The sequence below is a fragment of the Lactuca virosa genome, chromosome 8 (assembly GCF_052849685.1).
Source record: "Lactuca virosa cultivar CGN04683 chromosome 8, Lactuca_virosa_CGN04683_v6, whole genome shotgun sequence".
NCBI classification, from domain to species: Eukaryota; Viridiplantae; Streptophyta; class Magnoliopsida; order Asterales; family Asteraceae; genus Lactuca; species Lactuca virosa.
Genome location: NC_136433.1, coordinates 35,565,230 through 35,637,318, shown reverse-complemented (window position 1 = coordinate 35,637,318; position 72,089 = coordinate 35,565,230).

Below are 72,089 nucleotides of genomic sequence, written 5' to 3'. Positions count from 1 at the left end.
TAATCAGGCAAATCATGTGTGTAGTGTGCTAAATACATGTGTTATTTATAGTCTAATGCAAGTAACAAGAAGTACGATAATTTTGGGATCCTCCGAAATCAGTATATGAACGTTGTTTGACTTGGTATTCAGGGTCTTTTGCCTGGTTGAGATGACTCTCTGTTGAGAATGAGTCTCACGTTGAAAATCCTTTCCTACGAGGAAACTTGTTGTAACGTCTCAAAATTAAGACCAAAAATTTTCGTTTTTAAATAATAAAACTATTATCCAAAACATCATCATAAAACCATGGTGGAACAATGTGTATCAAATACATCATAAAACATTAGAGTAATCATAAAATGTGGAATGAGGTGGTGTGTGCACTGCAATCATCCCAGACTCTTCCCCTTCGAACCAGAAGAACCTCAAAACATAAACTAAAAATCGTAAGCACTAAGCTTAGTGAGTTCCCCAAATACCACATACCATACATAACAAACACATAATGGTCCCCGCACGGCATCAAGCCCAGCTCAGTATACAGATTTGTCATACATCAGGCCCCGCCCGGCATCGGGCCCCACCCAGTATACATATAAGCATACAACAAATAAACACATATCACATGCAATAATCGAAAAGATAAATGACATACAGAATGGTCAGTGGGCCCCGCCCGGTAAGCATACAAGCACATAACACATGCAAGAGTCACGCAATCATTTAGCATCCTAACATAACAACCATGGGCCAACATTGGTGCCTTCGAACCGCTAAAAACAATGAGGAAACTCACCTCTAGCTGCTGAAACACTCAAATTTATCTCTGTCTGCTGGTCCGGAAATTCCCCGCGCTATCATCACCAAAATAACATCCAATCATTAATTGGATCTCGATCCATAACTAAGAATCTAAGCTACTTAACCCATAACCAGGGTAAACGACCACTTTACTCTTTTTCTAACTTGGCCCAAAGCCAAGGCCCAACTCAACTACTCAAAAGGCCCAAATCCCAAATGGCAACCCAAAGCCCATTTATGGCCCAACCTTCCAAATTGGGCCCACTACCCACCATGGGCCTAAATCTAAGGAAGCCCAACATACTAGTCCAAAGTCCAAAACAGAAGTCCAATGGCCCAGAAGGCCCAAACTTACAAACCCAAACTATGGCCCAATACCGAGGATTGTCGAGCCCAAATGCCCATCTGTTGAGTATGCGGGGCGTATTCAGCTCGTACGCCCAACGTACTCCCCTGACCACTAGTCTTCTTCATTAAGAACTTAAACAATTAAGACCTTTTGCCAAACTCTCATATTTGGTTCCTAAGTGTGACTTATCACGTAAATTTGGCAACTTTACACTCCTGCATGGCTTAATGGGACTCAAAGCTTAAAAATGAGCTTAATAAAAATCTTAATGCTTGCATGGACCAATATCCTCCATAAATATTGAATTTTTATGAACATGGGGCCTGCGGCCTAAATGGAGCTAAGATCTAGCATCCATTGCTTGTGGAGTAGATCAAAAGCTCAACTTTAACTCAAAAGACTCAAAAATGCACAAATAACCCCATAAAGTAGATCTAACACAAATGACCTTCAAGGTGAGAGCTTTTTACCTCAAAAGTCTTAAAAATGTTGTCACACCCCCGAACTAGACGGCGGAAACGTATGGGGCTTGTGCGTGACTTCATCTTGAAATATCATTACAGTGAATATAAATGAAACATAACATCATCATTACCATGCATAATATAATACAACTGCCATTGTTTACATCAAGTACAATCGTTTAAATAACATGACCAAAACATTCAATGTATGATGTTTAACAGTACACAAAACAAAATCCCCTATTCTTGTTGATTCTTCTGCTTAACGAGTCCCTGAGAATACAAGTTATTTTGAAAACGTCAACATATATAATGTTGGTGAGTTCATAAGTATATTTGAGATAATGATTTGTATAACTTTGTAATCACAAGAAAATCCTATATTTTCTTAAAATAGTTTGGTATGTTTATGTCTGATCTAGTATTAATGCATGTGTGTTATTGTTTAATAGAATGTCAAAAGTGATTGAAGAGAATGTCTATAGAATGTCCTCGGACAACCCGATGTTGCCTGTAAAAGAAGAATAGTTAATGTTGTCGTACCAACAGCGAGGTGGGGTACCAGTGTGATTAAGTTACCGAGTAATCCAATCATAAAAGAAAATAGATAATGTTGTCGTACCAACACCGAGGTGGGGTACCGGTGTGAGTAAGTTTCCTAGTAATCCAACATAAAAGAAAATAGTCTTCCGCAAACTTCATAACGTTAATTCCTCTAAGTGAGTCGTTATAACCATACTAAATAATGACAATTTCACCTGTCTTGGCGTTTGTGAACGCCGACTGAAAAATAGAATAAGGTTATAGTCACCCTAGACTGATGTAGTCTAACTGTAGCGAACAGCTCAGGTGTGGGGTGTCACCCCCGTATAGATCTATACACAAAACCCCGCTCTCCCTCAAAGAGACTTTGATTATAACTACATGCTACGATCGGACACTTAACAGGTGTCAACCGACAAAACTCACTAGATCCTTAATCGAATTTACGCGAAGATAAACGTATAAAACTCATTCCAGTCCCAACGAACCATGTAAGTGAGCCACTAGGGCATCGCTAAACATGTGAGTCATTTCAAAACCTAATATGAATGAGATTATATAACATGGGCCCAAAATATATGTAAAAGGACAACTAAGGACCATTTCACATGTAAGACATTTATAGGCCCAAATAGCACGCAAATAGTATACAAAACCTATCAAACATATAAATGGGCCACTAAGGCCCAATAACCTAGAAATGATCAAAATTAATCTGTTTGTTAGTTTATTGTTGGTTTTGGTTCAAGTATTCACTAAAATAGCATAAAAGGCCCACTTTTTGTAAAAATGACGTTCTTGGCCCAATAAGCCAAAAATTTACAATTAAGGCCCAACTTTTGTAAAAATAACACGTGAGAGTAGCCATTTTAAAGGTATAAACCTGAACTTTGTTCATGTAAAATAGTTTTGAAAAATACTATCATTAAGGTGGTCAAAACAGTTCGAGATTGGACAAAAACTTTTCTATCAAGGGCTGAATTTTGAGTTTAGTTTATAGATCTTTGAACACAACACTCATTTTTGCTATTTTAAATGTATAAATCCCAGATCTACTAGTTTACATGTATTATATGTGATAACACATACTTTTCTCAACGTTTTCATGTAGATCCAAGTGATAAACTTAATATTTTTAACATATTTTTAGATTTATGAAGTATATAGCACATAATCAACAATTAAGTCATGAAAAACACACATATTCATGCATATACACATAGATATACATAAAGCAACTTGTATTCTCCCCCAAAACCAAGTAAAAATCGAAAATAGGGGGTATGAACTCACCTTGGGGTGATGGATCGGTTTTGATGAAGAAGTGGAAGAAGATTTTTGATCCTAGCAAGCTTTCTTGAGTAGATCTTGAACTTAGATGGTTCTTAGAACATGATCCACAAAAGTATGGGTGTAAGAGGAGATTTTTGAAGTAATCAAGAAACTAACCATAGATCCAAGTATGAACTTACCAAAAATGATGATCTTAGTGAAAAACTTCTTGGAAATGCCCACAATCTCAAAATTTTTTAGAGAAAAGGGGAAGAGTTCTTGAATGAGTTTATGAAAGTGTTTGAAAAGATGAAGGATGGTGTGATGAAGCTTGGCCGAGACCATTAAGAAGAGAGGGAGGAAAGGAATTTTTGCATGATGGATAATGAGTTTCTTAATACATGTGTTTATCTAGTTATTTGCTAGATATTAATGTGTTGTCATCCCCTTATTGATGGGTTTTGAGCATTCTAACAATCATATGGTGTACATGCAACCCTAGAAACCTTGGATCTATGTTTGACTAAGATACATGCAAATAATTATTTTTCCAAGGTTATTATCCTAACTAGCATGGCATGGGGTACTTGAATCAAATAAAACTAGTAGAATTACTTACCTTGTAGTAGTAGTTGATTGCTTGGAGTTTGAGAGCCTAGCACCAATAATGTGGATGCCTCAAATGGAAGTCACAAATCACCACAAACTTGGAAACTTGAGAGAATAGTCACAAACTTCTTGAAATCGGCCCTCTTAGTTTACACACATCAACTAGTCTTATTTCAAGAACCAAAGCCTCCTTTATATAGTGTGGTGGATTAGGGTTACATCCATGTAAACCCTAATACCCATGTCTTTTCATTTCCATGAGATCCATGGGTTAAAGCTCAATGGAGTATCCATGGACTTTCCATGCAAGCCTAGCCCATTCCAAATAAGCATTAGCCCACACTATATAAATACAAGAGCCCATATTTAATTAGTCATACTTTTGATCTCTAAATATCAGCCGGACAAATACATGGAACATGGTCTTGCTTATTGTCCAGCATTTGTTTCCCGATTTCCGATTTGTTTGACATAGAACTTAACTGAACACATCAATTTAGTTCTGACCGGGCCCAGTACATAGGTCAAAACAAAATCATCGAGGGGCCCATATATCGCTTCTAATCCTAGAAGGAACAGATAAACTTCGACTCATATGTTTGCTCTACTACTTGTTGAACTACAAACAAAGGCACGGTTTATAACATCGAGTTACCAATGCGTTTTCGTGCAATCAATGCATAACCAACTCATAGGCAACAAATCATATCTCTAGTTTTGAAGACTTATATGATATTACCGTCTCACGATCACTCGAGATAAATTCCATGAAGTGATACAAGTGAACGTGGGTTGAATCCAATACTCAGAACTTATGAGCACTCATGAGTGATGTAGCCCCGCTTTGTCTAACATCTTAGACCTCTACAAGCCAACCCATGACAGTATTGATTCATATCTACTTCCAAGATATGACCGACTGTGGAGAGTTTGAATAATATGATATAAAACATAACATAATTATTCTGGAAGTCAAAACATGCAAAAAGAAATAATAGTAAACGATTGACAAGAGATAGCAACACTTTACTCATAAATAATAGCTTTTATTTATCATCAAATGTCAATTACAATTTACAAATTTCAAGATTATCTAACTACTCAAACTAATATCATCCTTCAGCCCTATGCTCCGAGCATGCTGGAGATGCTTAGCCCGAGTCAGTCCCTTTGTGAGGGGATCTGCTGGGTTCTCATCCGATGATATCCTCTTTGCCACGAGGATTCCTTCTTCTATTCGATGTCTGATGAAGTGATATTTTCTGTCAATGTGTCTGGATCTCCCATGATCTCTTGGTTCCTTGGCTAAGGCAACCGCACTATTGCTGTCACAGAAAATCTCCATTGGCTCCTTTATAGCTGGTACAACTCCAAGGTCTCCGATGAAGTTCTTTAGCCATATAGCCTCCTTTGCTGCCTCGCTTGCTGCTATATACTCTGATTCACAAGTGGAATCAGCCACTGTCTCCTGCTTGGAACTTTTCCAAGTAATTGCCCCTCCATTTAGAGTAAAGACCCAGCCCGACTGAGAGCGGAAATTATCCCTGTCAGTCTAAAAGCTAGCATCATTGTACCCTACAACTCTCAAGTCCTCACTGCCACCGAGGATAAGGACCCAGTCCTTAGTCCTCCGTAGGTACTTGAGGATATTCTTTACCGCAGTCCAGTGTGCCTTGCCAGGGTTCCCCTGATACCAGCTAACCATGCTCAAAGCAAAGGCTACATCACGTCGAGTACACGTCATAGCATACATGATCGATCCTAGAGCTGAAGCATAAGGTATTCGACTCATTTCTGCTATCTCAGCCTCGGTACTAGGGCTTTGTGTCTTACTCAATCTGGCGTTACTCTGGATGGGTAACTCTCCTTTATTGGAGTTATGCATGTTGAACCTTTTAAACACTTTGTCCACATAGGTGCTTTGACTAAGTCCAATTAGTCTTTTACTCCTGTTTCTCAAAATCCTTATCCCTAGGATATAGGCAGCTTCTCCAAGGTCCTTCATAGCGAAACACATCCCAAGCCAGGACTTTACTTCCTGCAGGGTTGGGATGTCATTTCCTATGAGTAGTATGTCATCCACATACAGTACCAAAAAGCTGACTATACTCCCACTAGCCTTGATATAGACACAAGATTCATCTTCACTCCTTGAAAAGCCAAATTCTTTGACTTTCTCATCAAAGCAAAGATTCCATCTGCGAGGTGCCTGTTTTAATCCATAAGTGGATTTCTCGAGCTTACACACTCTACTGGGGTACTCTGTACTGACAAAACCCTCTGGCTGAACCATGTAAACATCTTCAGCCAACTTTCCATTAAGGAAAGCGGTTTTGACATCCATTTGCCATATTTCATAATCATGAAATGCAGCAATGGCTAACAGAACCCTAATAGACTTAATCTTGGCCACTGGTGGAAAGGTCTCATCATAATCAACTCCCGGAGTTTGAGAATAACCCTTTGCAACCAGTCGTGCCTTATAAGTGTGTACATTACCATCCATGTCGGTCTTCTTCTTGAAGATCCATTTGCACCCAACTATCTTACGATCAGGTACATTGTCAACCAAGTTCCAAACTTGATTGTCATACATGGACTGTATCTCGCTATCCATAGCCTCTTTCCATTTAGCAGCCTCAGGGCCTGCCATGGCTTCCGTGTAGCTGTTAGGCTCATCCAGATTTACCAGTGTGTTATCACTGATAAGTGTCTCACCTTCTGCAGTAATATGAAAACCATAATAATGCTCAGTTGCATTCCTAACTCTGGTGGAACGCCTCAGAGGTATAGATTCTTCAGTCGGCTCAACAGGAGTTTCCTCCTCAGGTTGAGGGCTAGGGTTTGAGGTTCCTTCACCACTTGACTCTTGAATTTCCTCAAGGTCAATTTGCCTCCCACTGTCTCCTTGGCTCATGAATTCTCTCTCTCGAAAGAATCCTCTTCTTGCTACAAAGACCACATTATCACTGGGTCTGTAGAAGATGTAACCAAAGGATTTCTGTGGGTAGCCGATGAAAATACACCTTTCGCTTCGGGGTTCGAGCTTATCGTGAGTCTCGCATCTCACGAAAGCCTCGCAACCCCAAATCTTGATGTGGTCTAGATTGGGAACTTTTCCAGTCCACAACTCGTGAGGTGTTTTGGCAACCTTCTTTGTAGGGACTAGATTAAGGATATGGGCGGCAGTCTCTAAGGCATACCCCCAAAATGAGATTGGTAGCGAAGCTCGACTCATCATGGAACGAACCATGTCCAACAAGGTCCGATTGCGCCTCTCAGCTACACCATTCAACTGTGGTGTCCTAGGAGGTGTCAATTGTGAGACAATCCCACATTCCTTAAGATGGTCAAGGAACTCAGTACTAAGATACTCACCACCACGATCGTATCGAAGCATCTTAATGTTCCTGCCCAACTGATTCTCCACTTCTTGCTTAAACTCTTTGAATTTCTCAAAGCTTTCTGACTTATGCTTGATTAGGTAGACATATCCATATCTACTAAAATCATCAGTAAAAGTCACATAGAACCGATTAGCATCTCTTGTGGCGGTTCTGAAGGGTCCACACATATCCGTGTGTATGAGGTCCAACAAACCTTCACCCCGAGCACAAGTGCCAGTAAAAGGTGACTTTGTCATTTTACCAAGCAAACAAGATTCACAACTATCATCTGACTTTAGGTCAAATGACTCCAAGACTCCATCCTTTTGGAGTTGGCCTATGCGTTTCTTGCTTACATATCCAAGACGACAATGCCATAAGGATGCTTTATCTAAGCTAGTGGAAGAGTTAATACACAATACATTATTTCCTAGATTATCTACAACAGATACAGTTTCATACACGCCATCACAAGGTAATGCTTTAAAATAAAGAACATTATTAAAGAAAGCATCAATACTACCATTATTATTATCAAAATAAAAGGTAAAACCTTGTTTATACAATGCATGAAAGGAAATAACATTTCTTGCCATTTCTGGCGAATAATAACATTTATTCAAATCTAATGTAAACCCACTATTTAGCACTAGAGAATAAACTACTATCTTGGTGACAGGTGAAGCTTTCCTGTTTCCCATGATCAAGCTTATCTTTCCTTGCTCCACATTCTCACTTCTTTTTAGTCCCTGCAAATCACAACATATGTGAATACCACAACCTGTATCAAGGACCCAAGACTTAGAATGAGGTGAGTTATTAGACAATATAGTGTATATACCTACATGGTTGGGTTTTACTTTCCCATCCTTCAAATCTTGCTGGTACTTTGGGCAGTTTCGCTTCCAGTGCGACTTTTCATGGCAATAGAAGCATTCAGCCTCATTAGGGTTAGCAGAAGGAGTGACAAAACCTTTCTTGGTTTTGCTTGAAGAGGAGTACCCTTAGAAGGGTTCTTTCTCTTCTTCCCTTTGCCATGCCCGATTGCCAAGACATTGGCCGCAATTGGAGTAGGAGTAGGAGTAGTAACAACCGACTTACCCTTTAGACCACTTTCGGCGGTCTTCAAGAGTCCTTGAAGTTTGCTGAGGGTGACTTCTTCCTTGTTCATGTGATATGTCATGCGGAATTGATCATAACACGATGGCAAGGAGTGCAAAATGATGTCTATTGCTAACTCCTCAGGGAAGTTCACATTCAGCTTCAGTAAACGGTCCACATACCTTTGCATTTTCTGCATGTGGCCCGTGATGGGTTCACCATCCTTCATTCGGGTTGTTATCATGGAGGAGATTATTTCATATCGCTCTTGACGAGCACTTTGATGGTAGCGGTCCATCAAGTCCTGGTGCATCTCAAAAGGATAATAGTCCTCATAGGACTTTTGGAGCTCGGCTGTCATGGTGGCCATCATGATGCATGCCACTTTTGTAGCATCTCTTTCATGTACCTCATATTCAGCAAGCTCTTCAGGAGTTGCAGTTGGCTCGGGTACCTTCAGCTCCTTGTCGAGAACATATTCTTTGTTCTCATACCGAGTAACCATCCTGATGTTTCTGATCCAATCTGTAAAGTTGGACCCATCAAAGATGACTCTCCCACAAAGATTCATGAGAGAGAAGGAGCTAGTAGGGTTTGAGCCAGAAGCATTGTTATTGGAAGACATCTGAAAAGAAGAGGGAATAGATTAGATTAGATATAGAGATAGTCCTTAACAAAACACCCAAATGTAATATTAAGGCTAGGACTCAACACAATATTTTATAACTTAGAAGAGGGATGCCGTAATCTAAGCTATAAGATATTTGAAGGTAGGTGAATGACGATTCACCAATTTCAACCATGAAAAACGAAATATTTAATTAGGTTTTAATTGGTTTAGAAACTCCTAGATTCTTTGAGATTCATTGAACTTTCTTCAATGGCATGTTTCAATCTCGAGTGTGCCCTTCAAGTTTTGTGACTGGGATGCCGAGGATCACAAAACAAGGTGTGAAGTAACCATGCAAATTACTTGGTACCCTTAATGTATTACCCCTCAATCGATGTGCCGGTTAACCACACACGCTCCATCGATACTATGATAAACATTAAGTCACCCTTTACCTACCTTGTTAAGTTCAAGTTAGTGTGCCTGTTAACCACACACGCTCCACTAACGACTTAAACAAAGTGTAAAGTGTAATTTCATGGATTAGCACCTTATTCACATTTTCCTAAAATAACTAAGATTGGGAATTCAATAAAGTTTAGTTACTTTAGTATTATCATTATACTTTTAATGAGAATTTATAAGTCCTTGTCCTACCCGTTCGGCTAACGACCCTCCACCGATCAAGGAAGCGGTGGGTGAGAGTGGACACCCATTAAGTTGCCATTTTATAGGCAACAACCTTATACCCCCCTTATAGACCGGCTTCGTGAATGAGGCGTACTAGCGGTAAGACGACTTGATCTTATACATATATAAATATTATAAAACTTATAATATTATAAAGTATAAGGGTTGAATTTTAACTTTTAAAATTCTAGGGGTTGGAACTAAAGTTTTTAATATGACTTTACATGTTCCAAAACTTGAGGGCAAGTTTTGTAAACTTTCAAAACTTTTCATTTCTCATAACTTATGAGTTAATGGTTATTAAAAATGAAGACTCTTCATTTTTTGTAACCTATGTGTTCTTTTAATGGTTATTTATAAATGTGACTTTTGGTTATCCATAACTTAAGAACTAGTTATGGACTCCATTAAAACACATAAAGATCAAGAATTAATCTAATCAATTATTAGCACATAATTTCTATGATCTTCTAAACTCATATGTTTATGAATGTTCATATCAAAAATTTCAAGAATCGTAAGTACATATACAAAACTTGAAATTTTGATACGAGCTTTTGAACAAAACTTCGATTTTCAAGTTTTTTTTTTTTTTTTTTTTTGCATCAAGTATCAAATAAACAAACCTGACTCTGATACCACTGATGGGTTTTGAGCATTCTAACAATCCTATGGTGTACATGCAACCCTAGAAACCTTGGATCTATGTTTGACTAAGATACATGCAAATAATTATTTTTCCAAGGTTCTTATCCTAACTAGCATGGCATGGGGTACTTGAATCAAATAAAACTAGTAGAATTACTTACCTTGTAGTAGTAGTTGATTGCTTGGAGTTTGAGAGCCTAGCACCAATAATGTGGATGCCTCAAATGGAAGTCACAAATCACCACAAACTTGGAAACTTGAGAGAATAGTCACAAACTTCTTTAAATCGGCCCTCTTAGTTTACACACATCAACTAGTCTTATTTCAAGAAGCAAAGCCTCCTTTATATAGTGTGGTGGATTAGGGTTACATCCATGTAAACCCTAATACCCATGTCTTTTCATTTCCATGAGATCCATGGGTTAAAGCTCCATGGAGTATCCATGGACTTTCCATGCAAGCCTAGCCCATTCCAAATAAGCATTAGCCCACACTATATAAATACAAGAGCCCATATTTAATTAGTTATACTTTTGATCTCTAAATTAATTCTAAATTAATTATAGATCAACAATAATTAAATAATATGATTTTATATTAATATATTAGAACTTATAATATATTAATAAATCATAACTTATACTATTCTCAAAAGATTATCCGTAAATTGTTCGGGTGAAGTGCAACCCAAATGGACCATGCCGGGTCGGGTCAAGTACATACCAAATATAGTTATGGACTTAGACACTATCTCCAACACTTATTTCATCATCCTTTCCTTGTTTTTATTATATATTTTTTTTACACACACATGGGCCGAAAATGGGCCAAATGAAGTGAAAGAAAATAGCATTGGGCTCAATCTCTTGGCTTGTTTGAAATCATGAGGCCCATAGAGAAAATTTTCGGCCCATTGGGGTTTTAGGGTAGTTCACGGCCCAAATGGCATAAAAAATGGGTTTTATGGTCTATTAAGGTTAATTGGAATTACTTATGGTCTAATAAGGCCCATTAGGGTAAACTAATCCATTTTAGGCTCATTGTGGCCCAAAATGTTAAGTTTTATGAATGTGGGTTCATTTAAAGCCCATATGAGGGTTCTAAGCCCGTTCTAGTCGAATTGAATGCTTATTGGTCTGTTAGGTCCAGTAAGAAAATCCTAGTCCATAAAGAACTTAAGCCGGGATTTCTAGGGTTTCCAACCCTTATTCGAACATATGAGATGTATTTGAACGAGAATAGAGTATAGTATTCACTTAGAGTACAAACTTTTACAATGGATGATGTTTACATGGGAATAGAATTTCCTAGAAAAATGCCAGTTGTGACAAATGTGAAGGTAATTGTGGATCTACAAGATCAAGCTATCCCTTCAAGCAACCACCAAGAGTTCTTCTTCTTCTTATTACACTAAAACACCACCAAAATCACACTTACAAGCTCAAAACTCACAAGAGGCAATTAGGGTTTCGTTTTCAGGGTAAAGGGGGATGAAGGTTGATCAAAAGTGTCCAAGAGGTGTTATAATGAGATTTAAATAGGGTGAAAACCCTAATTTTTAGGGTTTTCCCCTGCACCACGTATGCCCCGCGTACGTGGGTGAAACCTGCGATCAGGAATGGGCTAGTACGCTAAGCGTACTCATAGAGTACGCCCCGAGTACTAGCCAGGGACCAAAATGTTAACAAAATTGCATTAAGGGCTAAAAGGAAACTTACCAAAACTCGAATGTTACACATGTACCTTTGATGACGACGGTATTGAAGCTCTGAATTCGGTTGGAACCTTTCCCGCCGGTACTGTTTTCAAACCTTTTGATGTCAGGATCCAACCTGATTTTATTTCGCCTGTTTGGGTTTGTTTTCCTGAGTATCCTTTCACCTTAGGCCTTACTTATCCCTTTTCCGTAATCGTCTCTAAATTTTTCAAAATTACTAAGATTTCATATATCCAAGCCATGCCAGCGGTCTGGAGGATCCTTTATTAGATTGATAATCTGAACCCCTCCATGGGTCTTAACATCGGTCTAAACGAATTAGCTTATGTTTATGACCTTTCTACCTTTGGTAATTCACGTCTCATGTTGAAAGTCAAAACTGATAGATCATTTCTTGTATTGAAATCCAAGCATAACAATGGTGCTTAGAAAGGAATATGCTTTTTCGTGAAACGTGACTCAATTCCCAGTGGAAATCTTTTACCTCAATCCTGGGTTAAAAAGGGTAGGGTTTCTTATCTTTATATGGAGGATCCCAATATTCACACTTTTTATTTTGTTTGATTTTTTGCGGCTTTCAAGTTCAACGAGTTAATTCCCCCTGCTGAAGACACTAAATGTAGGATTAGAAACCTCCTTGTTCTGCCCAAGATTGATAGGACAGTCAAGCTTGATCCTTCCAATCATCAAGAAAGCTCAACTGCTAGCATCCCTATGATACCTGTAAGGATCCTTGAGTAATTTAATCGCTCGTCTTGGGAAATTTTAAAGATTTATTTGGTATTCCTAGGATCCAAAGCCATACGTTCCAGTGCTCATTTCTCCATTTCTGACCTTGATACGGCCATGTCAAGTGGCCAGTTTCTCGTGAAAAAAGAAAACATTAGCTCCTCCATTGCCTCAAAAAAGGCCCATATCGATCTGAATATGAAGACTCTGGGATCCCGGAAGAGAAAAACTTATGAATCTACGAACTTGCACTTGGAAAATCTTGGAGTCGAGGAAGCACTCCAGAAGCCGGTCTCTTTTTCTAAAGTTGTAAGTGTTAGTGTTACTCTGTTCTTTATTCTTTGCCTTTCATTATTTCTAATTTCATTCTTGTTTCAGGTCTTTGATCATGTTTCCACAGACTTGAGGATCTGGGCTGAAAAGGCTGAACAAACTTTAAGGAAGCAAGAGAAAGTGTGGAAGGCGACCAACGAGGATATCTTGAAACGAGTGGAACTTTTGAGCAAAGAGAAGGCTGAGAAAGAAGAGGAGCATGATGCGGAGATGGAGGAGGTGATCGCAGAAGTGAAGGTCATCGTTGTCATGGCTGCTTGGGAAGCCAAGATAAAATTAGCCGAAGTGAAGGCCATCGTTTTCATGGATCCTGGAATTTGGTTGGGTGACGTGCAACCCTAGCCATTTTAAAGGGTGAAACGGCCAACACCAGTGAGGATCCTAAAGGGCAGCAGCCTAAGGCGAAAGAGGAGGAGAATACCACATGCAATGATGTCCAAGCCATAGTCTAAGCCTGTTAGATAAGAACATTTACATGATTTTGTACAAGACAATGTTTGTTTTTTTATGGAATTGATGTACAACTTCTTATTTTATCTGTGGTTGTTTCATACTTCCCTGTTTGAACAGTTGACTTATGTAGCAATAGGATTTCTGACGATTCTCATATAATTAGGATCTTGACAGGATCACATCTTATAGGAACTTTGAATAACCTGAAAATAGTTAGTCATCAATTTGGGATTTTAAAATAGTTAATATCTTTCAAGATAACAAACCTTCAAACATTAGTAGAAAAAATGATTTTAAAGGATAGATAAAACCTAGTGTTCCTTAGGGTACATAATCTTTTGAGTTAAGAGAAATTTAAAATTGTGATTCCTTCAACATAATCTGGGAGTTTGCTTATGGAAGGATCCTCACTTCATGAGTTCATCATGAAAGACCCTTGTTGAGCTCTTACTTGGCAAACTGGGGGGGTCCCTCTTTGAGAAATAGTTGGGAAGGAATCCGACTTCGAATGCATTTGGGAAGGATCCCTGTTTGTAACATGACAATGCTACAAGCCTTAGACATTTCCTGGGAAAAACCCCATCTCATGAAAATACGACAATGCTTAGCAAATTTTTGGGGAAAATCCCATCTTAAGATAACACGTTAGTGTAATAAAACTTGGGAGATAACTGGGGAAAATTCCAACATAGGATAACACGTCAGTGTTATGAACTTTAACAAGTTACTAGGGGGAAATCCCAACTCAAGATAACACGTTAGTGTTATAAACCTTAGGAAATTATTGGGGAAGATCCTGACTTAAGATAATACGTTAGTGTTATAAAACTTATGTTTAAACGTTAGGATCTTGACATATGTTCAAATATAAGAGGGTTGCCAAGTCACTGAAGCGTGAAATGATCCCCTTATCCACATCCCATAGTAAGATTTTGTGCATCCAAGCGAGGTGTAGAAACCTTAACTCATATGAAAAAGGTAATTAGCTCTTTAAGCATTAGAGGGGATTAAGTACCATTAATTGTAGGATAGATGATCAGTCTATGTTCGTAGTTACTTGGATACTTCCATATTGCAATCGTCAAGATCACATAATTATGTATTTATTGGGATCCCTGAGTTCTACGATCCTCAAACGTTAGGATCCTATTATGTCAGGATCATTGAATATTAGGATCATTGTATTTCAGGATACTTGAGTGTTAGGATCCTTATGTTCTTGCGCATAGAAAACGTTAGCTTGGTGGGCGTTAGCTTGGCGGGTTGCTCCTCTTTTGGATCTCCTTGTCTTCTTCGATCCTTATGAACCTTAGTGCTCTGCTCCTTACTTCATTTATTCTTTTGCATGAAGTCATTTAGGTCTTCATAGAAAGGAGAGTCTTTATTCAAGCCTATTTTAAAGCTTCTATGGCAGTTGCCATGTCGATGGTGGGGATACTCAGAGCTTCCCTACCAAACCTGTTTACGAAATCTCTAAGAGATTCCTTAGGATCCTGAACCACCCGATAGAGATGACTAGTGATCTTCTCGAATGTTCTGCTACAAGAAAATTGGTTGTTAAAAATATTAACTAAGTGTGCAAACGAAGTAATAGAGTAAGGAGGAACATTTAGCAGCCATTTCAAGGCTGATACTGTGAGGGTTAAACCAAAACCCTTGCATAGGCTAGCTTCCGTCAAATGTGTGGGAACGGGGGTGACCTCCATTATTTCCTTTTATTGTGCCACATGTTCTTTAGGATCCGTAGTCCCATCATAAGGCTTCATGATGGGAGTTTGGAAGCGCTTTGGGACCTCGGTGTCAGCAATCGTAGGAGCGAATCGTGAGATCTTGTGGCTTGTTGGGGAGACTTCCGGTATGGACTACTCCGGGTAGGCTTGAGATCATTTGTCGTAGCTGTTGAAGTTATATGGCCATGATCGGGCTCATTTCTACATCAACATCCATAGAGTTAGTAGTAAAAGTGTTATTATTGACGAAGTTACTAGGATCCTTGTTATTGGGAGTAACTAATGTTTCGTCAAGATCCTGGATCGTATGAGCTTGCTCCTTTGGAGTTTCACCCCAATCGGGAGCAGAGGCCAGTTTCGAGGATCCTATCTCACGTCGATTTGCTAAGGATTTCGGTATTGTCAAAGTTCAGGATCTTGGGCTACAAGATCGAGGGTGCTGCTTCTTGGGGCTTGTGGATCTCCGACCTCATTCTCTCCATTTCCTTGAGTACCAGCATGTTGTCCTCCTGTTGTTGAGTGACTTGTCGTTCCAATCTCTTCATCATAGCAAAGAGCTCGTTATTAGAAATCATTACAGGAGGATCCTGAAATCCTTGGGTAGCGACTGGAGAGGTGTTATTCTTCGGTGCCTCAGGAGTTTTCTTGGGAGCTCCACCTGGGGGTGGAAGAAGGGTTTTAGAGGAAATGGGAGGAATGGAGGAAGAGGATAAGGTTGGTTGGGTAGACATGATTCTCGAACGATTATAAACACCACGGCCCCACAGTGGGTGCCAAATTGTTTTGGTCAAAAATCGATCAAGTGCAATTCGACCAAAGTGTATGAGAGGTTGTAGTGTTTGTACAATGTAAGTATAGAATAATGATCAAAGTTATACAAGTGAGTTACAAGGAAAGCCCTTGATCCTTTATAGGATCTCCGGCATAAAACCGTGGGAGGTGAAAACGATCACCTGCCTTGTTGTGTTTTATTGATTTAAATTTGAGGTTACAAAGATGATGAAACTAATATGAGTACAAGTGTAGTAATCAGGGTAATCGTGTGTGTAGTGTGCTAAATACATGTGTTATTTATAGTCTAATGCAAGTAACAAGAAGTCCGATAATTTCGGGATCCTTCGAAATCAGTATATGAACGTTGTTTGACTTGGTATTCCGTGTCTTTTGCCTGGTTAAGATGACTCTCCGTTGAGAATGAGTCTCACGTTGAATAATTCTGCACATGTGAGAAAAAAAGAATATAGTCGTTATAAGTGTTAATAAATGTTAGTGATAATAATTAGGATCCCGTGATATATTTAAGGATCCTGAGATTTCGGTAATATTAAAGATTCTGAATACGATTCTAGGATCCTGCCCCTAACAATACACATCATCCAATCCTGAGCAGATCCTTAGCCCTATTCTAGCATGCAACTCATATAATAGCATACTAAAGCATAACATTCATGTATGGGTATTTTTGGAATTATTTATTTGAGCTCGACTGATTGCATGCATCGCACCCCTTTCCTTTATAAAAACCCTTTTTAGTAAAAAAAATCTTTAAATTTTTTTATTAATTCCTCAGTATGAGTTCAGACACACTATGAAGTGTGCCCGAATCCCTCAAGCCAAGGCTCTGATACCAACTTGTAACGTCCTAAAAATACTAAGTAAAATTTTCATTTTTCATCGACCAAAACAATACAATCATTTGTTCAAAAGCTAATCATAGAATAATGTATTCACAACATCAGAGTCAAAAAGATAAATCAATAATGCGGAAGTAAAACTCTAAGGGATGCAGTGCGATCAAGTCAGGACCTTCCCTTTGGAACCAGAAGTACCTGAAACATTTAAACATAAAACCGTAAGCAAAAATCTTAGTGAGTTCCCCAAAATACCACATACCATACATAACATCGGGCCCCGCTTACACAACTAACGACCATGCCCTCATACGGGCCCCTCCCAACATGCATGCAAGAGTCACAAAGACAATCTAGCATCTTACATAGTATACTGAGAAAACTCACCTCACATGCGTAGTCAGATACACCACAACTCGCAAAGTCAAGAAATCAGTGCTACAACCTACCTAACAAAACACCTAAGGCCAAACCTCAGTGTACACTCTAAAGCTAGCAATTTGACCAAAAGTCAACCATGTCAAAAAGTCAATGGTCAAAGTCAACTCGAGCCGACCTCCACATCGTGGCCAACCAGTGGCCACATTGTAGCCATTCAACTTGATCATGATCAAAATCCGCTACCACGTCATGGCAAGCATGCCACTACGCCTTAGCAGAGTTCAGACAAAACAGTTGCGACATCCTTCTTCGCCACGTCGTGGCACCCATCTTGCCACAACTACTACACTAGGACGACTTAATGGATTGAGTCCTTAATCCATAAAGCTCTTTATTCATACTTTCCAGAAAGCTTCTTGGGAACCTAATGGTCTATAAAAATCCAAAATTTATGGACATGCATGACCCATGCATGCTGTGACAACCCGAAATTTTTTTAAATTTTGCCTTGTAAAGCTCAGCCAGTCAACTCCGCTGAGTGTCAGACTCATTTCTGCTATCATTTAGCCTCGTTCAGAGTCCGTTTAAAGGTTCAAAGCTCAGTACATTCAAGCATTGAGCGTAAGAATGGACCGCGTAAACTTCTAGCACCAAAAATCGAGCCTTACACTCCAACATCGGGAATGTACGGCCGCACACTGGGTGTGCGGCCGCAAACCCCTCTCCTGGCAGCACACTCATGTGCATAAAGGTGGGACTTAGCCTTCATTCATCCCTTTTCACACTCCTAAGCCTAGAACTCGATTTCTCTCTCAACTATCATCCGATTTTCAGCCTAGATCTTCAAGAATATAAGTATTCTTCCTTTGATTTGTTGTTAATCCTATTAATCTAGTAATATCCTTTGATTTCATCCATTGGAAATCATGCTTTGAGTAGATCTTCAAATCTTCATCCATTTCACCAAGAACACCAAGAACACACACTTGTTCTTGGCGATTTTGAGCTTTCTCGAGCCTCCGGATCGTAAGTACTCTTCCCCTATGCTTGAATCTTGTTTAGAGCACTAGTTTAAGTCCTTGAAAATGCCCAGAACTCAATAACATATGGTGTGTGCGGCCGCACACACAGGTGTGGCTGTACACCCCTCAAACACCCTCAAAACACCCCTAAAGGCTTCCATATTGTAAGTACCATCCCCTAAACTTGTTACTTACTAGATATGAGCCTTAGAAAACGTCCAAACCATGTTCATCAAGGAGTGTGTGGCCGCACACACTCCATGTGGCCGTACACCCCTTTGTTTAGTGCTTAAGGGCCTCCAAAGTGCCTTTATAGCTTCAACACTTGATGAACATTAGTCCTACAAGCCTCCCTACCCATTGGAAAACGTTTTGTGCACTCATTACCATGAGTGTGCGGCCGCACACCCATGGCCGCACACTCCTCAAAGTGGCCGTACACTCCCTTTTAGTGAATCACATGTGATTCCAACACTTGGACAAAGTGTTTCCTAGTCCCGTAAGGTGTTTCCTTGCATTTGGTTGCTTCTAAACACTATATTTATGTCAATATATGCCATTATATGTCATTTAGGACTCGTTAAGTCTCAGGACTTCATTCGTGGAACTTCTCATCCTTACGTGCATATTCGTTTGAATCACCCACATAAGGTGAGTTCATACCCCTATAATCAATCTTTTAAACTGTTTTAAATGCTTTTAAGGGGGGGGGGGGGATACAAGTTGAACACAATGATAATTGTGTAATTGTTTGTTATAAACATTTTCAAAAGTCTGCTTATGTCATTTATAAGTGGTCAAAACATTTCAAAAACTCTTTTAAAGTTATGTTACTTTATAGTTTAACAAAACTCCATTTTTAAAGTACCAGCATAACTTAGTAGTAAAATGAGTCTTTTCAACAACAGTTCAAGTAATTTACTAGTAAACTATAAGGGGTATAGTTTAGGGGTTCAGTTCATACTATAACTAGAAGATACTAAGATGCTAAATACTAGAGAATACTAAGATACTATAAGGAGAAGATACTAAGATACTATAACACGAGATGATACTAAGATACTATAACAGAACGAACTTACTAAGATACTATAACTATAATGTGAGATACTACTTCATGGCACGGCATACATTGCTGTTGCATGTTTTGTACCAGAGTCTCCTGGAGGGAGAGCGTGAATTTGTGTATAGATCTATATGGGATTGACCATCCCACACCTTGCTGCTAGCTACAGTGGGACCTGCAGGTCTACGGGTGACGAATGTCATATCATTTCGACGTCTCGAACGTCGTGTCATACTAAGTCAAATCAAGCATGGATACAATAATATCACATTTTACCTTAATTAAACTAATAAGTTAAAGGTAAACAGTACTGCAGGATGTCAGTTCATAAGACAATTGAGTACTTATATTTTCCTATTACTTTAATATTGTGACAGTTCCACTTGAAAGTTAATACAAACTATTTTCGAGTCAAGATAGTTATAAACTAGGGAAAACTTACATTTTACAACCGACACACAGAACAGTCGAGTCTAGTACATTCAGTAGAAGGGGGCCTATAATGCTAACTTTATGATTCCTTAGTGTATGCATTCAAGGATATATATTAATCGGATCCGACAGGTAGTAGGATGTGTGCTTTCCTCTTCATTTCATGTTCCTTGTTTGGTTGTGGGCTTAGAGCAGATACACCCAGCCTACTATCTATCCGATCTTATATATATATATATATATATATATATATATATATATATATATATATATATATATATATATATATATATATATATATATATATATGTTTCCGTATACACTAAGTAATCATAAGGGGTACCAGGTATGGGCCAGATAATAGGACACTAATGCAATGCACCGTTTTCTAGTACACAAACATACTTTTGAAACAAGAACTTTTGGTATACAAAACTAGAAACTTACCAGTAAAGGGTTTAATCCATTTTATTAAACCAATATAACTTAAAAGACCTTAGGTGGTTAAGTCTATAATACCTTAGTTTATACATCAGAGTTATATACAATTAATATCCGATAGGTAGTTAGATGTATGCTTTCCGCCTCATTTCCTGTTCCTTGTTTGGTTGTGGGCTTAGGGCAGATTCACACAATTAACTATTTGTTCGATATTAGATTATATATAGCTAGTATAAACTAATGATTATAGAAGGAACTACTGTGGTTACCATTTTATGTTAAGAAATAAGGGTTTTCTTAAGGAATCTTTTCATCAAACTAAAGGAACTATTATAGTTAACTCCGTGAGTACCAGGTGAATACGCCAGGGTTATATACAACAATGATCTAACAAACAATGGGATGTGTGCTTTCCGCCTCATTTCCTGTTCCTTGTTTGGTTGTGGGCTTAGGGCAGATACACCCAACCGATTGTTTGTTTACTCTGAGTTTTATATAACTTGTATACACTTAATACTCATAGAAAGGACTGTTGAGTCATTTTTACTTATCTTTCATCAAAGCAGGAAATATAGGATTTTCTGGAGGAGCAGGCAAACTTTTCTAAACGGAACTTACTTCAACTTACTACAACTTTCTACAACTTTCTTACTACTTACTACATCACTTAAATCTTATGAACTCACCAGCTTAAATGCTTATCTACGCTTTCAAAATAACTTGTATTCTCAGGAGACCAGTAAACAGGTTTGCGCACTGGGATTCAGAAGATGGAGCAGTATAGCTTCATGTCTTTTTGTTATTTGCTATGTATTCTATATTGTGTGAATCATACTTTGTAAGCACTTTCTTTCTAATGAAATGGTTGTTTATTACTTTGCTTACTATGATGCATGTCTTGTGATACTAAACATGACGTCCTCCACCCCAGAACGTTTCCGCCGTTCCGGTTTTGGGGTGTGACACATACCCTTTACCTAACTAGGTCAAAATGATGAGAAAATGACATAAAACTCATGCATGGCTCTTAAAACTCATTCACTTCTAGATCCAGAAGTTATATTGACTAAGGGACCAAGGAGAGCTATAAAGTTGCAAACTTTATCTCATCTAACCAACCCAAATTAAAAAATGAGCCAAAATATGCTATACAACCTAGACTATGAAGAGAGAACCAAAAAGGTGGAAACTTGCGGATTTACAAAGAGTCTAGAGGGTGCATATAAAGAGTAGAGACAAGTTGCTTGATGATCTATGCACACGAGCTCCTTCTTCTTCCTTCAAAGATCACAAAACTACCAAAAATGAGCCAAGAACTTTAAAATGGAGGTTGGTTTTATCAAAGGTGTTTTGGAGGTGATGGAGGTTGAGGGTGAAAGAAACCCTAGCCATCACTTCCTTTAAATAGGGCTCAATGACCGAAGATTAGGGTTTGACAAAAACGAGTCACCACGTCGTGGCAAATGCATAACCACGACGTGACACTCATCTAATGAAATACGTGATCTTGGCAGAATGTCACGTCGTGGTGATCCTTCCACCATGTCGTGACAATCAGAATTCTCACAATTGGAATATAAAAATCATACCTGAAATCCGGATGTTACAACTATTATAGTTTAAGTATAAGCATTAACTCTTATATTTAGTAGCAGTGTGGTTTGTAATATGTAATTTTTTAAAATTGTATAATGTGGTGTGGTTTACAGTTTGTAGTTATAAAACCAACGATTCAAACGTCATTTCATCGCACTCCTGCGTGCGCGCGCGCATATATATATATATATATATATATATATATATATATATATATATATATATATATATATATATATATATTATATATATATATATATATATATATATTAACTTTATGTGATTGTCCACCCATAACTCATCCAATATACCCATCAACTTCTATTCTTGTCGACGTAATTAATCCATATATATTACTTTTATATGATTGTAGGCCCATAATACATCCTATATACCCATCAACTTCGCTTTTTGTCGACATAATTCGTACAAGAATTGATTACACTTTTAGTTCATGGCACCTTCGTGCACTTTTAGTTTATATTTTAGAAATTTTGATACGAACGTTTAGAATCGTAAAGGAATATGAACAATTGTTATTTTATGTTTGGGCAAATTGTATAAAAAATATTAAGTTTATATAAAATTTTGATTTTGGTATGTGTTTTTATTTTTTCTTAATTAAGTCATTAATTAGATAAAAATGAATGTTTTTGTTTGGCCTCTTCTTTTATTCAAAATTCCTACTAGACATAACCTTTCTTTTAAAGATTTGGAGATTAATTCGATTTTATGCTCCATATGCAACAAGGAAATGGAGAGCATTGGTTATCTTTTTCTTGGGTGTGATTTAACACTTGATTTATTGCATCTTCTTTGTAGATGGTGGAATTTTTTTAACTCCTATTATCCTTTCTTTTCAAAATTGGATTGATTGGTTTACTTCTCTACGTTTGTCTTCGGTTTGTAAGGAGTTTTTGGAGGTCGTTTTCTACACTATGTGGTGGTGTATTTGGTGTCTTAGGATCCTATTATGTTTATTTCCTCATTGTAATTGGTTCCTTTGTCTAGCTTCTTGCTAACTTTCTATGAAATAAATGTCGTTCTAAAAAAAATTAAGTCATTAAGTTTATATTTTTGTTGTAATTTTAACCAATTGATTGGTTTGGTTAAGGTTTTTCATGTTTCGTACTAATAGGTTGGGAAAAAAGCCGATGATGCTTTCACATATGATCTGAATTGGCAAACATTTGGGTTAAGTTGAACCCTTACGTAATTATATACTCACTTTTCCTTATTTTTTTTTCTATGAGGGAATCACAATTTTATGCAATGTCTTTCCAAGGTCACTCAAGTGGTTTATAATCCTATAGTGGTAAAAGCAAGACAATGAATGTTTCCTTTAGGAGATGTTACTTTTGTTAACATTCTTTGTTTTACTTACACCATTTTAGGATAACGTTTGAGCGATTTTGAGAAGGAATTGCACAAAATTATAATTTTCTAAGAGTATAAAAGAACAAAAAAATTATGAAAAATAAGGGTTCACATAACTTTTGTAGATATAACTTTATTAATTAGACAAAACTGTAAGAATGGTCCTTGTGGTTAGGTGGAAATTGTCACTGTGGGCCAAAAAAATGTTTGGACTAGCAATCATGGTCCAAAAGTTTTCATTTTCTTGCCACTTTGGTCCAATTTACTTTAAACTTTTTTTTTGTAATGACGATTTTGCCCTTTGGTTTTTGTTTTTGTCACCACCACCTTTCGACCACCGTCCTCCACCACCACAGTCTGCCACATCCATCTCTACCTAATTCATATCTGATGGACACACACACAATCAGATCAAATGTACACACGCATACACGTACGAAATAAGATGAAAACACACGAAATCGGATGAACACACACGAAATCAGATGAATACACACACACACACACAAAATTAGATGAGCACACACATGAAATCAGATGAACACACACACACATACAAAATCTGATGAACACAGACATACACACGAAATCTGATGAACACACACATACATACGAAATTGATGAGAGGTTTGGTTTTGTCAATGGAAAACCTACAAATTGAATTCAAACACTAAAAAAACTCACAAAAAAACGATCGAGGGTTTTGGTGGATCTGAAGGAGTTAGAAGATTGGAGGCGTCCATCGTCGGAGGTCTGAGCCCTTGATTTTCAGGCAACAAACAGGTTGAGATCTTCATTTTCCGGCAACAAACATGTGGTCTGAGCCCTTCGTCTGAGATGGGGGTTTAAATTTGGTGTAGATCCGAAGGGTTTCGGCGGCGCTGTGACTCGAGGGTCGTAGAAGGTGAGAGAAGGTAGATGTGGCAAGGGTTTTCACGAAGCTAGGGTAAGGGTTTCTAATGGCGGCAGACAACCATAACTCAAGAAACCCACTTCAAACGAATTTGGTAAAGAACACAGTGCTAGATTTGAAGACGAAACGACGGAGGACGAAACAGATCTAAAGACACAACGATGGCTTTGACGACTACCCTCCCTTCTCTGATAGGTTTTCAACCCAAAACAATGAACATATATATTTTCTTCAGTGGCGAAATCGATGAACATGTTCATAGGGCCAACGTCGTTATGAGCAGGTGGAAGAGGTCACCGGAGAGGGCTTCTTCGCCGACCATCACACACACCCCTTCGTCTCCTGAAGAATCAATTTATAGGCATCGATTTTTGCTCATTTTGAGTTTCTACACATACACACACACAGACACACACACACAGAAAGATTTCTTTTTTATTTTTCTTTAATTATAAAGTATTTAAATAAATACATAAAGACAAAAACGAAGTCGTCGTTACAAAAATATTTAAAGTAAATTGGATCAAAGTGTCAAGAAAATGAAAACCTTTGGACCATGAGTGTTAGTCCAAACTTTTTTGGCCAAAAGTGGCAATTTCCATCTAACCACAGGGACCATTTTTACAATTTTGTCTATTAATTACTAGTAAAATTTAATTACATATACGGATGAAATGTTGTTATTTAAACGAATATTATGTTAGATATTATATATTAGGTGTAAAATCCGTATACTATAAGGGTTGATTAAAAAAATCAAATATCAAAATATAACTATAAGTATTTTTTAAATAAAATTTTGAAATCTACTATAACAAATGAAGATCCATTATAGTAGATTTATTATAGGAGATAATAATTTTTAATTGCAAATTGTTATGGTACAAATTTATAAATAGGTATATATCTATTTAGCTCATTCCATTTCTTAAATTCCACATACGACATATTCAAGAAGAAATAGTGCTTTGTCCTCGTCAATTCATCTTTTGTATTATTTAAATATTTGATACGTGGATACGTCCTAGTGAAACTTCTGGAGAAGTAATTAATTGTTATTGTTAATCCATTTTTTTCGCGTCTTTAATTTCTGTTTTGACCTTTTAATCTATTTTTTAATATTTATGATTTCATTTTCGAAAATGTATCTACACACAATAATAGGACACAATAATAGGAATGTCCAATCCGTTTGGGGAACCCACCCGTCCCAATTGATCCTCGAACTATTTGACGCCATATGGTTGTTTGCTTTTAAGGCACTCGATTTTATCTAACATCCGATCAGACATTGTCAGTGGTAATGTTATATGAAGATCAAAATGGTCATCTCATGGATAAAAAGAACGGGCTCTACGATTAACTTTCAATCATTATAAACTCAAGTGGATATCTGTTATTTTGCAATGACTTGACTTATAGAAGAAGTTTGCAACTCTTTTACCTACATCAATCTTATTCACAAACTACCTAACATTGATACCAAAATCCTTGAAATAGATGTGTAATTTTTACATGAACCTAAAACATCTTAAATAGACACATTTTACAGTTTGCGAAATAATGGAATCTCGCTAGTTATTCTTGAAGCCCTGTGTTTCCATTTTCTATACAATTATTAGCCAAATTGTTTTGCTAAATTAATATGAGTTTGTCATGTGTAAAATACATGATCATTGTATAATAAAACTTCAAAAATATATATATATATATATATATATATATATATATATATATATATATATATAATTATTTCATAATATTCTTACTGCTTTCTTGCTTATTTTGTGATTACCCCAATTTTGAAAACACGTAAATGACATTAATTTTGACTTCAAATAGACGTGGGAGGATATATGTTTCCTGTTCGTCGGTGGTAGTTGAGAACGTTGGTCACCTCGTTACAAACATACATGATGTGGATGAATCTAGGAGGTGACAGTTGTGTTTATGGATATCTTTTTGACTCATTTACCTATTTTTCTAATGGAAGAATCCGGATAATATGCCACGTGTCATAAGTAACTGAACCAACTACTTGTTTATAGCAGGTAGTTAGATTTGGGCGGTGCAAGTTATACCGCAAGTTTAGCAATAATCTCCACACTCGCATATCCTGGAGAGTTCCGGGGATTCCTAGCTAATTACCAGATTAACCCTTAAGTAATTATATATTTGCATCTTCATTTGGGATAATGACTTAAAAGGGTAATATATTTTTTGATTTGTACACATTTGGTCACTAACTTTTGTTTTCGTCCATATTTACCTCTTCAACTTGTTAAACTGTACATATTTAGTCTTTATGACCGACTACTCCAGGTTAGCCGGTAAAAATGACTTAATAGGGTAATATATTTATCACTTTATAGACATTTAGTCTTTAATATTTTTGTACACATTTAGTCCTTAATATATTTTTTTGTTGCAAAATAAGTCATTTTTGTTTTTGTACTCATTCAGTACTTATGAATGATTTCTTTAGGTTTTTTATAACATCTTACGTGACATAGCCATATGATGACGGGATAGGTTGAGGTGACCCTGCTATATGTTGTAGGCCAAGCTACGTAGTGTGGGTCGGCTATAAGTTGTAGGCACGGAGGCTCGAGAAGAGCGGTTGGGTTAAGGCGACATGCCGACAAACCTTTGTGCTTACCCAGTTGTTTATGTTTTCTGGTTCTATCGTTGATCGTGAGAAGACAAAGACATGACTATACACACTCATCAACTGTATTGAAGATTCCGCGTTTCTTATATTACTTTGATTTTCGATAAATGTATTTTAGAATAAATGTTTTTTTCTTAATAATGGATTTATAATTAGGGAGTTTTGCCTTATTTAAAAATGAAAATTTTTTGTTGTGAAAATGAGACGTTACACATAAACATCAACAGCCCCACACATTTCATCAATAATTGTCCCACGTAAGATGCCGTGAGAAAAACTTAAAAAAAAATCATTCATAAGTACTAAATGAGTACAAAAACAAAAATGACTTATTTTGAAACAAAACAATATTAAGGACTAAATGTGTACAAAAATATTAAGAACTAAATGTGTACAAAATGAAAAATATATTACCTTATTAAGTCATTTTTCTCGGCTAACATGGAGTAACCGGTCATAATGACTGAACGTGTACAGTTTAACAAGTTGAAAGGGTAAATGTAGACGAAAAAAAAAATCCAGTGACCAAATGTTTACAAATCGAAAAATATATTACATTTTTAAGTCATTATCCCTCTTCATTTATATAATTTAACATGCGTAAAATTCAAACAAATAATGAGTCCAACGAGTTACATGTATTTTAATGTTTATTATAATAAAGTATTCAACCATAATATACTTCTATAAATATTTTTACTTTTAAATCATTTTTACATATTTAGTTGTTTTATAAATTTGTTTTATATCTTCCTTTATAGGTATGTTTTTAGCATGGGATGAATATATAGTATATTCAATACGTTTATTAGGTAATATTCGGTATTGATTCAAATATATTATTGAGATCGTCATATTTTTATCTACATAATAATATAAATTTATTTCATCCCGGTATATATTATATAGATATAACTTATTTTCAATCTATAAATTTATTTTTTATATCATTAAAAAAAAAATCTATATATCATTATAAAGTACTTTTTTCATACTTATACACAAATCTTTCACACCGTCGCATGGATATAACAATATAACATCTAGCTTAAGCTTACAATTGATAACTTTAATATTTTATGGTAGAAGATGAAATGAGGTGTAGTGACACGTGGGAAACTAACTCATCCAATTCTCATTAACTTGTACAACGTATTGCATAGGAGAGGTGGAAGCTCTTTCGTTCCTACAAATGACGCGTGTGTCCCCTTCACCGGCGTCCTATTGGTTCTTCCCATTTTGGCTTTTGCCATGGATGAAATGGAATGGGTTAAATATGAATTGAAATCTATTTTTAATTAAAAGAATAAAACTACGATATCTTCACTAAAAAGGTCATATATGTAGAAACTGTATATATATTTTTTAATACACAGATTCTTTGAATATTAAGAATTACATCGTCACATTTACTCGTTCAATTTAAAGAATAAAACTATGACTCTTTGAATATTAACAATTACATCGTCACATTTACTCGTTCAATTTAAAGAAATATAGAGGGAAATCGGATTCGGGACACGTGTCGAATATAAGTCATCCACTGGTCGCGTTTGTAGAAGGTGATTGAGTTGGCGGTGGACGTTATCTCTATGTGAGAAACATGACGATGCGTTTTCATGGGGTTTCGTCAACTTCTGACTTTTTGCTTTTTAACCAAAAAATAAATAAATAAATAAATAAATATGCTCTTTGGAGGCGGACTTCCGGCCTACGGCCCATTCCATGGGTTCTCAAGAAAATATGGTTTAATCCCGCCCAAATTCGCCCACTACATGAGCTCTCAAGAAAATATGCTTAAATCCGGCCCAAACCACTGTAGACTTGTTTACTTCTTTAAACAAGCCTAACATGTGATATAGCGATTTTGCCATCACCAGAAATGAAAGTATTTTAACTTTTATATAAATTTGTTTTTATCTTTATAAATCATTCAACTGTAAATGGAATGTTACATCAACGTCGTATTTTTAAGTATGTCATTTATCTTTAAGTAAATTACTGAAATAGTTCGTGTGCTCTTTGACTTAGTTGCATTTTTTTTCTCTATTATTTTTTATTTTGTTTCATCACTGGTCCCTTAGGCTAACAACTGTTAATGGACTTCTGTTAACTCATCTCGTGTGCATTGAACATGATGGCAGTATGGTCATGTCCCCTTTTTTTATATTTATAAGAAAATAAAGAAAACAAATAAAACCTGTATTATGTCGGAATAATCCCGAATTTGTAAACGTGGGTTTTTGTTTTTATCTATTTTTTTTAATGTAATAAACTAATGAATTAACGACTAATTAGAAGTCTTTTGGCCACCGTTTCCTATTTGTTAGTAGAAGTCTTTTGGTGGATAGTTAGACCCTCGGTCACCTTCATAATTGCGGTGGTGATGTGTCATCGTTGTGGTGCAATGAACACCACATAGATCAGGTGGTCGGAGTGAGGTAAGCCCACCGCATGAGAAAGCGTTGCCACAACACTTTATTATTATTATTATTATTATTTATTTTTATTTAAAAAAAAGATAAACACTATATATACTACATTCTATATCACATTTTTCAAACAACCAACACTTTGGATTCATAGAAAACCTTTCAAATTTTTGTTTTCCAAAAATGAATCCAAACAATCCTTAATTTACCGCTCGAAACAAATCGCGTGTTTGATATGGTTTTGAGGGCTAGAACGAAAATGATGAAAAAATATTACAATTAGTCTTATACCGTAGTGTTTTAATTTAATTATCATGTAATCGTTTTTAATTAGATTAATTAACTAGTTTTCTTTTATAAATTTTATATAATTACATTTTATTAAATTATATTTTATTTGATTAAAATAATAATAATAATAATAATGTGACATGACACCCACCGGTCTTATAAGGTGATGAGAAAATGATGTAGCAGGCTAAAAATATGGTATGGTATGGTATGATTGTGACATCCTTATTCCCGCTATGTAATTTAATCTGATTTTATTATGCTTTTTCGTTGAAATCTGAAAAACTGAGAATCTGGAATTTATCGTAAAATACGCGGGAGACTTTTAATAGTCGTGGGATGCCCCGACCCATGGGTTGAACGTCTTTTTAGGGTTTGGAGGATATTTAAGCGTCGTTAACCTCTAGGGTTTGATCATTCTTAGCCTCCTTGACCCTTTCAACGATTTCTCAGAAAACCTAACCCTTTCTCTCTCACTTTTGAGCTTGTAGTTGATTTATAAGCTTATTTTTCCCATTCTTGAGTGAAGCTTGAAGATCAAGAAGCTCTCCTAGTATCTTTGAAGGAAGGTTCAAGCTTGGATCCAACAAAGTCACTTCATTTCTGGACCTTTTTTAGTACAAAGTTCCTAACTTTCTCTTTGGATTGCTAGATCTTGTTATTGGTCATATTTGTCGCTTTTTGGTCCATGTTGTTTATGACTTTGGAGTTGAGATGACTCCAACTCCCTTTTAGCACATAGGTATGCTCAATGGACCTTTTGAGCTTAGAAAGTTGATACTTAGTGCATGTCCTTTAAGATATGCAAGTTATTTGGTCCTTTGACTCATTTTAGTGTAATAAAGTTTAGATATTGCTTGATGGGGATGTCTTATTGGGTAAAGTTGGAAACTTTATCCATTAATACATTGTCAAGGACCAAATCTGGAAGTTGGAACTTTGACTTAACGGAATAAGTCGAAAATCTAAGTGGATGAGGGGCATCCTTTATAAGGCATGGGGCGTCTGTTTGGCTAAATGTTGACTTTTTGAGTAAGTTTGACCTTGGGTTAAACTTTTAGGTTTTGGGTCTTAGGCTGAGGCTTGACTTTATAAAATGGCTAGGTGGTTCGTATGACCAACTTTTACTTTATTCGCGTGCAGTGGTGATTATCTGGCTATCTGTAAGGTGAGTTTTCTCACTATACTATATAATGTAGTATGTGTCCTAGTGTGTGCTAGGATGTGGATAGATTGTATTATGTTGTTAGGCAGGTAGACTTGTAGATTGTTACTTGTGGTGTTGAACTGTTTGTCTAAATGTATTATGTATATGTCAACATATGATGTGGTGGGCTGAGGCGTTCCAACTTTGTGCGGAAGGCCAAGATGAGAGCGGACCAACTTTATGCTGAAGACCAAGAGGTGAGTTGATGAAAATATCAACGTTAAGAGTTGTGATTCTAGACACTCACAAGGGGCGAGTTGATGGCAAGATCAACTAAAGTGTTATGAGCCTAGATACTCGATGTTGTTCAGGCGGATCGGTTTTAGTGTCGAGAGCCTTGCTTGCATGCATGTATGTTTAACATTTTTAGGTACTTTCAAGGATTGTGGGAAGACAAAGGTTTGACTGTACACATACATAAATTGTATGGGTATTTTGGGACAACTTACTTAAGCTCGGCCGATTGCAAGCATCACACTCCTTTTCTTTTATAAAAAACCTTATATTTAAATGTTTCTTTTTATGGAAAAACCTATCAAACCCTCGATTTGAGTAAAGGACATTCGAGAGTTTCAAAAGAGTCACATTGTAACATAATATCAGAGTACAAATCCTAAAATCACTAGTGCAGAAAAATCAGGGAGTGATGTGGTGTGATTTTGTCGGGCCCTTCCCCTTCGAACTAGAGGTACCTGAAACAGAAACTAAAAATTGTAAGCACAAAGCTTAGTGAGTTCCCCCAATATACCACATACTAAAGTGTTAAAGTTTTATCTTAAACATGCTTGAGTTTTATCTTAAACATGCTTTAAGTATTAAAGTTTTGGTTTTGATTCTATTACTTTCTTGTGATTGAACTTGAACCTACACGTTTGAATTTGATGATTCAAATGATGTTACTTTTGGCAAGTTTATGGAAAATTTGATTGAGAAGGAAATACATAAATGTTTTCCAAAGCAATAAGCTTTTATCTTGTGACAACCCGTAAATTTCTATCTTGTGAGTCAATCTAATCAATCAAAAGTCAGACTTGTTTTCTGCTATCTTTTAGAGAGTGTTAAGGGTCATATATAGATTTCTAAGCCTTGTATACTTATGGATTGGATGTTGAGAAGTGTTAGCTTGGGATTAGATGAATGCAATCGAACCAGAAAACTCATCAAAGGGTGTTCACGGCCGTGAACCCCTCTCCATATATATACATTTCTTTCATTTATTCCTCATTTCTTCCATCCTTGGCCGAAAACGTCTCAAGTATCATCCAACAAAGGCTCTCATTTCACCCCAAAAACGTAAGTATCTCATCCTTACTTGTTCATGCTTAGAAACCCCTTTATTCTAGCTTTGATTCGTCACTTTTCACCACCGTCTTCAAAATCTTCAAGGGTTCTGGCCGTGAACCCTTCATCAAGGGCCGTGAACCCTTCATAAGATCTTGGGCCGTGAACCACCCTAAGGTCGTGAACTCCCCCTTGTTTGGCCGTGATCACCTTCCAGCCTTCTAGTTTCGATTCCAACACCTTATTGCAAGTGTTCCTACTTCCTAAGGTCGTTTAATATGCAAATTAGTTGTTATAGACACTAATTGTATGATTATATATGTTGTTATATGCTAAGTAGGATCCATTGGTGCTTCGGGACTTCATTTGTGATCTCAAGCATCCTATATCTATCTTTCATAGCAATCACTCACTAACAAGTGAGTTCATACCCCTACAAATATACTTTTAAATTCTTTTTAAATGCTTTGGGGGGGGGGGGGAATACAAGTAGAACACAATGAAATTGTGTTAACCAATTACACGTGAAAACAACATCCAAAGGGATTTCTTATACTCAAAACTTGTTAAAACTCTTTTAAATCTTTTATAAACTTCTTTTATATGAAATCGTATTCGTCTATCTTTTTACGTATAAGTATGCTTTAACGGACTTAGGACTACTGCTAGATACCTTAACTCCTATTCCTTGTTTGGTTGTGGGCTTAGGGTAGGATCACTAGTCCGAATGTCGGCTAAATCATAGTTATACTTATTAAATACATATATGAATATTAAACCCATTTTTAAATTACATACTTAACTTAGTTGCTTATGGTGAGTAATTGAGTCTTTTCTACAATCAGTAGCAGTTCAAACAAACATACTAGTAAAATTATAATAGGTATAGTTTAGAGGATTACTACTTACTATTTCTAGAACAGTGAAACATACATGAGTCAGTTCATACATACATACTATAACTAGAACAAGAAGGAACATACATACTATAACAAGAACAGAAAAGAACATCAGAAAGGAACATATATACTATAACAATAACAAGATAACAATAATGTGAAACTACTACTTCACGACATAGCAATATACTTGTTATGTCGCGTTTTGTAACCAGAGTCTTCTGGAGGGAGAGCGGGCATTGTGTGTATAGATCTATACGGGACTGACAATCCCATATCCCAACTGTTAGCTATAGTCCGGAAGACAAGCCAAGGGGTGACAAATGTCACATTAGTTTCGACGCCAACATGTCGTCGTGTTAAATACTAGTCAATCAGCAAGGTTATAACCACATCACATTTTAACCTTAATTAACAAATTGGTTTTAAGGTAGTTAGTGCTTTAATAGTTATTTTATACAACATTACTGTACACTTTCATTTTTCCATTACATTCATGCTGTGATATTCTCACATTGAGAAATGCAAACTACTTTCTAGTAAAGATAGTCATAAAACTTGGAAAAACATACATTTTACGAGAGAACAAACATACAAAACAGTTGAGTCTTGGTAGAATACTACTTTTAGTAGAAAATATAGGATTTTCTAGGAAGTATACAAACATTTTCATCAAACACTTACAAACATTTTCATGAATCAGATGCAAACTTTTGACACAAAAATACTTATGAACTCACCAGCTTAAATGCTGATCTACTCTTTCAAAATAACTTGTATTCTCAGGAAATCCAGTAGACAGGTACACTCTCGGAGCTTTTGAGGAGACAGCCTAATACCGTGCTGCGTCTTTTGTCTTTTACTATATCTACTTTTGATGTCCGATTATGTAATGTTTAAACACTTATGTAAAACTTATGCATATTAATGCAATGGTTGTTTGTACTTTGATTACTATAATGCATGTGTTGTGATACTTGACATGACGTCCTCCGCCCCCGAACGTTTCCGCCGTTCTCGGTTTGGGGGTGTGACATATCTTGCTTTCACTTGTCAGTTTCTCGTGCTTGCAAAGGTCAAACAATAAGAAAATTCAATTTTTTTAATGGAAATCTCTATAATTTTAATTCAACAATTATTGGAAGATGTGGAAAAATACGAGAAAAGTAAGTTACACAATTATTTATTATTTTATTATATGTCTCTTGTATAATATTTATAATTCTAATTTGACTTTTTATGCTTAATTTCACTACAGAAATCAGTCGCAATACGGAAGATATCTTACAAGGGGATAAGTAATTGTTGTTGTTGCTTTTTTGCTGTTGTTGCTTGTTGTTGTTGTTGTTTGTTGTTGTTGTTGTTTTCCGATGTTGTTGTTTTTGTTGTTATGTGATGTTGTTGTTTTTGTTGTTATGTGATGTTGTTGTTGTTGCTGATTTGTGTTGTTGATTAGTTGTGTTGTTGCTGGTTTTGCTGTTATCATTGCTGTTTTTTTGTTGTTTCTATTGTTGTTTTTGCTGTTTTTATTGTTGTTGTTTTTGCTTTTATGAATTACAATTTCAGTATGCTATTGTTATTTTATAGTTTATAGTTTGTTGTTGGTTCTTGCTATTGTGTTAATTGAAAGTGGGGAATGTTTTTAATAGCTTGTTATTTAAAAGATCAATTTTTTTTAAATGTTTTGGTTTTATATATTGTACTTATATTGTTTGTTATAGGTTAATTTACACCATTTACATGACATGTATAAAATAACAAGTTTTAATACTCAAGAAGTCGGGTACCTAGAACTGGAACCGGTTCCAATTTTCAAGAAACTGGTGTAGGCAGTTCCGGTTCCAATACCAAAAACTTAAGAACCGTCGCATCCGAGAGCAGTTCCGGTTCAAGCTGAAATAGGCGGGTACCAGGATATGCTCATCCCTACTGTTAGCCCATTGGGACTGCTGATAGTCCACATGGTTGCTAATAACCCATAGTTGCTTATTTGTGTTGTGTTGTGTGTGGTATTTTGGGGGAACTCACTAAGATTTGTGCTTACAATTTGTGGTTTAAATGTTTTAGGTTTTCTTATAATAAAGGAAGGGCACAGCTCGATTGCATCGCATCAATGGGGACTTGTGTTCATCACAACTTTTAAATGATACTCTGATAAATGTTTTAAGATATTACAGTTGCGATTTAAATAAATACTTAAAGTTTTAATACAAAAAGTTGGGTTGGAATTTGGGTCGTTACACTCTGAGACAGGTTTCCATTGAATTCTTCTTTCTCTTTCACTTTCTCCCCCTCTTGCATGGGATGGCCCTTGCCTCCGATGCAAGCATATATTCAGATTTGAGTTCCTTCAACCATTCAAAAACTCTTTGAAAGACTATGTTGAGTTGTTTGGTGAGAGCATCGTATGCCTCGGTTGTAGGAGCTTGAGCCTTGAGATGGGAAAATGTTTCATCGAGAATTACGAGCATCTCGTCAAACTTGTTGTTCGGAATATCAACAACATTACAAGTTGCACGAATCAGATTGATAAGTACCTCTTGCATTATCATGTTCATGGCATCCTTTTTGTGAATCTCCTTTTTTAGTCTCTGAATCTGTTTTTCATGACGAACACGAGTCTGCTTGATGAGTTTGTTGGTAGCATTAATCATGTCGTCATGAATATTGAGAATAATGGTGGTGGTGGAGATGTGATGATTGAGACTGTCATTATACTTCTGTTCAACTTCTTCAATAGTGTGCTTGAGCCCGAGAGAAATGAGTTGGTCAAGTTGATTGGCTCGGTCAAATTCTAAAGGACCAGCAACTTGGATCTCGGAAAGAGATTTGAGAATGATCTCTAGTTTGGAATCAAATTTTGTAACCTTGTGATCAATCTTCGAATCAAGGTCTGTGACTTTCTGATCGATGGAGTCGGCTTTGGAGATAGCAGAGGCAACATTGTCTCTGAGTTCTAACAGGGCAAAAGGATCTGTAATGTTTTCATCCGAAGATCCTGTGTCCGAGGTAAACCTCTCAGACTTCTTATCATTATTATCATTTGTATCATCACGAGGTTCGGAGGGCTTGTAATCATCAACAGGATTAGTTTGAGCATCGTTACCTTGATTGCTTTCCAAGATAACTACGAAAGAGGAGTGCTTGTAATCATCAACAGGATTAGTTTGAGCATCGTTACCTTGATCGCTTTCCAAAATAACTACGGAAGAGGAGTGCTTGTTGGCTTCAACATCTTCTTCTTCTTTGGATTCCTCGGAGGAGGAGGAAAGACTGAAATCATAAGTTGTCACACCCCGAAACCGATGGCGGAAACGTTCCGGGGCGGAGGACGTCATGTGTAGCATCACAACCAATGAATAACAGCAATCATAGCAACACAACCATTACAGTGAATACTTAAATAAAAATGTTTACATCAGTTTGAAACTTTGTCTGAAACTTAGTTTGAATTACATCCAATAGCTTTGTATAGCATAAACATAAAACTCTTATTGTTCCAGTTCCTCGAAAATCCAACAAATACCTGTCTACTGATTTCCTGAGAATACAAGCAGTTTGAAAGAGTATCAACATAAAGCTGGTGAGTTCATAAGCGGTGGTTTGTAGTGAAAATCGTTGATGAGTTCTTAAAATGTTTGCATAGTTCCAAGAAAATCCGATATTTTCTTTAGTGAGGATGTAGTGTTTTTAATTCTGTATAAAACCATGAATGTTTGTCACTGAAAACTGTAGTGATATGCGAAATTATTACTTCATGTGACTAGCTAATGCTAATCATGATGTAATAGAATTTCGTGCGTGAAACCATTATATGCTCGTTTCTGTTTGAAAACCCTGAAAGTTCTCCAATTGTAGTGTGTATTAGTTCTATTTAATGTAAATAAAACTGTTGAAGAGTGTCAAGTTGTAAACTAAAGGTGATTTATACATATTCTGAGTCGTATAACCATGCTTGATATGACTAGAGACCTTTCCAACGTTCTTCAGGCGTCGAGTTAAATGACATTTGTCACCCTAGGCATGCCTGCCCAACTGTAGCTAGCAGTTCGGGTGTGGGATTGTCAGTACCGAATAGATCTATTCACAAATCTCACGCTCTCCCTCCGGGAGACTCTGGTTATACTATGATAGGATTTATCCCTGTACACCTAAGGGTACAGCAGTGAAGTAGCGCCTCACGGTATCTTACAATCTAGCTTACATGTAGTGTAGTAGTGTTCTACCATAGTGAAAATTCGTATGTATACCGTATGTAGTGATAATTACAGTTATGAAAACCATGATAAAATAGTGATGTAAGTGTAAACTGTTTCTGTCTTAGCGCATATGTTTCGTAGTGAAAGTTTCTGTACTTGTTATGTTTAGAAAAATCCCAAACTATACCGATTATAGTTTGCATGTATAGTGAATAGCGTGTCCGGAAAACTAAGCAATTTTAGTGAAAACGTCCCTTATGCTCAACACAGTACAAAAGGGTCAAAGTATGAGATTTGCATAAGTTTTGAAAACATTTATGTTTAGCTTGTATCCCCCCTGAAAACATTAAAAATACGGAAAATGTAGGGGTATGAACTCACCGTTGTTGCGTGAAAGCGCTGACTGAAATGAAGATCCTCGAGTTATCAAATAAATACATATCAAATAAATACATATGTGTATCTAAATTAGCGATTTCGTTAGATAAAGTGTTAGAGGAACACTTGTATTCGGTTGAGGAATGTTACCGGGACTTGATCGAATCGATGAAAGTGGGTTTTCAGCCAAAAGCACCACTTAAAAGGTGTTTACGGCCGTGAACAAGGGTTTACGGTCGAAAGACAGTTTACGGCCGTGAACAGGATTTACGGCCGTGAACTGGGGTTTACGGTTTCTGAAGGCTCGGTGAGTTTACGGCCGTAAACTCAAGAACAGAGTTTACGGTCTTTGAAGATGGACCGTAAACTCAAAAACACTGGTGTTGATTTCGAAGAGATAAACGTTTCCAGACGTTCCGAAGTGACCCCAAACGGTGTTTCTCGATGTTTCCCGAAGTTTGAAGGTGTTTTTAGGTGTTTACGGACAATGTTCTTAGAGAGAGAATGAGAGAGTTTTTGGCCAGAAATGTTCAAATGAAGGTGGAGGTCTCGTATTTATAGGGGTCTTGTGGTCGGTGGGGGGTCCACTCTTTACTGGTCGTAAACGGGTTTTTTATTAACTAGATTATTTTCTAAACCAAGAAGTTTGACGGAAAAGTTAATGAATTTGAAATTTTATTAACGGAAATCGCGTAACGGAAATGGACAAAGTTTCGGGTTGTCACATCATCCCCCCGTTAGAGGGAATTTTGTCCCGAAATTCGAACATAGAATACAAATCATGGATTAGGAAAGAGATGCGGATATTTCTGTTTCATCTGATCTTCGCGCTCCCAAGTGAATTCAGGTCCCCGCTTGGCATTCCAGCGAATCTTCACTATCGGGATGCGACTTTGTTTCGTTCGTTTGATCTCTCTTTCCATGATTTCGACCGGTTCTTCCACGAAGTTGAGGTTCTCGTTGATTTCAATCTCATCGAGAGGAATCACAAGTGTCTCATTAGACAGACACTTCTTTAGGTTCGATACGTGGAAGACAGGATGGATGTTGCTGAGCTCCCGTGGTAACTGAAGTTTGTATGCTACGGGACCGATCCTAGCAAGGATCTCAAACGGTCCAATGTACCTTGGGTTTAGCTTTCCGCGCTTCCCAAAGCGTATCATGCCTTTCCAGGGTGAGACCTTCAGAAGGACGCGGTCACCAACCTGGAACTCCAAGGGTTTTCGTCTCTTATCGGCGTAGCTCTTTTGTCTATCTCGTGAGGCTTTCAGTCGTTCCCGGATTTGTACAATCTTCTCAGTTGTCTCTCGGATGATCTCAGGACTAGTGAGAGTATTGTCGGGAACTTGACCCCTGGCTAGCTGCGTGTCACCCACCTCACCCCAGCACAGAGGGGATCTGCACTTACGGCCATAGAGGGCTTCAAACGGCGCAACCTTGATGCTGGTATAGTAGCTGTTGTTGTAGGAAAATTCAACCAAAGGAAGATGAGTGTCCCATGATGCGCCAAAATCGATGACGCAGGCTCTCAACATGTCTTCCAATGTCTGAATTGTTCTCTCACTCTGTCCATCAGTCTGTGGATGATAAGCCGTGCTCATATCCAATTTAGTTCCAAGAGCTTTCTGTAGTGACTGCCATAACCTCGATGTAAACCTGCTATCTCGATCGGAGATAATGGATGCAGGTACACCATGAAGGCGAACTATCTCTTGAAGGTAGATCCATGTGAGTCTCTCCATCTTGAAGCTTTCTTTGATTGGCAGGAAGTGGGCGGACTTCGTCAACCGATCGACAATTACCCAGATGGCATCGTTCCCACTCGGAGATCTGGGTAACTTGGTGATAAAATCCATGGTTATCCTTTCCCACTTCCACTCAGGTATTTCCGGTTGTTGAAGTAGACCTAAGGGTTTCTGATATTCGACCTTCACCTTGGAGCAAGTCAGGCACTTGCCCACGAAGGTAGCAATCTCTGCTTTCATGTTTGGCCACCAATAGAGCTGTTTGAGATCCAAGTACATCTTATCCGACCCTGGGTGAACGGAGTATTTCGTCCTGTGAGCTTCGTTCATTACAACCTCTCTGTAACCACCGAACTTTGGGGTCCAGATCCGGTCCATGAAATAATAGACTCCGTCTCCCTTGAGCTCCAAGTTCTTGTCCATTCCTCGCAGTGACTCATTTGCCACGTTTTCTGCTTTCAAAGCTTCTACCTGAGCCTCTCTGATTTGCGCGGACAAATAGGAATGGATGCTCATTGTTAGTGCCTTCACCTTACGTCCTGAATACTCCTTTCGACTGAGGGCATCTGCTACCACATTGGCCTTGTCGGGATGATAGCGAATTTCGCACTCGTAGTCACTGAGTAGCTCTACCCATCGCCGTTGTCTCATGTTCAACTCCTTTTGATCAAAAATATGCTGCAAGCTCTTATGGTCGGTGAAGATAGTGCACTTGGTTCCATAGAGATAGTGTCTCCAGATCTTTAACGCAAAGACCACTGCTCCCAACTCCAAATCATGAGTTGTGTAATTGACCTCGTGTGTTTTCAACTGCCTCGAGGCATAGGCGATGACCTTTCCTCTCTGCATGAGCACACACCCTAGGCCCTGATTGGATGCATCACAATAGACTACGAAGTCTTCCGTCCCTTCGGACAGGGACAAGATAAGTGCGCTGCATAGGGCCTGTTTCAAGGTTTGAAACGCAGTGTCTTGCTTAACTCCCCAACTAAAGGTTACACCCTTTTGTGTCAAGGTAGTTAAAGGCTTTGCGATTTTGGAGAAATTTTGGATAAACCGGCGATAATAGCCCGCGAGACCCAAGAATTGTCGGATTTCTGTGGGTGTCTTTGGTGCAGACCAATTCTCAATCGCTTTGACCTTGGAAGGGTCCACGTGTATTCCTTCTTTGCTAATCACGTGTCCAAGGAAATTTACCTTCCTGATCCAGAATTCGCACTTCGAGAATTTCGCGTATAGTTTTTCTGCCCTTAATGTTTCCAATACCTGCCTTAAGTGTTGTTTATGATCGTTCTCACTCCGCGAATAGACAAGTATATCTTCGATGAACACAATCACAAACTTGTCTAAGAAAGGGCGGCACACCCGATTCATCAGGTCCATGAATACTGTCGGTGCGTTGGTTAGACCAAAGGGCATTACTACAAACTCGTAGTGTCCATAGCGAGTTCGGAATGCTGTTTTGGGTACATCATTTTCATGATCTCGCAACTGATGGTACCCTGATATTAGATCGATCTTTGAGAAATAACTGGCTCCCTAAAGTTGGTCGAAGAGATCGTCGATTCTGGGTAAGGGATATCGGTTCTTGATGGTCAGCTTATTCAGCTCTCGGTAATCAATGCACATCTTAAAGGATCCATCTTTCTTTTTCACGAATAAGATCGGCGCTCCCCAGGGTGAGGAACTCGACCTTATGAATCCTTTGCTGATCAGCTCATTAAGTTGGCTGGATAATTTCTGCATTTCCGCTGGCGCTAGACGGTAAGGAGATATAGCTACAGGAGTAGCTCCGGGGATTAAGTCGATACGAAACTCGACTTGGCGCTCGGGAGGGATTCCTGGGAGATCTTCGGGGAAAACCTCAGGAAAGTTACGGACTTCGGGGATGCTCTCGAGGTCTCTAACTTTTTGCGTCTCATCGACAACATGAGCTAGGAATGCATGACACTCCTTCCGCAGATACTTATGAGCTTTGATGCACGAAATGATACGGAGGTTCGAACTGAGTTTATCACCATAAATCATAAGGGTTTCGCCAGAGGAAATATTGAGACGGATAGCCTTCTCGAAGCAAAGAATATCAGCACGATTGGAACTCAACCAATCCAAGCCGATAATGACATCGAAGCTCTTGATGGACACATGCATAAGATCGATGGAAAAGGAATAATTGTCTAGGATAAGAGTACAGCCTATGAATATGTCGTTAGTGCTCTCCTTCTTTCCGTTAGCCATCTCGACGGTAAATGTTTCGGTTAGAGGTTGGGATTTACATTTGATTAGATGTTTGAACGTATGACTAACAAAACTCCCCTACGCACCAGAATCGAAAAGAATGCATGCATAAGAGTTGTCAAGGAGGAACGTACCCGTAACAACGGTAGGATCAGCAACTGCATCCTCCTGGCCCATCACCAAAACTCTTCCTGTATTGCCACCAGTTGTTGTCTTGGGGCAGTTTCTCCTGAAGTGCCCAGTTTCTCCACATCCATAACAAGTTTGACCAGCGCCCGCTCCCGGAGCCTGGTTGGTTGGTTGAACCGGTGTCTTGCAGTATCGTGCTGTGTGTCCCTTCTTTCCACAGTTGTTGCAACTCAACTCACGGCAGGGTCTGTGATGATGGAAGTTACACTTGTTGCACAGGGGTAGTTTTCCAGCATAACCACCGGCAGGAGATTGGGTGGTTGGAACAGCAGTGGGAGCAGCAGCAGGAGCAGTAACAGCATGAACTGCCACTGTTTGTTGTTTCTTGGAGGGCTCCTGCGAAGACTGGCCCTTTCGTTTGTTACCAAACTTCTTCTTTTTCCCACCGCTTTCCTTTTGTGGCTCGGAGTCAGCTGCCACCTCATCCAGATCGATTCCATGATCGATCAGGGTCTGTGCCAGATCCTTGGCGCTTTCAAAAGTAATTGGTCTAGCAGCCAAGACATTCCCCTTTTTTGGTTGTGTCAGTCCCCAGATGTATCTTTCGATTTTCTTGCTTTCCGGGGTGACCATTCCCGGACAGAGGAGAGCCAGATCACAAAATCTCGCGGTGTAGGCAGCGATGTCGGAACCCTTCATCTTCAAGTTCCAGAGTTCGTGCTCCAACTTTTGCACTTCGCCCCTCGGGCAGTACTCCGCGAGCATGAGCTCCTTCAGTCTTTCCCAACCCAGGGCATTAGCCACTGGCAGGGTTAGGGTTTTGACTCGACCATTCCACCAGGTCAAAGCTCTGTCGGTGAAGGTGCAGGCAACGAACTTCACCTTGTTTGCTTCAGAACAGACGCAAATTTCGAAGATGGATTCGATCTTCTCGAACCCCCGTATAGATCTATACACAAACTCTCGCCCTCCCTCCAGGAGACTCTGGTTACAACTACAGGCTACGGCCGACACTTATTGGTGCCAACCGATAATTCTCACTAAATCCCTATTATTACCCCATGAATTTGAATAACATTGATTACAACCCGTTTGATGTTTACATGAATATGAATAAAACCTAACAAACACGAATGAGGACAACTATGGCCCACTACTCATGTATGTTATTACAGACTGTCGAGTATGCGACGGACACGTTGTCCCGTTAAGCATATAATTGATTTGGACCATACTAGCAATGCCAATGGGCCACTAAGGCCCAATACCATCTAATGCCATTGATGGTCCATTAGGCATGTAATTGGGCCACCGGAAGCCCAATAAACATGTATTATTTATGTTGGGCCCAATAGTCATGTTAATGAGTCACGAAGGCCCAATAAGCATGATTAAAAATATTAAAGCCCAACCGATATAATGTTTACTTGTTTTGTATAGTATTAATGTCGTAAGGTTTGTTTCACACGAATTGTTTAATCGAAAAGTCACCACATTCGCCAAATTGTTTTATAATGATATATATATATATATATATATATATATATATATATATATATATATATATATATATATATATATATATATATATATATATATATATATATATATTCTATTTAAATCCATAAGTTATTAAAATCATGTATTTTTGACCCAATTATTTTAATATTGACATAATTGACCCAGAAATAATTGTTTGACCAATTCAACCCCTTTTCTAGTAAAAATGACAAATTTTTACCCCTTTTATGAAAAATGACATTTTAGGTCGATTATGTTTCTTGACATTTTCGGCCCAAAAGCTCATTTAAATAATGATTTCAGCCCAAAATAAAGTTTTGGACAGTTTCAGCCCTTTAATTAAAAAGATTTACACCTGTAGTCCAAATTTTTGCAATTTTTACAGTTTTAGTCCGAAATCCAAAAACTTTGCATTTTTAGTCCTATTTGGTAAGAAAGACATTTTCAGCCCCTGAAATCTGTTTATTTGTGTTTTTGACTCATATTTTGATAAACTTGCAAATTCAGTCCCTTAAGTTTCATATTTTTCGCAAATTGGGCCTAAAAGCCCAAACTTTAGCCCATTAGGCTAAAATTTACAATTTTAGTCCTTTAAAAACCGTGATTTTCATAATAACTCATATTTTAAGTGATTTGACCCTTTTGACCCTTATAAAAACCGTAAATGACATCATTTCCTCCATATTTTGCTTATTTGTCAAAAATGGTTAATAAATAGAATTTGTGTTTTGTTTTACTTAGTTTGGACTTGTATAATACTTTTGCCTTGATAATAATATGTATAAGATATATTAGGTCACATATCTCCTTAACAAGGTTAAGAATCTCGAATAGATCAAGTTTCTAACACATATTCATCAAATAAATTCAAGAAATCACACATATCATACAAAAACATATGGATCTACACATTTTACTTGTATTCTCCCCCATAAATCATGTAAAAACCAAAAACAAGGGGGGTATGAACTCACCTAGCTTAGTTGTTCTCGGTTTGAAGAAGAATTGGAAGAGGTTGAGGTGATTCTCGGCCCTAGCAAGCTTCTTGAGAGGTCTTTGGGCTTAGATGGGTTCTAAGAGGCATGATCATGAATTTGCATGAGTTAAGATGAGATTTTTGATGAAGTATAGAAGTTAAGCCATGGATTCAAGTGAAGACTTACCAAGAATGATGATATTACTTGAAAAACTCCTTGAAGACACACACCAATGTTCGAAAATTTAGAGAAAAGGGAAGGGTTCTTGAGAGTTTTCTTGTAGGAGTTTGATCAAAAATGAAAATGGTGGTGGTGTGTGGTGCTCTCGGCCATAGATAAGGAGAGAGGGAAGAGAGAAAGGAGTGAAATGATCATTATGGATATATGTTGGATTATGCATGGAAATATGAAGGGTAATAAGGAGGTGGCAATCTTAAAGTCAACTCTTCCTATTTCTCTTTTTTTTATATGTAGTTGGTGTTGGGTTTTGAGCATTCTAACACTTCCTAAGTGTACATGCAACCCTATTAAACCTTGGATCTATGTTTGTCTAAGATACATGCAAAATATTATTTTCCAAGGTTTATAACCTATCTAGCATGGCATGGGGTACTTTTAACCATAAAAGAACTAGATGAATTACATACCTTTTGTTGATTGTTGATTCCTTGGAGTTTGAGAGCCAATCACCAATAATGTGAATGCCTCAAATGGAAATCACAAATCACCACAAACTTGGAAAAGATGTATGAGAGAGTATACTAACTCTTGATTTTGGCCACCACACTTACACACACATTAGTGTCTTTTTCATGCAACATAATCTTGTTTATATAGTGTACATGGCTAGGGTGAAACCCTAATAACCCATGTCTTTTCCTCTTCCAAGGATCCATGGGTAAAAGCTCCATGGATCATCCATGGACTTCCATATAAGCTTAGCCCATTCCAAATGAGTGTTAGCCCACACCATATAAATATAATAGCCCATGATTTAATTAGTCTTCCTTTTAATCACTAAATTAATTCATAATTAATTCAAGATTAAAACTAATTAAGTAACATGACTTTATATTAATATATTATAACTTATAATATATTAATAAATCGTAAGTATACAACTCTCATAAAATTATCCATAACTAGTTTGGGTGAAGTGCAACCCAAATGGACCATGCCGGGTCGGGTCAAGTTTATACCAAATAAGTTATGGACTTAGACACCTTATCCAACAGACTCCCACTTGGATAAGTCTAATAACTGTATTTGCCTATATTACTTCAGGAACCAACCGGCAATCGTAGCTCTCGAAAACTCTTGTGAACTATGAAGCGCCATTTTAGATAAGTGATCATATAATCCTCTGCTCTCATGATATCAGCCGGACAAATACATGGAACAATGTCTTACTTATTGTCTAGCAGTTGTTTCTCGATTTCCGATTTGTTTGACAAAGAACTTAACTGAACACATCAATTTAGTTCTGACCGGGCCCGGTACATGGGTCAACACAAAATCATCGAGGGGCCCAGATATCGCTTCTATTTCTAGAAGGAACAGATAAACTTCGACTCATATGCTTGTTCTACTACTTATTGAATTGCACACAAAGGAACGTTTTATAACATCAAGTTACTGATGCGTTTACGTGCAATCAATGCACAACCAACTCATAGGTAACAACTCATATCTCTAGGTTTGAAGACTTATATGATATTACCGTCTCACGATCACTCGAGATAAATTCCATGAAGTGATACAAGTGAGCGTGGGTTTATTCCAATACTCATAACTTATGAGTACTCATGAATGTTGTAGCAACCATTGCTATGGCACACCTTTAGTCATCTACAATCCCAATTCATGACAGTCTTGATTCATACCTACTTCCGACATATGACCGACTGTGGAGAGTTTGAATAAATTAATTATTCTGGAAGTCAAAACATGCAAAACTGAAACAATAGTAAATAATTGACAATGATAGCAACACTTTACTCATAAATAAATCACAAATTTTATTCATCATCAAACGTCGATTACATTTTACAAGTTTCAGAAAAGGCTATCTAATCTGTAAAACTAATATCGTCCCTCAGCCCGATGCGCCTCGCATGCTGCAAATGCTTCACCCTCGTCAGTCCCTTCGTAAGGGGATCCGCAGGGTTCTCATATGACGATACCCTCTTTGCCACGAGGAGTCCCTCTTCTATCTTGTGTCTTATGAAGTGATATTTTCTGTCAATGTGTCGGGATCTGCCATGATCTCTTGGTTCCTTGGCTAAGGCAACCGCACTATTGCTGTCACATAAAATCTCCATAGGCTCCTTAATAGCTGGTACAACTCCAAGGTCTCCGATGAAGTTCCTCAGCCATATCGCCTCCTTTGCCGCTTCACTCGCTGCTATGTACTCTGATTCACAAGTCGAATCAGCTACAGTCTCCTGTTTGGAACTCTTCCAAGTGATTGCCCCTCCATTTAAGGTAAAGACCCAGCCCGACTGAGAGCGGAAGTTATCCCTATCAGTCTGAAAGCTAGCATCACTATACCCTACTACTCTCAAGTCATCACTCCCAACAAGGGTAAGGATCCAATCCTTAGTCCTCCGCAGGTACTTGAGAATATTCTTTACCGCAGTCCAATGAGCCTTGCCAGGGTTCCCCTGATATCTGCTGACCATGCTCAAAGCGAAGGCCACATCAGGACGGGTACAAGTAATAGCATACATGATCGAACCAACAGCGGAAGCATAAGGTAATCGACTCATCTCAGCTATCTCATCTTCTGTACTCGGGCTCTGAGCCTTGCTCAGTTTGGCATTGCTTTGGATCGGTAATTCTCCTTTCTTGGAATTCTGCATGTTGAACCTTTTCAACACCTTATCCAAGTAGATACTCTGACTAAGTCCAATTAGTCTTTTACTCCTTTCTCTTAATATCCTTATCCCTAGGATATAGGTAGCTTCTCCAAGGTCCTTCATAGCAAAGCACTTCCCAAGCCAGGATTTAACCTCCTGCAAGGTTGGGATGTCATTTCCTATGAGTAGTATGTCATCCACATACAGTACCAAAAAGCTAACTATACTCCCACTAGCTCTGACATACACGCAGGACTCATCTTCACTTCTTGAAAAACCAAACTCTTTGACCTTCTCATCGAAACAAAGATTCCAACTTCGAGATGCTTGTTTCAATCCATAAATGGATTTCTCAAGCTTGCACACTCTATTGGGGTACTATGCACTGACAAAACCTTCTGGCTGATTCATGTAAACATCCTCAGCCAACTTTCCGTTAAGGAAAGCGGTTTTGACATCCATTTGCCATATTTCATAATCATGAAATGCAGCAATGGCTAGCATAACCCTAATAGACTTAATCTTTGCTACTGGTGAAAAGGTTTCATCATAATCAATACCCTGAGTCTGAGTAAACCCCTTCGCAAGCAGTCGAGCCTTATAAGTATGCACCTTCCCATCCATGTCGGTCTTCTTCTTGAAGATCCATTTGCACCCGACTGTCTTACGGCCTGGTACATTGTCAACCAAGTTCCAAACTTGATTGTCATACATGGACTGTATCTCGCTGTCCATAGCCTCCTTCCATTTAGCAGACTCTGGGCCTGCCATGGCTTCCTTAACACTGTTCGGTTCATCCAGATTTACCAGTGTACTGTCACTGATAAATGTATCACCTTCCGTAGTAATATGAAATCCATAATAAAACTCAGGTGTGTTCCTAACCCTTGTGGAACGCCTCGGAAGTATAGACTCGTCAGCTGGATCAACAGGAATTTCCTCCTCAAGTTGATTGCAAGTGTCTGAGGTTCCTTCACCAATTGAGTCTTGAATTTCTTCAAGGTCAATTTGCCTCCCACTGTCTCCTTGGTTTATTAATTCTCTCTCTCGAAAGACCCCTCTCCTAGCCACAAAGACCACATTCTCACTGGGTCTGTAGAAGAGGTAACCAAAGGATTTTTGTGGGTAGCCGATGAAAATACACCTTTCACTTCGAGGTTACAGCTTGTCATGAGTTTCGCGCCTCACGAAAGCCTCGCAACCCCAAATCTTGATATGGTCCAAATTGGGAACTTTCCCAGTCCACATTTCATGAGGTGTTTTGGCAACCTTCTTTGTAGGGACTAGATTAAGGATGTGGGCGGCAGTCTCTAAGGCATACCCCCAAAAAGAGATTGGTAGCGAAGCTCGACTCATCATAGAGCGAACCATGTCCAACAAAGTTCGATTGCGCCTCTCAGCTACACCATTCAGCTGTGGTGTCCTGGGAGGTGTCAATTGTGAGACAATCCCACACTCCTTAAGATAGTCGAGGAACTCAGTACTAAGATACTCACCACCTCGATCGGATCGAAGCATCTTAATGTTCCTGCCCAATTGATTTTCTACTTCCTGTTTAAACTCTTTAAACCTTTCAAAAGTTTCTGACTTATGTTTGATTAAGTAGACATAACCATATCTACTAAAATCATCAATAAAAGTCACATAATAGCGATTAGCATCCCTTGTGGCGGTTTTGAATGGTCCACATACATCAGTATGTATAAGGTCCAACAAACCCTCACCCCTTGCACAAGTACCAGTGAAGGGTGATTTTGTCATTTTTCCAAGTAGATAAGACCCACAACTATCATCCGACTTGAGGTCGAACGACTCCAAGACTCCATCCTTTTGGAGCTTGCCTATGCGTTTCTTGCTTACATGTCCAAGACGACAATGCCACAAAGATGCTTTATCCAAGCTAGTAGAAGAATCAATACATAATACATTATTTCCTAAATTATCTACAACCGATACAGCTTCATACACACCATCACAAGGTAATGCTTTAAAATAAAGAACATTATTAAAGAAAGCATTAATACTACCAACTTCATTATCAAAAGAAAAGGTAAAACCTTGTTTGTACAAAGCATGAAAGGAAATAATATTCCTCGCCATTTCAGACGAGTACACACATTTATTCAAATCTAACTTTAACCCACTATCTAGCAACAAAGTATAAACTCCAATCTTGGTAACAGGTGCAACCTTCTTGTTCCCCATGATTAAGTTTATCTTTCCGTGCTCCACATCCTCACTTCTTCTTAGGCCCTGCAAGTCACAACAGATGTGAATACCACAACCTGTATCAAGAACCCAAGAATTAGAATATGGTGAGTTATTAGACAATATAGAGTAAATACCTGCATGGGATGGTTTCACTTTCCCATCCTTGACATCCTGCAAGTACTTTGGGCAGTTTCGCTTCCCGTGCCCCTTATTTTGACAGTAGAAGCATTCAGCATCCTTAGGGATGGCAGAAGGAGTGATAGAACCACCTTTGGTTCCAGATGAGGAGCCTTCAAGGGACTTTCCCTTGGTACCCTTCGAAGGGTGCTTCCTCTTCTTCCCTTTGCCTTGCCCGATAGCCAAAACAGGGGTAGTAGTAGGAGTAGGAGTAGCAACCGACTTACTCTTAAGACCACTTTCGGCAGTCTTCAGAAGTCCTTGAAGCTTACTGAGTGTGACTTCTTCCTTGTTCATGTGGTATGTCATACGAAATTGATCATAACACGATGGCAAGGAGTGCAAAATGATATCAATTGCCAACTCCTCAGGGAAGTTCACATTCAGTTTCATTAGACGGTCCACATACCTTTGCATTTTCTGCATGTGGCTCGTGATTGGTTCGCTATACTTCATACGGGTAGTGATCATGGAGGAGATTATTTCATACCGCTCTTGACGAGCACTCTGATGGTACCTTTCCATCAGATCCTGATGCATCTCAAAAGGGTAATAGTCCTCATAGGACTTTTGGAGTTCAGCTGTCATGGTGGCCATCATGATGCATGCCACCTTGGTGGCATCTCTTTCATGTGCCTGATACTCAGCGACCTCCTCAGGAGTAGCAGTGGACTCATCAAGCTCCTTTAGCTCCTTATTGAGGACATATTCCTTGTCCTCGTAACGAGTAACCATCCTGATGTTCCGGATCCAATCCATGAAGTTGGAACCATCAAAGATGACCCTCCCACAAAGGTTCATGAGGGAAAAGGAGCCGGTAGGGTTAGAGCCCGAAGCTTTGTTGTTGGAAGACATCTGAAAAGAAGAAAACAAGTTTAGATTAGATATATCGAATCCTTAATAATACACCCAAATGTAATATTAAGGCTAGGATCCAACACAATATATTATAACTTAGAAGAGGGATGCCGTAATCTAAGCTATAATATATTTGAAGGTAGGTGAATGACGATTCACCAATTTCCACCATGAAAACGAAATGAATTATTAGGTTTAATTGGTTTTTGAAATTCCTAGATTCTTTTGAGATTCATTGAACTTTTCAATGGCATGTTTCAATCTCGATTGTGCCCTTCAAGTTTTGTGACTGGGATGCCGAGGATCACAAAACAAGGTGTGAATAACCATGCAAATTCACTTGGTACCCTTAATATTATCACCTAATCAATGTGCCGGTTAACCACACACGCTCCACCGATCTATGATAAACATTAAGTCACCCTTCGTGATCCTTACTAGTCCAAGTTAGTGTGCCGGTTAACCACACACGCTCCACCAACGACTTGGTAAGGTACAAAGTGTGAATTTCATGAGTTAGCACCATATTCACATTTTCCTAAAGTAACTAAGATTGGGAATTTATAAAAGGTTTAGTTACTTTATAATATTCATCATACTTTTAATGAGAATTTATAAGTCCTTGTCCTACCCGTTCGGCTAACGACCCTCCACCAGTCAAGCAAGCGGTGGGTAAGAGTGGACACCCATTAAGTTGCCATTTTATAGGCAACAACCTTATACCCACCTTATAGACTGGCTTCGTGAATGAGGCGTACTAGCGGTAAGACGACTTTGATCTTATACATATATATAATAATTAACCATTAATGTTATAAATAGTATAAGGGTTGAATTTTAACTTTTAAAACTCTAAGGGTTTGGAATTAAAGTATATTAAAGTGTGTGTAACTTTACAAATTCCAAAACTTGAGGACAAGTTTTGAAACTATTCAAAACCTTTCATTTCATAACTTATGAATTAAAGGTTCATAAAAATGAAGACTCTTCATTTCCATGTAACTTATGTGTTTTAAGTGTGTGTTTAAAAGAAGTTTCCTTTGGATATCCATAACTTGAGGACAAATTATGGACTCCATTAAAACACATAAATGATCAAGAATTAATCCTAAACAATTCAGCAAATAATTCCTATCATCTTCTAAATTCATAAGAACATGAACATGATTATCAAAGTTTCAAAAATTATATGAACACATACAAAGCATGAAATTTTGATATATGCTATTGTAAATGGATTAGAACAACCATTACACCAACCAAAAACAAGTTTTAAAACACCAAAACAGTTTAGGGTAATGTTTCTAGTCCATTTCCAGCAGCAAAAGTCGAAAATCTGCATTCTGAGGCTCCTACTCGCCGAGTGCATGAACCTACTCGCCGAGTAGGATGAGTTTACTCATGAAATCGGCGAGTCCCCCCATGGACTCGGCGAGTTTATCAGGCAGACAACAAAAAATTCGACTTTTTTCACTATTTTGCATCAAGTATCAAACAAACAAGCCTAGGCTCTGATACCACTGTTGGGTTTTGAGCATTCTAACACTTCCTAAGTGTACATGCAACCCTATTAAACCTTGGATCTATGTTTGTCTAAGATACATGCAAAATATTATTTTCCAAGGTTTATAACCTATCTAGCATGGCATGGGGTACTTTTAACCATAAAAGAACTAGATGAATTACATACCTTTTGTTGATTGTTGATTCCTTGGAGTTTGAGAGCCAAGCACCAATAATGTGAATGCCTCAAATGGAAATCACAAATCACCACAAACTTGGAAAAAATGTATGAGAGAGTATACTAACTCTTGATTTTGGCCACCACACTTACACACACCTTAGGCTGTTTTTCATGCAACATAAGCTTGTTTATATAGTGTACATGGTTAGGGTGAAACCCTAATAACCCATGTCTTTTCCTCTTCCAAGGATCCATGGGTAAAAGCTCCATGGATCATCCATGGACTTCCATATAAGCTTAGCCCATTCCCAAATGAGTGTTAGCCCACACCATATAAATATAATAGCCCATGATTTAATTAGTCTTCCTTTTAATCACTAAATTAATTCATAATTAATTCAAGATTAAAACTAATTAAGTAACATGACTTTATACTAATATATTATAACTTATAATATATTAATAAATCGTAAGTATACAACTCTCATAAAATTATCCATAACTAGTTTGGGTGAAGTGCAACCCAAATGGACCATGCCGGGTCGGGTCAAGTATATACCAAATAAGTTATGGACTTAGACACCTTATCCAACAGTAACCCTAATAGCCACCATATAAAAGAATCCCATGGCTCAAGAAATCGTACACTAATGTGTGAGTGTGAGGGCTAGACGATTTCAAGGAGTGTTCAAGTTTCTCTCAGGTTATTCCAAGTGTATTTGGTGTTGTGTGAACCATTTGAGGTGTCACACTTGGGGCACTAGGCACTCAAGCTTCATGAAGACATTCTACATCAAAGAGGTATGTATTCTATCTTGTTATATTTATTATTTTGTATGCTAGATTAGGATAATACCTTGGATGTTCATAATTGTATGTATAATAGAGAAAACATAGATCCAAGGTATTTAGGGTTGCATGTACACTTAGGAGTGTTAGAATGCTCATAACCCAACAGTGGTATCAGAGCCTAGGCTTGTTTTCTTGTTATACTTGCAAAAGTAGCTGAAAAATCGAGTTGGATGCATATATTCGATTGTTTTGGCTGGAATTGGACTAGGAACATTACCGTAAGATGTTTTTGGACTTATAAACTTGTTTTTGATGTGGTAATGTTAATGCTAATCCAATTTCTAAGATAATTGTCATAATTTCAAGATTTGTATTAGTTTGTATGTTCATGCTAATTTCTTGAAGATTGATGATTTGAATTATCTTTTCTTATGAGGTTCTTAGATTAATAGAAAAGTTGTGTGAAATAGTTGTTTTCAATCCATTTTAATCTAAGAGTTGATTCCAAAGTGTGTTTTTGTAACTTGTCCTCAAGTTATATGAAAAGTCACATTTAAGAATCATAAAACTCATAAAAGTTGGCAAAGGTTACAAAATGAAGAGTCTAGTTCTAATTAAATGGTTTTATGACTCCATAACTTGTCCTCAAGTTATGGAGGTTCAAGAGTCTCTTCATTAAATTAAAAAAAAAAGTGTAACCTTAATTAGTTCCATAAGTTACAATAAAAAAAAGTTATTTTTTTTTATTAATTAGTTTAAAGTCTTCCATAACTTGTCCTCAAGTTATGGAACTTGAAGAGTTTTTTTTTTTTTTTAATTAAAACTACTTTAAACTCATAAGTTATGGAATTAATTAGTTTTGAATAGTTTCAAAACTTGCCCTCAAGTTTTGGAATTTGAAAAGTTTTCACTTATGAATACTTTAATTCCAAGTTAGCCCTTAAAATTTTAAAAGTTAAAATTCAACCCTTATACTTTATAATATTATAAGTTAATAATATTTATATATATGCATAAGAGTAAAGTCAGTCTTACCGTTAGTAGGTCTCATTCACGAAGCCGGTCTATAAGGGGGGTATAAGGTTACTGCCTATAAAATGGCAGTTTAATGGGTGTCCACTCTCACCCACCGCTTCCTTGACTGGTGGAGGGTCGTTAGCCGAACGGGTAGGACAAGGACTACAATTCTCCTTTCATTAAAAGTATTAATGATAAATACTAAGTAACTAAACTCTTATTAATACCCAATCTTAGTTACTTAGGAAAATGTGAATTTGGTGCTAACCCATGAAATTACACTTTGCACTTTGCTTAAATCGTTAGTGGAGCGTGTGTGGTTAACCGGCACACTAACCTGGACTTAACAAGGTAGGCAAAGGGTAACTTAATATTTATCATAGTATCGGTGGAGCGTGTGTGGTTAACCGGCACACTGATTAAGGGGTAAATATTAAGGGTACCAAGTATATTTGCATGGTTATTCACACCTTGTTTTGTGATCCTCGGCATCCCAGTCACAAAACCTGAAGGGCACACTCGAGATTGAAACATGCCTTTGAACAGTTCAATGAATCTCAAAGATCTAGGACTTTCAAATCCAATTAAAACCTAATAAATTATTTCGTTTTTCATGGTGGAAATTGGTGAATCGTCATTCACCTACCTTCAAATATTTTATAACTTGGATTACGGCATCCCTCTTCTAAGTTATAAAATAGTTTGTTGGGTCCTAGCCTTAATATTTCATATTGGGTGTCATATTAAGGACTTTAAATCAACTATCTTGAATATCTCCCAAAAAGATGTCTGGTCTAGACATTTATGATCTTCCCAAATCTCTTGAAACAAGCTTTCCTAAATGAAGATGATGTCCCATGGATATCATACTTCTTTCACCTCCTCCAATTATTCTCCCTAACCCACAAGTTCCTAAAAAGTTTAAGGTCACTCAAGCCCTATTGGCAAGGCAAGGTCTAGGTGTGATCACATCTTGGAGATGTAGTCACATATTGACAAGCCGGGAGAGTTGGGTGTCAAAGTCTTGAGAAAGTTGGTGGCTCAACTACTTTCTAAGTCACATAGTGAGTTCTTTTGGGAATCCTATGAAACAGACTAAGACAAGACCCTTAATGATCTTATCTATTTGCTAAGATCAACTTCCTAAAACGCTATGGACATTGACAATGATGACACTGGATATCCAGTAAAGCTCTCTCTTCCCAATGGAAAGGGATCGGCTATAGTCAACTCGGTTGACCCAATGGTAAAGAGAGAGGCGAAGTCTGAGATAGTCCCATTATCAAGGGTCCATAGGTAACTATTGCTAAAGGAAGGGGCATTGGTTACGAAGCTGCCAAATTTACCTAAGGATGTTAAAGTCAATAAGTTTGGCTCTACTTCAGGTAAAGTCCATTGTCTAACTCTATTAAGTACATGCTGATTCTGATCGCGAAGATGGATTTCAATCGCATGGTTCGGTGATCATAATTTTGGGCTATTAATTAAGAGTTATGATATTTATATTGCTTAGGAATAGATAACAACAAGGTTTTCATATGGATTATAAGGATAAGTTTTTTCGCAAAGTTTTAAAATAAAAGAAAAAGGTTTTGATTTTATTTATTTTAAGTATCCTTACAATGGCATTTGTGAAAAGTTGTTGCTTATAAGATTCCATTGATAGCAATATTGGAAAAATGGATTTGATTCTTTCGGTTGTGGTAGTGTCTAATATTACCAAATAAGGAAATATTCTCATCACCCAAGGTTCAATTGGACCGAAACTTGGAATCATGCAAGCTGTATAGTATGATGAATGAGAACTTTCAGCTTGGAAAATTAAGGCTAATTCCTTATGTGAATAAGGAAAGGACTAAGGGATCGAGTACACATTCTTGTGCACCGGTCAAGTCCACCACAAAAGATCAAGAAGACTATTCGTCATGATTTACTTAAGTTCAGTAAATATGGTTATACTTATAAGCTTAAGTAGAAGTCTGTAGCATTGGAGAAGTTTCAATGTGAGACAGAACGAATAAGAAGAATCAAAGTATGGCAGAAAGATAAAAGTTTCTCAAATCTGAAAAGATGGGAGAGTACTTTAGTATCATGTTTATGATCATCTTAATGATTAAGATACCATATCACAATTGGTCCTCTAAAGTCATCTTAGTGCATTCTTATGACTAATAAGAGGAGTCATGAATTGTTGAAATGGTTAAATCAAAAAGATGAGTCATACTTCGTTCCAAAACAATTCTTAGAGTCATACTCCAAGATTGTAACTTGAGTGACATATCTTAAAGAGGGTTTGTTAACACTAGTCAAATGTAAGAGTAAAAGGTTATCTACTCTATTTGAAATTGGTAAGTTGTGATGTTTTGGATAAAACAGAGACCAACTTAGGCCAATTGTGTAAAGTGTTAGTCTTGATAAAGAATCCGCACTATCTCTTGAATATTTGACAAGGGAGTCTTATATGTCAAGAGGACAGTGGGAGTCTTAAAGCTCTTGAAAGTTTCAAGACTTAATCAAGAATAAAACCTAAAGTCCTTCACTAGCACACGACTTGAGGTTTATAACCTATCGTGTTGAAATTTTTGTGCCTATTCAAGTTGGCTTTGCATAGGAGTTCTGAGAGTTCTCAATTGGTTGCACAACTACTTGGAAGCAATGGCAGGCACCTGAGCTGCCAAATGGCAAGAATTTAAGATTGCACAAGTTTAATCAATATGAGTTTGGATTTGTCACTAACCTTGTCTTGTGATTATGGTTTTGACAAATTCACATGGATAAGAACACATACACTATTAAATCTAAGTGTCATAAGGTTTCTCTCCGATTCATGAAAATGATGGTGAGGAAACACTTTCACTAAGTAGATTTTAGCTAGATATCAATTATGATATTTGCATTCTCAAAGTCGTTAGTAGAGCGTGTGTGGTTTACCGGCACACTAACATGGACTTGTGAGAAGTGGCAAAGGTCTAAACAACTGAGACTATGATTACGGCATCCCTTTTCATAGTTCTAAAATTGTTTAGACACACATGTGAGCTATCTAAGAGAGGTGTATGATTTTGATAAAGTTTTATCAAAACAATCTAGTATCAGAAATCTGAACTTTGGTAAGAAAGTCAGCTGATTTCTGAGTACATGTCAAAGCTAGTGGGAGCATAAGTGTTATGCTAATAATCATCATGTTAGTGGGAGCATGATAATTATGACAAAGGTTGCAAGTTAGCAATGTTAATTATAGAAAACAAAAGTTTCAATTCGTGAGGTTGCAGGGGTTGAAAAAGTTGTTTTGCAATAATTAAGGGAGAGGAAATTATACTTCATTTCAATTCTAAAAGCTTAGATTGAGATTTTAATCGTATTTAATCAAGGATATATATATGAATTTCATGTTGGAAATGGCTCAACATAAGGAAATTCTATATATGGGTCCATTATTTGCGTTCTAAAATTTGATTATGATTACGGCATCCCTTTTCATAATCTGAATTTTGAGAACTTGGCAAATTGAAATGGAAATATTATAGCAAAAGACTGGTTTAGTCTTTATGTGAGACATCATGAATCGTGTCCCATATGCTTCGGATATAGGATCGATTACATGTGTTATATTCATCCTTTCTATAAATTTCCAAATGCCTGGGGCATTATGAAGGGAAAAGGTCTAGAATTGGATATGACTAAAATGATTAAGCAATTGTCGAGGACAATCTAAGGTTTACCAAAGATTGGTTGCTCAAGGACAGTTGGAAGTATAATGTTAATTCTGGAAGGACCATATTGACATAATCTGTAAGGAGGCAACTCTTGTTCAGAAGTGATAGTCAAAATGGAATATGGAAATGTTTCAAAGTTAGAAATTATTCAATCCGTGTAAGATTAGGAAACTTAATGAAAGAAGGATGTTTCCAAGGAGCTGGTCTCCTTTGGAATGCTCTGTAATGATTGTTGTCAAGTCTTTCTGACTTTGTGCATAATCATTAAGAGGATCAATGCATATAAGTTTAGAATCTAACAGATTTCAGTAAATGGCATGAATTTGGAATTCTTGCATTTGCAGTAAGGATTTGGGACTGTGAAAAGAGGATCATTGGAGTGATGTTCAATTGATCTATTTTACAAAGTAAAGATCATAGACAAACATAGTATGCATACTTGGTGTATGGCATGACTAGTGTTTAGAAAACATAGTGTACATGCTTGGAGCATGGGACAACTATTGTTTTACATTCAAGTATAAAGTTGATAAAACCGAAACAATGAATAATGAGTAATCAGTATGGTGATAAATAAAAGTGTTTATTTATATTCATAGGGTTTGATACCATATTTGATTCATTTATTCTTGTGTTTCACTTTGCATGTTTTGACTTCCAGAATAACTAAGTCGCTCTTCCTGAATGATTAAGTTATTCAAACCATCCACAGTCGGTCATATGTTGGAAGTAGATATGAATCAAGACTGTCATGGGTTGGTTTGTAGAGGTCCAAGTTGGTGGACAAAGTGGTGCTACAACACTCATGAGTGCTCATAAGTTCTGAGTATTGGATTCAACCCGCGCTCATTTGAATCACTTCATGGATTTTATCACGAGTGATCATGAGACGATAATATCTTATATTCTTCAAACCTAGAGATATGAGTTGTTACTATGAGTTGGTTATACATTGATTGCACGAAAACGCATTGGTAACTCGATGTTACAAAACGTGCCTTTGTGTATGATTCAACAAGTAGTAGAACAAGCCATATGAGTCGAAGTTTATCCATTCCTTTTACCTTCGGGATAAAAGCGATATCTGTGGGCCCCTCGATGATTTAAAGATGATACATGTGAGTGCTTGGCCAAGCCAGGACTGATTTGATTTGTTCAATCAGTCAGTCATCATGAATCGGAAATCGGGAAACAACAAATGGACAGAGAGAATGATTGATAATCCATGTCTCAGTCCATATGATATCTAGAATGGAGGAATATATGATCCCTTAACTAATGGACAAGTCATTGACAAAGGTCAGAGTTCATCGACAAGGTCAGAGTTCGACAGAAGCTTTTGAGAGCTACGATTGCTGATCGGTTCCTGAAGTCATACGCAATAATAGTTTTAGACTTATCCAAGTGGGAGACTGTTGGATTAATGTATAAGTCCATAACTATAATTGGTAAGACTTGACCCGACCCGGCATGGTCCATTTGGGTTGCATGGCATCATGCATTTGGATAGACTATAATGAGAGAAATAACACTTAAGGTTGGTTAATATATTATAAGTTCTAATATATTAATAAGGTTATTTAATTAGTATTGATCAAGAATTAATTTGGAATTAATTAAGTGATCAAAAGGAGACTAATTAAATATATGAGTTGATTGTGTAAATCATTCATTCTTATATATGTGGGCTTGTGATCCAAGATTCCTTATGTTGGACTAAGTCCATGGGGTGACCCATGGATACTCCATGGAGGTTAAAATCCATGGAGCATAAGGAATGGGTAAAGTTATGAGTTACATGGTGTAACCCTAATAGCCACCATATAAAAGAATCCCATGACTCAAGAAATCGTACACTAATGTGTGAGTGTGAGGGCTAGATGATTTCAAGGAGTGTTCAAGTTTCTCTCAGGTTATTCCAAGTGTATTTGGTGTTGTGTGAACCATTTGAGGTGTCACACTTGGGGCACTAGGCACTCAAGCTTCATGAAGACATTCTACATCAAAGAGGTATGTATTCTATCTTGTTATATTTATTATTTTGTATGCTAGATTAGGATAATACCTTGCATGTTCATAATTGTATGTATAATAGAGAAAACATAGATCCAAGGTATTTAGGGTTGCATGTACACTTAGGAGTGTTAGAATGCTCATAACCCAACAACCTCCATTTCCGTCGAAGGACTTGGGTTTTGCAGTCATGAAGTCCTTGTAGGAACATTCTTTTTGATGTCCCTGACTTCCACCTTGTCTCTGTGGGTCGGTTCCACCTCCATCCCCACCAGCGTTCACTTGTGCCATTGTTGCAGTCACGGCGGCGGTAACTGCTGCCTGGAACATGACGGGATCGAACTGAGGAGGTGGTGGTGGTGGCGGAGTGTTGTCGTTCCTACTGACGGGTCTTGGTCGGGGAGGCATCTCGTTCTAGAAATCAATCAGGAAGAAGAGGATGGTAAGTCCTCGAGATATATAAAACAAAATATATCTCATCCTGATAAAAAAAAGTATACTACCGAGCGATAAGCACAGAAAGGTTACTAACGCAAGTAAGTTATCGCTTAAGGAAGAAGAGGTAGCAACACTTAGAGTGAATCTGTATACTGAGTTTGGCTCTAGCTAAAATACTCCTATAGTATTTTATGTAGAATGATTTTGGTAAGTTTTTAGGCCTGCTGTAATACCACAGTCACTCCCAAGCACATGTTGGTCATGTCTCGACTGAATATAGTTGATCAGGCTATATTCACCCTAGACATGATTACATAACTGCCCAGGTTTAACCGCAGCGTTCCAGCATCCAAATACTTTTGTTCTGTTCTACTAGCGACACGAATTTTGTTATGTACGCATGCTCGTATACTTTTATAAAAATACTTCTATTTTTGAAAGTATACTTTTAGCGTAGAGCACTTAGGCCCCTTAGTGTTTATAGTTGTATACCACGTAAGGTTCGGTATACTAGTTCGCTATAAACAAGGGCTCTGATACCAATCTGTCACACCCCGAAACCGATGGCGGAAACGTTCCGGGGCGGAGGGCGTCATGTGTAGCATCACAACCAATGAATAACAGAAATCATAGCAACACAACCATTACAGTGAATACTTAAATAAAAATGTTTACATCAGTTTGAAACTTTGTCTGAAACTTAGTTTGAATTACATCCAATAGCTTTGTATGGCATAAACATAAAACTCTTATTGCTCCAGTTCCTCGAAAATCCAGCAAATACCTGTCTACTGATTTCCTGAGAATACAAGCAGTTTGAAAGAGTATCAGCATAAAGCTGGTGAGTTCATAAGCGGTGGTTTGTAGTGAAAATCATTGATGAGTTCTTAAAATGTTTGCATAGTTCCAAGAAAATCCGATATTTTCTTTAGTGAGGATGTAGTGTTTTTAATTCTGTATAAAACCATGAATGTTTGTCACTGAAAACTGTAGTGATATGCGAAATTATTACTTCATGTGACTAGCTAATGCTAATCATGATGTAATAGAATTTCGTGCGTGAAACCATTATATGCTCGTTTCTGTTTGAAAACCCTGAAAGTTCTCCAATTGTAGTGTGTATTAGTTCTATTTAATGTAAATAAAACTGTTGAAGAGTGTCAAGTTGTAAACTAAAGGTGATTTATACATATTCTGAGTCGTATAACCATGCTTGATATGACTAGAGACCTTTCCAACGTTCTTCAGGCGTCGAGTTAAATGACATTTGTCACCCTAGGCATGCCTGCCCAACTGTAGCTAGCAGTTCGGGTGTGGGATTGTCAGTACCGAATAGATCTATTCACAAATCTCACGCTCTCCCTCCGGGAGACTCTGGTTATACTATGATAGGATTTATCCCTGTACACCTAAGGGTACAGCAGTGAAGTAGCGCCTCACGGTATCTTACAATCTAGCTTACATGTAGTGTAGTAGTGTTCTACCATAGTGAAAATTCGTATGTATACCGTATGTAGTGATAATTACAGTTATGAAAACCATGATAAAATAGTGATGTAAGTGTAAACTGTTTCTGTCTTAGCGCATATGTTTCGTAGTGAAAGTTTCTGTACTTGTTATGTTTAGAAAAATCCCAAACTATACCGATTATAGTTTGCATGTATAGTGAATAGCGTGTCCGGAAAACTAAGCAATTTTAGTGAAAACGTCCCTTATGCTCAACACAGTACAAAAGGGTCAAAGTATGAGATTTGCATAAGTTTTGAAAACATTTATGTTTAGCTTGTATCCCCCCTGAAAACATTAAAAATACGGAAAATGTAGGGGTATGAACTCACCGTTGTTGCGTGAAAGCGCTGACTGAAATGAAGATCCTCGAGTTGTTGAACGTGACACTTAACGAAATCCTATTATCAAATAAATACATATGTGTATCTAAATTAGCGATTTCGTTAGATAAAGTGTTAGAGGAACACTTGTATTCGGTTGAGGAATGTTACCGGGACTTGATCGAATCGATGAAAGTGGGTTTTCAGCCAAAAGCACCACTTAAAAGGTGTTTACGGCCGTGAACAAGGGTTTACGGTCGAAAGACAGTTTACGGCCGTGAACAGGATTTACGGCCGTGAACTGGGGTTTACGGTTTCTGAAGGCTCGGTGAGTTTACGGTCGTAAACTCAAGAACAGAGTTTACGGTCTTTGAAGATGGACCGTAAACTCAAGAACACTGGTGCTGATTTCGAAGAGATAAACGTTTCCAGACGTTCCGAAGTGACCCCAAACGGTGTTTGTCGATGTTTCCCGAAGTTTGAAGGTGTTTTTAGGTGTTTACGGTCAAGGTTCTTAGAGAGAGAAGAAGAGAGTTTTTGGCCAAAAATGTTCAAATGAAGGTGGAGGTCTCGTATTTATAGGGGTCTTGTGGTCGGTGGAGGGTCCACTCTTTACTGGTCGTAAATGGGTTTACGGTCGTAAACGAGTTTGCGGTCGTAACCTCACTTAGGACGGAATTGTTTGGTTTTTCGAGATATTCGGGTTCCCGCGCGATTTTTGGTTCCGACTTGTAAATAATTTAATTATATATAACTAGATTATTTTCTAAACCAAGAAGTTTGACGGAAAAGTTAATGAATTTGAAATTTTATTAACGGAAATGGACAAAGTTTCGGGTTGTCACATAAGTCGATTTGGAGGAGGAGGGATTTCGCAACATTTTGAAGGATGTGAGGATCATAATAGCACCAACTGTTGTGTTGTCATCTTTGAACATTACATCATCCAAGAGATCCTCGTTGGTAGGATGCTTGGGAGCTTATTCGCTTGTAAACATCGGAGGAGGTGTTGGATTAGGTGTCTAATCTTATAACTATAATTGGTATGTACTTGACCCGAAAGTAGCATGGTTCATTTCGGGTTGCATATCACCGGGACAATTTGATAGGATGGATACTTGAGTAAGAGGTTACTTATGATTTATTAATATATTATAAGTGCTGATATATTAATATGAAATCATATTATTTAATTAGTATTGATCAAGAATTAATTTGGAATTAATTATGTGATCAAAAGAGACTAATTAAATGTATGGGGATTGATTTGGTAAATCAATGATTCTTATAGTGTGGGCCAATTGTTATGTAGGATGGGCTAAACCAATATGGTAGTCCATGGATAGTGCATGGAGGTTTAACCCATGGAGCCTAAGTAATATGAAAGGTCATGGGCATTAGGGTTTGCATGGATATAACCCTAGACTTTTCCACACTATAAAAGGACTCCCTTAGCACCCAAAATCAGCTACTAGAGTTCTTGGAGTTCATTAGAGCCGATTTTGAAGCTAGCAACATCTCACTCAAGTTCTCCTTTGTCCTAGGTGTGTTGTGAACCGTTTGAGGCATCACACTTGGGGTGCTAAGTTCTTAAAGGCAAAACACAACAAGCTACATCAAGATGTAATCCTATAACTCATTTTTATGTTGTTTATGTCTATTGTATGCTAGTTGTAGGCTTAATGCTTTGGAAACAATATTGCATGTATAATTAGAGAAAACATAGATCCAAATCATTTAGGGTTGTATGTGAACCATAGGATGTTGTAGTATACCAAAACCCAACAGGAGGATCATCCAAAACATTTGTAGGATCGGGAACATCTCCTATAGCAGTTTGTTGAGCTTCTTCGGAAGGATTGAACGCCTGATCAGTCTCTTCATCGGATGGAAAAGTGAATGATAGACGACTTTGAAGAGCTCTTTGACGCATATAAATAAGTGTATATTTTACTTGTGCTCTTATTAGCTCTGAATGCCTAGAGTGAGCCTTATAAACAAATCAGACCAGTATTTGTCAAAAATACCCGATCGTCCTTTACCTGAGGCATGTATCAGACCGGTTGTGGCTTTCGAAGTAGGAGGGACTGCTCCAGCTTTAGAAAGCTTAGAATCAGAGGCAGGAACCCCTGATTGTGCTTGTGTAGAACCGAAAGGGATTTTCGAAAAGACTCGAGAGTGTGTCCTAGAGGGCTTCAAGGGACTATGTTCTATACCTGCACAATCTTTTGGGGAAGATGGGGGTAGATTATGTGCAGACTCCCCGTGAGTGTGTGCATGCGATATTGAAACTCCGAAGGGTACTTCGGAAGAGTGGATGGGAAGGGTCGGTGGTGATCCAGAGTCAGATCAAATGCCAATCTGTGAATCTTGTTGAGAGGATTCACTAGCTTTAGTTCTCTTGTTGGCTCGGACTTTAGAAGGTGATTTCTTTCTTTTAGCCATGTGCTTCTTACGTCCTCCTGAAGAAGTCGATTTGTTCACATCCGAGGCTGGATCATCCGAGATTGGGGTAGATTGTGTTGGCTTGTACACAACCGAAATTTCAAGATGATGTTTGAGATATTGTGAGTTGGATGGAATTGTGGCTAACATATGTTATGGCAAACGTCTGATAGGTCTGAAAGCGGATCAGTTCGCTAACCTATAAGTTTTTATAGCTTTAAAGGAACAATATACCTCTTTGATATCCGAGCTGAGAGGAATGGATTCGAGTCTCTCAAAGTACAGTTGTTGAACCGCAAGAGCCCAGAATCTCATACTTGATATCTCATTGGGCTTCCTCTTGATGGTGAATTTCTAAAAGTCTTGCCATAGCACCTCGGCTAGGTCAATTGCATTGTTTCTTCGGAGAAGATGTTATACACCACATACGACCAATCCTTGCTCATGGTGTCTGTGCCGCCATGTTTGTCGGACAATCCTCGAAGGATTAAGTGCATCAGTATGGTCCATAGTCCAAGAACTACAGACTTCTTGAACTCGTTTGCCTTGAATTCTCCATTATACCCAATTTGATTCAGAAACAAATGAAACTCTTCAGTCGTTGGTTCTTGAACACGAAAACCTTTGGGGTTTTCTGCAATGCGGATGGCCTTGAAGAAGGTGTTCTTGTGGAGTGGAACAATTTTATCATTAACAATCTTCACTTCCAGTGCATTATCTTCAATATTGATTCGTTCAAACTCTTTGTGAAGGATGCGAAGAGGAAGGTCAGGGTTAGGGATTTTAGTGAGAGGAACTACGATAGGGTGGTGAGAGATTACTCGATCATGATGCGAGTGGATTCATCGTAATCCATGGGATCAGGAGAAAACAGTTGAGTTGTTTCTCTGAGGATGAACTCAGTGGATAAAGATGAGGCGGAACCCTTAGAAGATTTCTTCTTCTATGTAGGTTTTGAAGCTTTGGGAGCAGTTTGAGAAGACGTCATTGATGAAGGTTTGAGAGCTTTAAGAACAGAGTGCAAAGAGAAAGGCTCTAGGAAGACGATAGCAAAAGTGAAAATTGGGAATCTTAGTATTCAAAATCATTTTATAGGTTTGATATTTCGGGTCGGGTCGAATAAAGTAATGATGACACCCGAACACAAAGTGGGTTGCATTAAATGCATTTCCGAAAACGGCTTCCTAAAGGACTGTAGCACACAAACGATGGTACGTTTGTTTGTTCAAAAGAAAAAACCGTCGTTTCAGTATTGATTTTGCTCATTACTTTATTGGGACGTGTGCTAAAGCACGTTTATTGAGAATTAAAAGGATAATCATGAAGAAAAATTACCATTAATATATAAATGAAAAAAATTTTGGAATAAAAACTTTAATCACAACCTTAAAATTCTTTTATTGTTGAGGATCCCAGAATAGTCAGATTTCGAGATGAGATGTCATAAGATACTTTAGAAAGAATATGAACACATCATTAGTACGTAATATAGAGTTTAAGATGGCACGATCTCAAACTGAATACCAAAGGTAAAAATGCATGAAGATCTTAAAGGACCAATTTCAAAAGATTTGAGATCCCAAGAATTGAAGGAACAGAGCTCAGAGGAAGATAAAAGATGAACTCACATTACCATTTCGGATTTGAATTCCAAGATGAACTTCATAACACATGCTTGTTTTTGACATATACTCCAAGATGAGAAGATTTTAAGTAATCCGATGTAACTATATCGGTCAGAACTTCAAGTGATGAGGAAAGCTGAAACAACTTAAAACTAGAAGAAGATGTTAGACAAAAAGATATATATAATGATCCTATATTTTCCGAAAGGAAACAATTCCGAGGAGAAAAGCATTTGACTTCAGAATTATTTTACTTTCTATTGTTTCCATTAGAGAGTACAAGCCTCTGGGAAGAATTGTGGATCAGGCATCATCATTCCCGTTTTGTTAAGAAACCCGTTAAATTTGGTTTCGTCTAATGACTTAGTAAAGACATCAGCAAGTTCATCATTAAATGGAACAAAAATGAGATTGATGTTTCCTTTTAAAACATGATCCTTAATGAAATGGTAGCGAATATCAATGTGCTTGGTAATGGAGTGCTGAATTGGATTGTGAGAAATCGCAATTGCACTTTGAGAGTCACAATAGATTGGAATCTATTGAAATCGATAACCATAGTCCAGAAGCTGAGATTTCATCCAAAGAACTTGTGAAGTGCAGCTTGTAGCAACGATGTATTCTGTTTCGGCTGTGGATAGAGCAATACAATTTTGTATCTTCGATGACCAGCTAACCAATCTTCCACCCAAAAATTGACAAGCTCCAGATGTGCTTTTTTTTATCCTGTTGAAGACCTCCATAGTTTGAGTCTAAATAGGCTTGAAGAAGGAAGCTTTCATTTGCCGGATACCAAATTTTGAGGTTATTTGTTCCTTTGAGATATCGGAAAATTTGCTTGACAGCCAGAAGATGAGACATCTTCGGATTAACCTGGAATCTAGCACACAAGCATGTAGAGAACATGATGTCCGGATGACTTGCTGTAAAGTAGAGTAGCGATCCAATCATTCTCCTATACTTATTCTGATCAACAACAACACCTGATGGGTCCGAGAAGATCTTGTGTCCGAACCCTATTGGAACATTTTCAGATGCACGAGTGTCCATTGAATACTTTTTTAGAAGTTCGGAAATGTATTTCTCTTGATAAATAAAGATTCCTTTGTTGGTCTTCTTAACTTGAAGTCCGAGGAAGAAACTTAATTCACGATTCATGCTCATTTGAAATCGATTAAACATTAACTTTGCAAAATCAACAACCATTGTTGAATCCGTAGATCTAAAGATGATATCGTCAACATATATTTGAACTGAAATGAGATGGTTTCCATTCGATCTTTGGAATAAGGTAGGATCAAGAATTCCGCTTTGAAAACTGGAACACTTCAGAAAACCAGTGAGAGTCTCGTACCAGACACGTGGAGCTTGCTTGAGGTCATAAACAGCTTTTTGAAGTTTGTAACGGTAGTTTGGATAAGAAAGATTTACAAATCCAGGGGCTATTAAAGATACACTTTGGTATCAAGTTCACCATTGAGAAAGACACTTTTGACGTCCATTTGGTAAACTTTAAAGCCTTTGTGAGCTGCATAAGCGAGAAAGATTTGGATGGTTTTAAGACGATCAACAAGAGAAAAGGCCTCGTCGTAGTCGGGTCCTTCGATCTGAGTAAATCCTTTAGCCACCAATCTCGTTTTGTTTTTTATTATAACTCTGACATCATCGAGTTTGTTTCAGAAGACCCATCTTTTGCTAACAATATGGTGATCTTAAGGAGGAAGGACAAGAGTCCAAACTTGATTTATATCAAATTCTGCTAACTCTTCTTGCATGTCTGTAATCCAATCATCATGTTCTAAGGTTTTCTTGATGAGTTTTGGTTCAACCGTTGATATGAATGCCGTGAAGTGACACTCATTTTGAATGTTAGTAGCAGAGCGAGTTTGAACACCAACGTTGAGATTTCCAATAACTTGATTTGGAGGATGATCTATTGTCCAGATAAGCAATCTCGTAAGTTTTGGTGCAGCGGATGATCCGATATCAACAATGAGGTTGTGTTGCTCCCCCTGAATAGTTTGAATTTAAGGATGATGCTCCCCCTGAACTTCTGAACCGGATATTTCAACGTCTTCATCGTTCAGACAGTCAAAGAACTCGACATCGTCTTCATTGTTGTTCAGAATGGGATCAAATTCAGCGAATTGATCTGCTGCATCTTGAAATCCATCAACATTTGATTCGAGGTTTGGATGACTATTTTCCCCCTCAACTTAAGAAGGTTGAAATATATCGGAATCAAATAGAGGAAAGGTTGGTGTCGGACTAGAGATATTTTGAGAAATCGGAGCTTCAGATGATGAGGACGGTCTTGATCGAGATTCTGAGTCTAGAGCAATTTCTCTTGGTCTGAACAGGATTTCGAAATCAACTTCATGGATAATTTGGAGATTCGTAGACCCAGCAGGTAGAGCATCAGACTCCATGATATGTGTTGTAACATGATTAGGATCTGAGTTCCAAACAAAATTATCATCAAAAGTGACATCAAAGCTTTCTTCAAGTACACGATTCCTATAATTCAGAACTCTGTAGGCTTTGGATTTAGCTGAGTATCCCAGAAAGATTGCTTCATTGGCTTTTGGTTGAAACTTGGTGAGTTGATCATGGTTATTTTTGATAAAGCATCTACAACCAAAAACGTGTAAGAACGAGATACTCGACTTTCGACCATTCATAGCTTCATACGGTGTCATGCTGAGATGGCGATTGATGATACTTCGATTTTGAGTGAGGCAGATAATGAATACAACTTTAGCCCAAAGATAAAGAGGAAGGTTTGCAAAGTTCAACATCGATCGAGCGACTTCAACGAGAGTTTGGTTTCTTCTTTCAACCGCACTGTTTCGTTGAGGAGTGTAGGGACCAGAGAAATTATGGGCGATATCTTTGTCAGAGAGGAATTTCTCAATGGTGGCATTGGTGAATTCGGAGCCATTTCCACTTCGGATTCTTATAACAGGGAGTTTGATAAGAACGTCAATTCCTTTAATGAAGTTAATGAGTTCAGAGGTTGTTTCGGATTTTATCCTAAGGAAGAAGACCCAAGTGAACCTTGTATAGTTATCAACAATCACAAGAATATACTTTTTGTGATGCATAGTTTCTACGATGGATGGTCCACATAGATTGATATGAAGAAGTTATAATCGTTCCGAAATTGACTTTTCAATGATTACAAGATTGACCTTTCTTGAATTGCTTCCCACATTTACATGTAACACAAAGATGATCATTTTCGAATTCGAGGAGTGGCAGACCTCATACTATTTCACCAGAAACAAGATCATTCATGTATTGGAAGTTGAGATTAGCTATCATTCGATGCCATGGCCAACTTACGTCAGGAATGGCCTTTGAAAGAAGACAGAGTTGAGGCTTTCTGATGATCATGTTGATGTCTAAAGGATACATGTTTTTGATGCGATCATATTTGATAAGACATTCTTTCTGGTCTTCTGTCATAACATAGCTATGCTTTTTGCAGAATTCAACTCTTCGGTTTGCATCAGTGAGTTGAGCCACGCTGATCAGGTTATGCTTGAGATCAACCACATACGCTACATTAGAGACAAATAATTTTTCATTGGTCAAGACGCCATAACCTCGAATTTGTGAATTCGAATTGTTGCCATATGTCATGTAACCAATGTTAGGAGCGAGCTTCAGATCACGCAGAAAGTCTTTCTGCCCAATCATGTGCATGGAACAAGCACTATTAATATACCATATTGTATCTTGTTCCGAAGCACAAAGTGACGGCAAAGTTAGTGAGTTTTAGAGTTTTTAGGCTTTGAGTTAGACTTAGGGACTTTTACATGGGCTTTGGACTTGGATTGTGACTTTTGAGCAATTGGCATCTCGGAGGGCTTGTTCCGAGATTATTTTGGAAAGAAGCAGAATGTCATGGTGTTTTCATTTATCCAAAAATCGTATTCAACCAGTGGTTGTTTGGATACTACTTTTCTCGGAGCAACAATTTTCCGAGATGTTGTAGGAATGATTGTGTTCACAGATGTCATAAATGTGTTTTCAGAACTTTTTCCTTTCCATTCAAAGTTTTGTTTCGAGTCTTTTGAAGATTTCTGAACAACAGTGTTCCTAGCAACTTGTCCTTTGTTTGCTACTTTCGAAGGCACATTAGGTTGTGGAAATTGTTTTGGTTTGAAAATCGTGCCATTGGATTTAGCAATAAACACAGAAGAAGAAACTGTCCGAGGAGAGTCAGTTTTCACATAAGGAGTCTCGACAGTGACCTTTTTTGTACAATTATTGACAGATTTGTTTTGAGCAACCGAACTAGCAAGATTAGATGGCCTCTTAAGGATCCTAACATGCATGAAGGTATCGTGGTTCCTAGTAGTTGGACTAACTGTTCGAGACACTTTCTTCTCGGACTTCTCAATGAATTTGGAATCTTGCATGGACCTAATTTCTTTCTTAAGGGCATTCTTAGCTTCGGTCTTTGGGTGAACAATGTCTTTCTTATTCAGCCAAGGTTTCTTCCGAGATTCAGATGATGACTTGGAAGTTTTTCTAGTTGATGAATTGTTGACACGAGGCTTAATTGGCACTAGAGTCGATTTCGATATCACATCAGAGTCAGAGATACAAGAGTCAAATGAATCGTCACAAAAAATTTCTCCATCTATATCACTATCAAATGACGCCCAAACAAAGTTGAATTTGTCAGATTCATGTCCATTTGTCTCAGGAATGAGTTCATCGACACCATAATTGTTTGGTGGGCCGGAGTTCAAAAACTGAACTCCAGTACAGTCGGTGTCAGGGAAAGATCATGAAGACTGATTTAGGTCTAGGGATATTAGAGGCGGAAGAGGCGTGGAATCAACACATTTAAAAATGATAGGTTTTGAACTCAGGAATCAGAGATTGGAACTAGTCTGAAGTATCAGGAAGGGACGAAAATGGTGAGACAGGGGTATCCGAATAAGTATGGTTTGGAATGTCTCCCATAAACGTTAGGTTTTGAAGTTCCTTCAAGGGACGAACAACAGGTTTCAGAAAACTCGATTTTGAGACCTGGTGCTTTGGACCATGGGTGACGAAAATTATGTGCCATCCGTTCGTTTGCTTCAAGAATATCAATAGACTTGTTCAAAGCATCAATTTTGGCGTTAATACGTTTGTTATCAGTAACTAAGATGTTTATTTCACTGAAAGTAATTTCACATTTGTCTTTCAAAATAATACATTCATCCTTAGCCATTAAAAGTTCTCTCTCTAAAGATTCAATCTTAAGCTTGCAGTCTTCAAAACGTAATCTAAGACGAGTCAATTTACTATCCAGTTTCTCACTAACTTCTATGCCAGACTCATAGGCTCTATGAATAACTGTCATTTCTGATTGAATTTGAGTTGGATAAGGTTCATAAATAGATAAATCAAAATTATTGTCAGTGATCGTGGATTTTACCTGCTGGTGATGCTTCTGCCTAGTGGATCGTTTGTTTCCATGTAGCAAAAGTTTGGCTCAACATCGTCATTTTCTTATTCTGAACCAGAATACCATTATCCTTCATCACACTCAATTTATTGTCTAACCATAAGATACATGTTCCTTGCATATCTTTCTTCACTCTCATCACCAGAAAGACCAGTACCCATCAACCCATCTTGAAACCATAGTAACAAAAGCCCTTTCGCTTTCAGTGAGTTCTTGGGCTTTATGAGCATAGTAGTCAGAGTCTTTTACCTTCGGTTTTTAGGAAATTTCAGCCAAATAGCCCTTTGCAAAGTGGTTTCCGAGACCACATTTGTGACAAACAACCTTGGATTTGACTGGTTTCGGAACTTCCTGAGGTTCTGAGGAGTGATTTGGAATGTTGGGTCGGTAAGCTAGTGGGTTTTATGTAAGTTTAGGAAAAGGTTGAGGATTGCTTTGATGAGGGGCTTGAAATCGGTTTTGATAGGGTTTATGACTGGCATTCTAGGGACGTTTGTACTTCATAGACAGAAGTATGAATTCTTGTTGGAAGCGAAGTTCGGAATTAGCTGAATCAGGATCAAGATTTTCTTAAAATGAGTGGTTCAGAACAAGTAGGATAGGTGGAGTAGGAAGTGTTGGTTGAACAAGTGAAACAGGTGGGATAGTTCCAAAAGGATCCAAAACAGATGGGCTCATAATTAGTGGGTTAACACAACTAACTAAGGCAAGA